Source organism: Amborella trichopoda, chromosome 11 (genome assembly GCF_054954075.1).
Source record: "Amborella trichopoda isolate Santa Cruz 75 chromosome 11, AtrichopodaSantaCruz75HAP2 v2.0, whole genome shotgun sequence".
Lineage (NCBI taxonomy): Eukaryota > Viridiplantae > Streptophyta > Magnoliopsida > Amborellales > Amborellaceae > Amborella > Amborella trichopoda.
The window spans coordinates 34,128,357-34,193,475 of NC_142346.1; the positions used below are offsets into that span (position 1 = coordinate 34,128,357).

At 37.1% G+C, this 65,119-nt stretch overlaps 2 protein-coding genes across 12 annotated transcripts; both read right to left on the reverse strand.

The window, feature by feature from the left end:
• Positions 1–1,794: 1,794 nt before the first annotated feature.
• On the reverse strand, positions 1,795–48,156 carry LOC18436679 (Polynucleotide adenylyltransferase family protein). 11 transcript variants are annotated; one of them, XR_016044264.1, is made up of 16 exons: positions 47,572–48,156; positions 47,258–47,388; positions 36,883–37,000; positions 36,538–36,590; positions 32,358–32,407; positions 32,153–32,251; positions 31,818–31,927; positions 31,497–31,624; positions 20,860–20,926; positions 15,890–16,031; positions 14,829–14,912; positions 5,709–5,771; positions 5,376–5,520; positions 4,842–5,009; positions 2,543–2,640; positions 1,795–2,468 (listed from the first exon to the last, which is right to left on the reverse strand). XR_016044264.1 is itself a non-coding variant. In XM_006846904.4 (15 exons), exons 1-15 carry the CDS (start codon positions 47,869–47,871, stop codon positions 2,364–2,366), a joined length of 1,719 nt encoding a protein of 572 aa, XP_006846967.2. In that variant the 5' UTR covers positions 47,872–48,156; the 3' UTR covers positions 1,795–2,363. The 11 variants fall into 11 exon arrangements, 7 of the variants coding, with proteins under 7 accessions (XP_006846967.2, XP_011624323.2, XP_088707832.1 ...); XR_016044265.1 differs by lacking the exon at positions 5,709–5,771; XM_006846904.4 differs by lacking the exon at positions 15,890–16,031.
• An 8,818-nt stretch (positions 48,157–56,974) lies between these two features.
• Positions 56,975–58,329, reverse strand: LOC18436680 (GRAS family protein RAM1). Its single transcript, XM_006846905.2, has one exon. The coding sequence runs from the start codon at positions 58,280–58,282 to the stop codon at positions 56,978–56,980; it is 1,305 nt and encodes a 434-aa protein (XP_006846968.2). The 5' UTR covers positions 58,283–58,329; the 3' UTR covers positions 56,975–56,977.
• Positions 58,330–65,119: the final 6,790 nt, after the last annotated feature.

The window sequence follows — 65,119 nt, forward strand, 5'->3', positions numbered from 1 at the left end:
GTAAAATAGATAGATTTTTTAGGTGTATCTTTAATTCTATATTTTAAGGTTGCAACCTCAAATAAACTTTTTCCCTTTTTACTTTTAAAATTTTTTCCAAATTGCTACTTCCAAAGTTGCCCAAAACCTCAACTTTGGATCCAATTGAGGTTTTCTCGTTAAAATAATTTGGATTTGATGATCCCAAGTTGACAACTTCAAATCCTGAGACTGAAAAATATTAACTTAAGACCTTCTTAAGTCTTTAAAGGTCGAAAGTTGTCAGTAACCTCAAACTTAACTTTATACATTCAGGGGTCGTTTGAATATCTAAAAATATATTGTTTGCGAAATATATTACGAGCATAATACATTACTACGTAATACATTATCTGCAAATGGATTGTACTGTTTGGGTAGTATTTAGATGTAACTTGAGAAATACATTTCTATTGTTTGACTTTGTATGAAAGAAATATGAGAAAATGCATTACCATCCAAATATCAAAAATATGGCTATATTTGACTAACATGATTAAACTTTGGTTTCAACCTGATAAGTTATTGGAATAATATGATTGAAATAACATGATTTTATTGTGATAAGCCTTATTTTTATTTATTTTTTATAAAAGTCTTTCAAATATCACTCTATATATAATTTCAAGTAAGCAATAAATTTATAATACCAAAATCAAAATCTTTATGATACAAATTAAAAAATGAAAAAAAGTTTGATTAATATACTAGAAAGTTTGGTAATTGCAGTAAAAAATTTTGAAGCATTCGAAGAGACAAAAGAAGTATCTTATTTCAATTGAGCTTTTACTAATCTCTTATGAAGATTATATTGTACGAAATTTTTTTTACGATTGTGTTGTGTAATTTATCATCAATTATCAATTATTATTTTTATTAATTTTATTAGTTTTATTTTTATGCAAGAGTTGATGGCAAGCTACAACCCCAATTGGAGATAGAGGGATATAGAAAGCATTTTATTATGATTGCAGTAGAAAATTATCCTTCATCGAGTTCTACAACTGTTAAAATCAATTTAGATTTCCCTTTACTTTCACTCACTAATTATTAAAAAAATTTATTTTTATATGGGGGTAAGACAAGAGCTACAACCATACCCTAATAATTATAACAAGTATAAGGCAGAGAGACGCACCTAAAGATTTCAACCTCGAAATCTCTTTCTATTTCCTTATTAATTAAAGTGTACCCAAATAGTATAAATGTCATATTTCCTTGTAATTTATTGTCACATAATATATTTCTACGTACCCAAATGGCATAAATTCAGAATACATGATAAATTTTGACAAAATTCTATATTGACTGTCTACCTAACACAACCTCCATATGTTCATGGGATGGGTTAAGGAAAAGTTATAAGTATCACTAATTTGGAGAATACTAGTGTAAATTAGAAGCTAATTTAAACCAACCTTGATAGTCCAAAATAATGACTTTGGACAGTCAAGGTCGGTGTCAACCTGAGTCAGGGAAAACCCATTTGCAGCCCGTGTTTTTTATCCATGAATCCTAATTATGAGAACATAAGGGACTGTATCAGGAAACATCTCGTCATAGAACTGTAATCACCATCATATCGACTATGGAGAGTGGGACCCTCCAGAAAATTATTGACCCAATTCGTAGGACCACCACTCTCCATCACTTCCCTTCCATTTAATGGAATGTCAACGATAGTATACCTCTGGCCTGGATCGCAGGTACATTACCCTGATAAAAATGAACTACCAGGACGAAATCCCAAAAATTACAGAAAAGATGCCCAACATGTAGAACAAAGACCAATATGTATGATAAGGTGTGATCAATGCACGAATCATTTGGGAGCCAGAACCAGAGCACATGCAGGTATAGGGGATATATTATATATTCGCTATCAAACTATCATAAAGGCTTCCCTAATAAGATTAGTGCAAATCCAAGCCAGAACAAAAGAAAAACCAAAGTTTGAACTAAGAAGCCTCAAGAATGAGGGCACAATTGGCTTCTGGGAGAACCGCCGCTTGCAGAATCTGTAGCACTTCCCAATATTGCAGCACAACTTGCATTATAAAGTGGAAGTGGTAGCTTCCATGTGGAGCCATGGAAGCGGCCACCTACTTTGGGAAGGCCAGACTTCCATGGCCACGCAATCCCAAAATCAAACAAAATTTCTTGCTCCTTGGATGACAAGTGATGAGCAGCATGTGTAGCCAGGAACTTGGACGCACCAAATCAAGTGGCACGAATAAATAGGTGCAATAGCTGGAAAAACTGCACCTCAATTCTCTGTACCGTTTCTCTGAGCAATGTCGATGTAATTTACATGATGGAGAAATCCAAATGGCCAAAGGATCACATCAATTGAGCTTGGCACGTTTTGCATTGGATTGCTGAAGCCACTCAAGGCATTCTTCATGTGTAGCGGATGGATGGGCAAGCTGCCATTTTACCACCCTTCCTTGCTGTAAAAGAAGAAAGAATGGTTTAAGTTCAGAACCTTTTGCTTGGTTTAGTGAGGAGACAGTGGGGCGCTTACCCATTCCCTAACTTGGGGGCCCCCAGTTTTAAACCTCAAGACTTCCATGATAGCTTTTCCATCCACCAACGGTTTCACTTCCCACACATTCTCAAGACCTGTAGTCCACAAAAATAAATATTCAACCTTCTACAGAAGCATGTTGGCTGTTAAAGTACTTTCAGAAAAAACACATGCAGAGAGCCTTAAGAAGAGAGAAGACCATTAAATATACAAAATTAGGAAAGGAAAAAGTTTACAAGGCATCAACCTCATACTACAGATGTAATTGATCAACTCGGCCTCAAGATACATGAATACAAAAAAAACAAGGATTTCAGTAACCAAAAGCAGTGCATCTTAATATATTATCTTGACCTTCCATTTTCAAGATTTTCAAGTGCTCATATATATCTACACGATCTTCAAAAATTAGGAGTAAAAATAAATTTTTAGGCATCATAGGAGTTTTCAGCACAGAAACTTCGTCTTCAAGTGAGATTGGACAGGCCCTACTTCGATTCTTTAAGGTTCACTCCTATATATGCCGCACCCAATGTTATGATGTTGCTCTGAATGTAGCAATCAGCTCAACAAGCTCATGTGGATGTGATTAAGTGCAGGGTGCAGTTTGCATATCAAAAGTAAAGAGCACCTTCAAACAGTGTCGAAAAATGTGGTTTCAATACTGGAAATCTTTGTGATAGCTTTAAAATACATTTTCATATCTAATTATAAAATTTAAAACTTCAAAAATAGTGTAGATCGAATAGATGTATGAAAACTTGAAATCCTTGAAAATTGATGCTCCAAAAATGCATTATAAGATGCACAATTTCTAAAACTTAAAAGCCATTTTTTTCTCATGCCCATGCATCTTGAGGTCGAGATGAACAATTCGAAAATATATTTGGACATCAAAACAACCTCTTTTAGTGAAATTTTTGAGGTGCGCTCCAATTTGATTGTTTAGAGCCTTGCACTTAAGTAAACTTTTTCCTTAAGTGCAAGCAGCATGTATATTTTATTTTTTGATACTTCTTTTCTATAGGTTCTGTTAGCTCAATTTCTTCTGCATGTTCCTTTCTTAGAAGCATATGAAGGAGGTTTAATAATGAAATCCAAGAGTTGAGATGATGAGTCCCAATCCATAAGGGTTAAGTGAACAGCCCCCATATTTGAAGCTGGCGAGGTAACAGATGCACTGTAATATAAATTGTGGATGCCGATGTCCAACTCATGGAAAATGCTTGAGAAATTCCCAATATACTCCTAAATTTCAACAAATTCCCACGAGACACACTCTTCTATATAGTCAGATAAGTCAAAAGTTCAAAAGGGATGCTATATCTGGAGACACATGCTAGCAGGGGGTGTGTTCATGTGATCATAAATGTGAACAATTGTTTTGTCAAATGAGATAAGGATATAGAATAGGTACATCTATCAATTCTTCAACTTCATAGTCTTACATTGGGTTGGACTTAATCATATCCCCTTAGGAATATTTTGGTCTTTTGGATCAAGGCTGCAGTTTCCAAATATTCAGTCTCCAATTCTAGGACGAACACAGACACCATAATTCAACAAATGACCTGGAACTTGACAAGAACAATTTGTTTCTCACAATGATGAACCAGCAGATCAGAGCTGTAATACTGGAGACAGTTTTATCAGAATTTCATGCAAGGCTTGACCAGAAACACTGGTTTTCATTTCAAATGACCTGGAACTTGACAAGAAAAATTTGTTTCTCACAATGAAGAACCAGCAGATCAGAGCTGTAATACTGGAGACATTTTTTTATCAGAATTTCATGCAAGGGTTGACCAGAAACATTGGTTTTTATTTCTCCATTTTTCTTTTCTCTTTTTATTGAAAGACAAAAGAACCATATTGTGGGATGATATGTTTTGAAAGTTCCAGGTTGGGGAGAACCTGGTGCAGTCATGTTTACTTGTTAAAATCTCAGGGTTCCATATAGTGACTTATTAAAATCACAGGCTTCTGACTCATACACGAATGTCATTGGCAAATATTTGGTTCTATTGGTTATACTTAAAATTATGCTGCATCAACTATTGTTCAATATCTACGATTTGATGTCCATACAAACAAGGGACAAGAAGGAATATTACTACAGTGAAAGCAAAGTCAGTCATAAATATCAGGTCAAAAACTTTACTACAAGACTATAACTAATGTTTAGAATTGAGCAAGAACTTATCTTTGAATTCTAAAGGAATGAATCCACAAAACAAAACAAGAATTTGTGAAGTGAAAGATGCTGCTGACAAATGAAAAGGTTACACTAGGTTACCAAGCTCAACAATAGATTCCTCAATCCTCCTATATAAGGCAACTCTTTGATCCACTTCAGAGTATCCATCAATAGAAGATCTGGTGCAATCAGGAACAGTGCACCTCAGCAAAGTTGATATCAATAAAGCAGCTCGCCAGTACTCTTTGATATCCCTCAAGATCAAACCTGAGCAAAATGAAAAAGTGAAGGTGCTATTCCAATGGCATCTCCAAGAATGTGGGTAATGTTATCGAAAGGAACTTTCTTTTTGAACTTCATCACTAAATTAGATGAAATTGACAATAGAATAAGAATGATTTCATGATATCAAATCCTATATATGTTTTGAAGTTCCAAAAAAAAATTCGAAAATGAAGAAAGTGAATAGCGAATGATGATATTTGCATTTGATTTAGACCCCACAGTAGTTAGCCATGAAAACCCCATCAAAGCCCAACCTGATAATAAAGGAAGGTAAAATAAGCATCTGTTTCCAATAAATACAGACAGATCACTGTAACTACAGATCTAGAAGCCATCAGACAGACGAACCTGCAAATATTCTCCTCCTCGAAGCCAAAGGTGCAGTGATAAACTCTTCATCCAATGCTGAAGTGCCGTCCTGGAAGTCCTCATTTGATGTTAACAAAGGAATCAAGCCAGTGAATCTCTCTGCTGCAGTGTGTAAGCTTATAACCTAGCAACCATTAACAAATTTACACAAATTATCTAAATGAATAGCAGAATCCACCAGAATAAAAAAATAGAAAGTAAAAACTTCCTGTAATTATCATGTCTGAGCCATTTTAAAAGAAAAAATTGCACATCCCATTGAAATTGGCGAATGCATAGGCCAAATAATAAAGCACGTAATTCCAAACTTACCATGTCAGCATAAGATGCTTTAAGTTTCAGAGAATTGTGAAAGATATTATTCACAACAGGAACCTGCAACATGTCCCGTGATGTAAGAATGCATATAACGGAAAAACTTGTAGAATAAAGCCCTGGATTGAATACTTGCATTATGGCAGCAATATACAACATAATCTCATCTCTTCAAGTATTTTCATCTTTAAGGGTTAACCCCTCCCTCCTTCCATCCCTCTAGTGTGTAAGTACGCAAGGAGAAGACTTTGGCCGATAATTCGAAAGTGAGACTTTCTAGAAGAGCAAGTCAAAGATGGACAAAGAAACAGAAAGCGATGAAGCAATAGGGAAAACTTAAGGATGTAGATAAGGTTGAGTTTTGAATGTTAGGAGATGGGAGAGTCAAAAAATTGCAGGAAAGTGTTTTGCTGAAAAGTGTACCAAGGAATTTTTTAAAAGAGAGATGACTCAAAATGCAAAGACTAGAGAAAGCACAAAGAAGAGCGAACAAATTCACTCAAGATCGCATAAGAATCGAGAGCTTTTCGTTAAAATGGGTTCCAGAGAGCTCACAAGCAATTTGTTTCATTTATATCCTGTTAGGATTTGTGCCCTTTAAAGGCCATCAGAGCCTAAAAATAAAATAAATTATAGTGTTTTATGCACTTTTGTAGGAGTGTACTACGGTTGTTTGACATAGGGTTGGGCAGTCTATAGACCAGGTCATGCCTAAAATCCTTTTCCTTGGGCATACACAGCACTGTTTAGGATTTATAAAAGCTTCATCCTTTATTGAGATCAAAGAAATGCCCAGGGACATTGTTCGGAAGCCATGAGAGCTTCGCGGTATCCTCTCTACGGATGTAAGCTTCTGAGTGCAAGGGCCAAAACAAAACTTTTGCACGATAAATACATATAATAGCTGCATTTTTGGGAAGCATCCCTATAGAAGTACATGTGTACATGTGCATAGAAAGAGCCCCCCTTGCATTGTAGCGATATGTGCATCTCTGACTTGCTCTTAGGAGAGGAGAGGGAGAGGGGGTCCTATAATTCACATATTGGGACAATGGTTCCACTGTTTATTGACTAACATTGACAGGCCAATCATGAGCCTCTATCCATGACTGTAGATCATGAGTCCCATTGGATTGGTGTGAGAAGACAGTTGTGGATCATGAACCCTAGCATGGGTGGAGTGCCTTTACAGTCACTTGTTTTTGACCTATTAGTATCAATCCATGTTTAGAAGTATTAATGTGTGTATTTTAATTTTTTTAAGAACCTCAGAAATATTGTTTTTAGCTTTAGCTATGATTATTTTCTTTTTTTTAGAAAACTCTACCTTAGCTGGCCATTACCGGTCACGTCGATTCTAAGCCCACGTAAAGGAGGAGGTTTGTGTTAGGTAGGTAACAAAGTAAAACTTTGCCGCAACTTACCATGAATCCTGAAAGCAGAACATGATTCATATAGCCAAACCCAAATAGTTGGGATATTGCTATAATGGTAATTTTTTTAGAAATTTTTCAAAATTTTGTTTTCTGCTACGAAAAACCTAAAAAGGGTAAAATTGATATTTTACGATTTAGTAGGAGGCAGATTTTTATGTGGGATCCACATGCAAGGGGGAGGGGGGGGGAAGGAGGCAGGAGCATGGCCAAGGCCCCAGCTCCCATACGTGGGTAGGCTACATAGGATCGAAAGTGGGGCTCACAATGGACCACAAGTCCCACACACAAAGCAAGATGCCCCTAATTAAATATAAAATATTATTTTATTATTTGAGGAGTCCAAATAGCATTAGGAGCCCTATTTCGATTAGCATTCCTACAGGGACTAGGACCTGTAGTTTTATCAGAATTCCTATTAACATATTAATTGTTTAAAGAGTCCTGATTGTATTAGGAGTCCTATTTGGATTAAGATTCCTACTTGGACTAAGACTCCAAGTTTGATCAGAATTGGTAATAAATATTATTCGTACAAAGATCCTAATTGTATTAGGAGTTCTATTTTGATTAGGATTCCTACATGGACTAAGTCACCTACTTTTATCAGAATTCAAATTAAACTAAAAGTCTATCTTATCTAGAAGATGATAAGGCTCAAAAGATTCAAGAAGGTTTCTAAAATTCTCCCTAAATCATGATAGTTGATTTCAAGATCAGATGACTCAAATTGTTTCTCTCTCACCTCACAGATCACCTAAATATCTTTTAGATAATGTTGATTCTTGATCTGAATGAAACACCCTAGGTCCTTTGAGGCCTATAATTTATATAAGGAGGGGAAACCCCCCCCCCCCCACACCCATTTCCCACACACTTCAGCCCTAACCTCTCTCTCTCTCTCTCTCTCTGCCATGTCTCTCTCTATCTCCCGCTCTCCTCTAGGTGGCACGCCACTGCCATAAGGACATTGGCTGGCACACCACTCAAAAAAGGAGAGAGAAGGGGACACGCCAAGCCCTAGACTAAGCTACAGGGTGCCACTCGAGGGAACGCCCCAGTGATTGAAAGGGTCCAAGAAACCCTAATCATGACCCATACTCTCAACCTCAGAGATTTCATATAAGGATGTTCTAAAGATGTTGTCCAGTTCAGATCGATGAATTCAACAGGATCTAAAAATCAAGTGCTCCATCAGTCAAGTCTTCGGGTATGGGGTGTGCCAAGTCCTAAGGAGGTAACCATTTGCAATATTTCAGTAAGTCATCCCAATTTTATTTATTTTGTTGTTCCTAGATACTATTTTTTTCTTAAGTTGTAAGTTTGAGTTCATATTTAAATAAAGTTTTTCTTTTGTTGTAAGACGTAAAGATACTAAACTGTAGTAGATTTATTTCTGCATTGCATTGTGGCAATTGCAAGTAAAAATTCCAACTATTAATAAATAAAACAAAGAAAATTTTTGATTTTATACTCTAGAATTCTACACAGTCACATCTTTCACATCTAACTTCTATAGAAAGATGGAATACCTTTGATACATAGCTACAAAGGCATTCGAGAATTCAATGAGAGAAGAAAAGATTGCAAACACTGGAGTTGTAGGCTGCGACTTTCTCTCTAGAACTCCCTTGAGCATTGTTCTGAAATTTGTGGTATAGCATATTTATACAGTATCTAATAATAGTTGTATATATTAAATTTCAATATAGTCATACAGTATACTAAAGTAAAATATATTATATAGCATAGTAAGTAGTCCAATATCATAGTATAATATTGTATAGCAATGTGGTATGCTATAGGAGTACATACTGTATTGGAATGATAAGTGCTCTTACGACCTCGATCTTTAACTAGATGGAGCTTGGTCCTATATAATTTACCATTCATACTGATTAAGTTTGGATCAAGCTTATCCAAATATTGTGATTTGAGATTCCTAACTTTCCGCTGATGCATTCCAGCCATGCACAACAAACTTTAGGGCAGGCATTTCAGCATAGTTTGTTCGGAAAAATCTGCTTCGCTGCTTTTGGACATTATGGGCTTAGGCTGCCATTTTCGAAATTGAGGTCATAATAGTAATTTCAATATCAGCGAGACTATCTACGCCTATGTGAAGTCAAGGTATCTTTAAAGGTTGTCTTTTGTACAAGCTTGTCTTAATATATTTTGTCTAGGGCAAAAGTGTCATGTGCAGGTCTAGTTTTAAATAGTAGTACTAATTATATAAGAATTAGGATTAAGAGGTTTAACCGAAGTCTACAAATCGGGGTTAATTAAAGGCTTTGGTTCATAGTTGAATTATTATTTCAGAAACTTCAAATTCTCTAAAGCCATTGAAGCCAGGACTGCAAGCTTCCTTTGTAATTTCAATTAATTTATCAGTTTTTTAGGCGATCTTGAATTTTTTGGTATGAATTTATATTTAATTACAAAAACACCCTAAAATGGACCATCTATGCAACTTACCCCCACCCCAATCTTTTCTCACTTTTTTCCCCAAAACAACCTTTCCTCGCAAAAACCCCCCAAGGTAAAAAGTTGTTATTTTTTGGACGGAAATGCCCTCTGGTACAAACCAAATCAATTCACGGGTCCCAAGTAGCGTACTACCGGAGCGCGTCTTTGCACTGCCGGAGCACATTCTCATAATGCCAGATCGTTGTGGCTCAGACCTGCATTGCCGGAGCGCACATTTTGAATGCCGGTACGCTCAATTAGAATGCCAGAGCGCTTGTTTATACTGCCGGAGCGTTGTGGCTCCAGAGACTACATTGCCGGAGCGGAATGCCAAAGCGTGCCTTTGCACTACCGAAGCGAGTTCTCATAATGCCGGAGTGATGCGGCTCAGACCTGCATTGCCGAAGCGAGTGTGAAAACAGAAGAGAGAAGGCCGTGTGAAAACAAACAAGGGTAGTTTAGTCTTATTGAATGCTACTTTTGGATTGGAGGGGTTATTTGCGAGGAAAGGTTGGTTGGGCGAAAAAAGTGAGAGAAAAGATTGGGGTGGGTGTAAGTTGCATAGATAGTCCATTTTAGGGTGTTTTTTGTAATTTTTTGGTATTCTGGTATCAAAACAGGTCGTCGCTCCCAAGGCGCTTGAGATCCACTACAGTTGTGCGTGATGCCAACTAAAGGAAGACGTGGTCATGCCCAACGTGGTGGAGCTATACCAACACAAGAAGATTATGAAAGTCTTATGATGAGGTTTGAGGAATTGACGCAACATGTGGGGTGCCACACCCACTTAGAACGAGCAGATGCCATCGTTTACAATAGTGTTGGATCAGAAGCCGAGAAGGTAAAACCGTTCAATAACCAAAGAAGAGAAAACTCTACATTAGAATATCGTTTAGTGCAAGCTTTACAAGGATCAGATTTGGGTATCTGAGTCAACATTCCTAATTTTTCAGGTAGATTGCAACCCAATGATTTATTGGTTTGGCTCGCTGGTGTGGAAACATTCTTGGAATGGAAAGAATTCTCATAGGAAAAGAAAGTCAAAGTCGTGCCCATTTGGGTGAAAACTCAAGTCCTAATCTGGTGGAAACAGCAACAGGTAATTTGGGTTCCAGGTTCATGAAGGAAAGGACAAAATCTTGACTTGAAGGAAGACAAAGTCATGTTTGAAGGAGAAGTTTGTCCTTGCTGATTATACACAGAACCTATATTAGAGATTTCGATAAAGAGAATTGAGTGTGCAAGAGTAAACTGACAAGTTCTATCTCTTAATAGGCCGAAACGAGGTCAAAGAGTGTGATGATCAACTTGTTGTGAGGTAATAGGATTTTTAGTCTTGAAGAAGCATATCAACTAGCACTAAAAGTTGAAACAAAGTTGAGAAGAGGCTCTTTAAGTAGGTCATTTGGTAAGGGAACATCTTCAGCACAAAATGGGCATGTTGCAAATCAAAAACAGAAAGATGTGTTTGACTCAATTTCTCCACCTTGATACATCAAAAGGCAAAACCCTAGCAACAAATAAGCCACTTCAAATTTGTGAACAAAGGCCTTAGTGTTTTAATCATAGCAAGCATTGGTATCGATCCATAGTTACCCAGAACGGGAGCGATAAGAGATCTGTGACCGGAGCAGGAGCGCGGAGTGAGCTATGCTAAAAGTCCCATGGTCGGGGGAATGAGGTCCGTATATGGTCAGGTAAAAGGTTCGAGATCACTGACTTTCAGGGAGAACGTTTTAAATCTGCGAAGGAGGAGTTTCTTACTATATGGGATTGATTTCTGCCATGCTTAGGAACGAGGTTCCTGAAGTTCACTTTTCTCATGTATTGTAATTTGGGAGCGAATTCAATGAACAATATGTTGAACTTTTCCCAACTTTACAAAACCAAGTATCAATTAAACAAGAATCATGCCATTGAAATTCTCTTTGAATTGTTGTTGTCATTGGAGTATGATTTCATATGAGTAGCAATACTTAAAATTCAATATGGTGTACCTAAGTCTTTTGGGCACAAAAGGAGCTTTGTGTCCTAGACCTCGGCAATCTCCAGCTCTCTCTCCCCCTCAATCTCTCTCATCAAGTGGTGAAGATCTCTCTCTCTCTCTCTCTCTCTCTCTCTCTCTCTCTCTCTCTCTCTCTCTCTCTCTCTCTCTCTCACAGATACAATCATTGGGGACTTTCGTTGACTCCCATTCTATTCAAATTTCTTGGGGAACATTGTGATCTATCTCCCACTCACACATTGACAAGATAAACTCTCTCAACTCTCCTATTGTAGATGCAATGAAACTGGTGAAATTACAAAAAGTAAAGAGCGAAGATGAAGCATTTGTCATAAGCAATCTCAAACTTTCAGTGAAGGGAACCCTTTTCAACTACCAAATTCAACACACAACCAGATTGTGGTGTAATGCACACCTTATTTCATATGATACCCTTTCTCAGCTATTGACAATCGATGCTGGGTTAGATTTCCCATTTTAACAATGTTTCTAATTTATCATTTGCCCACATTAAAATTTCTACTCATAGGTTAACTTACATGCATTGCTAGGTCGAGATCCAAACTTTATTGTATATGAAACAAAAAATGTGTTGGTGAAACTCAATCCCAAAGTAGAGGATACTTAGTTCAAAGTTGGTGGAATCATGATTCCACTTCATCATGGAACCATGATTTTTGGCATAGGAATCTGGATCCCATTTACGTGGAATCGAGTTCCCCAATTCCCGAATCAAGATCCCAACTATCAAGGAATCGCCTGGAATCGAGATCTTGTGCATTAGAGCGCAGGAGCTTCCAGAGCGGAAGCGAACCCCTCCTTAGAAGATCCCGGTAACAAAGCACCGATCCTTTGGGTGCCCTAAAAGGCAGGAAGAACATAGCTCTACAACAGGGACAATGTTTACAAAGGCCTCTCTGCTCACGAATAGCTAGGTGCTATGGCAGCCAAAACAGGTCGCAGATGCATTAAGTAGAAGATCCTAATGACTTCGGATACCTGCCTCAGTTATATGCTATTGACCCTTATTTTTGCAAAATTCTTCAACAGTGTACGCAGGGAGACATGTATTCTTCTTTTGGCTATGTTTTGCAGGACGGATTTCTTTTTAAAGGAAGTCGTGGAGGGCTCTTCACATTCAGATTATTGACGAGCAACATGGTGGAAGCCTCAAAGGGCACTTCAAGTTGGATTAGTAGAGGAGAAATATTATTGGCCAAGACTCAAGCGAGATGTCAGACAATATATCGAGAGGTGCAGACTTGTCAGCTAGCCAAAGGCCAACTGCATAATATTGGCTTATATTACCCATTACCAATTCCTATAGCGCCATGCATAGATATCAACAAGAATTTTGAGGTTGAACTTCCTTGCACAGCTAAAAGCTTTTGTGTTTGCAGTGGTGGGTACATTATCAAAGATGGCACACTTTATCCCTTGCAAAAACAACCTCAATGCTATGCCTCCAGCTAATTTATTCTTCAAGGGGGTGCTTCGTCTTCATAGAATTCGTAAGACTGTTACTTCTAATAACAACAATGTTGTAAAATGCAGCCGCATCGCCGCATCATGCGCGATGCACTGGCAACCGCATCGCCTGACACAGCATATGCACTTTGGTGGGATGCGCCCGTATATGCACCACATCCCACCGCATATGCGGCTGCATAGGGCGCATATACAGCCCGTGTGCCAAATGAAGAATACCCCCTCAAAAGGGGTATTTTGGTATTTTTAAGCCTCGAAAAGGGGAGAAAGGGTTTGGGGGGTATTAAACCCCCCATACCACCAAACTTCGTGGCCTTTAAGACATTAAATTGATAAAAAAAAAAAAAAGTGGCAGAAATTTGAAATTTGATGCACATGGAGACCCTCTAAATAACTTGTCTGATTAGGATTTGAAATGTAGAATATCAAGACTGAAGAAATGATCATTTGTCTTGACTTTTGAACTCTTTAATCTTCATAGACCTTTAGTTCGTATTTTGTAACTTTAAAGTTTGTAGTTGCAAATTTGTGATTACGGTTGTTTTCCATGTTTTATGAAGTTCGTGTCAAGTTTCGAGTTTCCACTTTCTAATGTCTTCTATGATTTATTAAGGGATAGTGGATACAACATCTCCGACAGCTAATACTTTTGGGATTAATGGATAAATTAATACCTACTATCACATAAATCACCTCCATATGTTTTCCTATGCATTAACCTATTTTTTTAGATTTTTTAGAGTTTAGATTTTTTATAATTTTTTATATTTATTGACCGCATCGCGGTGATGCACCCGCATTTGAACCGCATCGAGCCACATTGGTCCGCATCCCGCATTTTAAAACACTAGATCGTGATACACAATCTTCAAGTGACTTTATGGAAGAACGTTAGGCACATAGCTTCATTATAAAGTGACTACCATCCGCAGACTGATAGCTAAACCGAGATTGTTAAAGAAAAGTGGGATATTTATATAGGAGCCTCACACGAGACAAGCCTTCACAATGGGATTCGATCTAGCCACAAGCCAAATTTTCTTATAACAATATGGCCAATCGGTCCACAACAAAGTCATCTTTTGAGATTGTGTATGGGAATGCACGAATAAGGTGTCACATTTGGTACCTCGGCCACTTTATAGCAAAGGCAGTGACTTGGCAGAACATTCCCCAGTTTGAATTGTCCCACAGTAATGATAAGAGGAAAAACAATTGGGCCCCAAGTTTGAATGGCCCAATAACTACACCAAAAAGAAGAGTTATTTGGAAACAAGTGAATGAAAACAGTTGTCCTCAGAGATAAGTGTTTGGCAGAGTTATCTTTGTTAGTGACGAACAGAAGGGCTTGTAACTTGATAAGTGGAGCAGATTCAATTGTGTCTTGCACTCCTAAAAGGGAAGGAGGGAAAACATATTTATTTGTTAAAAAATGGCCCGTATTAGTGAGCCTTAAATAATATATATTGTTGAAAATTTCATTCCATTCTCAGAAATTAATCATCTATTGAAAGCTTTGAACAATATACTCTATGATTCCACAAAATTATTTTCTAATAAAAATCTGTACAAAAATAACTTCATTCTTGGTCAATATGAAAGTCAGACACAGTACACATTCCAACCACAGAGATGAATGTATGCCATTTACTATGTGCTGAAGGCCATCTAACAATAATGCTTGTGCACACTCACACACCGCTCATGAAAAGAAAAAAAACTCACCTTCTTGGATTTTTTCACCATATAATTTGATTCCCTTAAAGGAAGAAACAGTGATGCATAGAGCAACAACCTTCTTTGGTCATCCTATCAAATTGAAAATAATTAGAAAATTTTCCTAATATCATGGTATATGTCAACTTCAAAAAGCCACTGCATAATAAGACAATCGAAAAATGAAAAAACATATATACAATGACACATGGATAACATTACCAACATCTTGATGACTACATAACTTCATAATAAATCATGGTGCCCGTTTTAATAGAAATGCCAAAGTCTCTCAAATGTTTGTAAAGGGTAAATACTTAACTATCTAATGTGAATAGGAATCATTGCATGCCATAGAGGCAATACAACATCAGCTACTTCATTAATGGGAGTTGGCAGGAGGAGGCAGAAGCTCAAATCCTAAGACTTGAACGTTGAACACAATAAAAATTATTGTATATTGTCTTAGATGATGTAAGGGAAGTATCAATGGGATACCAATATATAATCTTGCTAAAAAAATTTAAGCAGGTTTGATGGCCTTCGATGAAACCAATTGGGTTGTTTGCCTTGGCTGCTTCAGTATGTTTTAAGCACTTGAGTCCACACATACACGAGTGCGCAAACACACAACATCAAACACACAAGATCAAACATTTGATCTTTGATCATAAAAGACCATCCTTGCAAACTTAAAAATATTGTTTTAAACAATATTGGCTTAAATCCTTGGTTTCACTATGCTTAGCACAATGAACATAAAATCCTCCAATGTATATTCTAGGTCAGTTATTTTTTCATGTGGTTATGAGAGCATCCACTCAGCGATCATGTTGCCATCCCCTGATACTAAACCTCATAGGTAAACATCCAAGGTGATGCATAGGTCAAAAGATGGCTCTCAAAATCAAAATAAGTTTGAAATATGAGTCATTAGGTTGTGTACATTGAAATTTTGTCAATGTTGAATGCCAAACCCTTCTCTAACAGCATCAAAAAAAACTTCCTCGATTCCTATGCAAACTTCCTTGGATGACAAAAGAAAAGAAGCAGCATGGTAAAGGGCTTACCAGATGTCCCTCCACGGTGGCCCAGCAGTGTTGTTAAAGCCCCCGTTTTCTCACAAAGGAGGAAGGAGCCCATTAAAGAGGAGAATGATCCTCCTCATGAATGGCCCACCAAAAAAATGCAAATGTCAAGAGACTAGAAAACCTGTTCCCATTATAAGTTTATAAACAACATTATTTGAAAAGTAAGGTGCAAGCCGTGTAAACTGTAAAGAAATAACTAACTTAGAAGTACCAGTCAAGCCAGCACTACATGATCATCTACTGCTCTAAAATGGACATGATGCACATAAGAAGGTCCTGAGAAATGGAGGGACAACCATGTGTTCTACATGTGAAGGATGGAATACCAGGTATTAGTAAGGACGTAGAAAGATATCAACTGGTACTCCTTGTTTCTAACTCAGATTGTTTACCATGATGCCAAGGCACCCAAAATACTTTTGCAGAGAGAATGGTATCAAGATCCACAGAACTAAGAACAAAATGGTATTCTCACTATACATGGGTTTGTTCAAATGAAGTGAGCCAGACAGTAGCAGATTTAGACTTTTTAAGCCTTTATAACAAAGTTGATTTTGGTTTAGGGATGTGGTATGGGATGGAGGTCCGGGTTGATATTAGCTTAATAGCATTTCTAGTGTAGTTTGTTCAGTTTTGGGGTTGAGGTACAAGGACAGCAATTTTATAATTTTTGTTTTGGTCAATTGGTAGGCTTCAGCCATTTAGCCTAGTTCCCTTGCAGCAAGGATTATGTTACGTTTCTGATTTTCAATGCAAATCTATGTTTGTTCCGTTCTTTTTTTTTGAGAAAAGGTTAACATTGTATTAGTGGATATGAAGTGTACAAGAGAGAAGAGACCAAGTTCACCCCCTAAGGGGTGGACTGGAAAAATACAGTCAGCATATCATATACAAAAAGGGCTTATAAAACCACCCAATGTAAATGTTTAACATGAGGCTTTCAAAAAATACAAAAAATGAGGAGGCCTAGAAAACCCCGGTGATGTGCTATGGAGGCGAGCTGAGCCAGAGGTCTTGTGCAAAAAAGGAGACGACCCCAGCTTGATCTTGTAATTGTATATTAGCTCCCTCTTTCACCAAGCGATCCGCGAAGTCGTTGGACGTCCTCCATGTATGCCGCCATGAAACGTCCATATCCCTGCAAAGGGGATCAATTTCATCGAATGTAGTGGTTAGGTACCATGGCCGAGGGGAAGCCCTACTAGCCCAAGAGAGAACATTTTTTGAATCTCCTTCAATGATGAGGTGTAATCCCCAAGAGCGATTAAACTTTTTCAGGCCTTGAAGGAGGGCCAAGGCTTCTGCAATTTGTGCTTCCATGAAGCCAAGGTGCTCTGAGAAAGTAAGAAAAACATTGCCTAGGTGATCTCTAAAAACCCCCCAAGCCCCAACCGGCCTAGGTTTCCCTAAGGACCAACCATCAAAATTTAGCTTGATGGTTCCTTCTAGGGTTGTTGCCAAAAGCTGGATCTTTGTGGTTGTCGTGGGCAGTGGAGGAGAATATTTTTCCATTGGGGGAGGAACTGGGTCCTTTGAATACCTGAGAAGGCCTTGTGGTTCAAGGCCCAGAAGGTTACCATGGCGATTGCCTTGTACAGGAGAGTTGAAGCTTGTAATTTTGAACCTCGAAAGATTCGGTTTTCTTTCCACCCAAATGGTCCACAGGGTTGCCACTAAGGTAGCCTTCCAAAGGGCTCTACCAGCCTTTGGCCATGGAGTATGAAGCTCATAGGAGATGAGCGCTTTTACCGTAGGCGGAGTGACCCATTCAATGCCAAAGAGTTGCAAAATTTCCCCCAAAGTTCAAAGGAGAACTCACAGTGTAAGAAAAGGTGGGGGTTTGCCTCCTCATCATTTTGGCATAAAGCACATCTGTTGGGGATAGGAATCCCTCTCTTTTGGAGGTGGTCAGTAGTGAGGACTTTGTGCGAGTAGGCCAGCCAGTTGAATGTTTGGACTTTAGGTGAGGCAAAAGTAGACCACACTTTCGAAACTACCGAGGTGGGGTTGACCGGAAAGGTGGGAGGTTATGAAAGGATTTTATAAAAGGAGGCCACCGAGAACTCACCCGAAGGGGTGGGTGTCCAGACCAAAACATCTCTCCCTTAGGAATAAATTGATAGTGAAGGATTGTTAAGAGCACTTGAAATTGGTTAAACTCCTCTTCGGTTAGGTTTCTCTGAAAAGAAGGATTCCAGGCTCTATGTTCTCCTGTAAGAACCAATTCCTCAGCCACTGTTGCTTCTTGATTGATAGGTGAGTAGAGAGCTAAGAAGCCTCCCGCAGTGGTGAAGAACCTAGCCATAAATCTGACCAGAATCTCACACGGGAGCCCACTCTCGGATGAACTCTAATTTGTTTTGTGAAGTGAGACAAGGCCGAAGGGAAGGATTTCCATGCTCTTGAGGCATTATGTTTGTGGGACTTCTCTGGCACCCATACTCCTTCAGGTATCCTATACTTGTTTCTTAAGACCTGAGCCCAAAGGGAAAGCTGGGTTGCAAGTCGCCACCACCACTTGCCTAAAGGAGCGAGATTATCCTTTCTTAAAACCTTGATACCTAGACCACCCTGGTTTTTTGGAAGGCAAATGTTGTCCCAAGCAACTAGATGGAATTTAGTCTTCTGCGCCTGCCCTGACCATAGGAAGTTACGCATGAGCTAGTCCAAGCGATTAGCCACTTGAGCAGGCATATGGAAGAGAGACATTAGGTAGCCTGGAGAGTTAGATAAGGTAGCTTTAATCTGCCTGCCGTAGAGAGGAGACGACCTTTCCATCGTGCCAAGCGTTTGTCCACCCTATCAATGACATGGGACTATTGACCTTTTTTGGGTGGGAGACCTAGTTAGGTTGTAAGGAGGTCCTCCACTTTACATTCCCAGTTGGGACTGAGCCCTCTAATCTCAGCATTTGAAATTGCTACCCCCATCATTTTTTATTTTTCCATGTTGACTTTGAAACCAGTTGCTACTAGGAAGCATTGAGGAAGAGGTTCAGGGTATCCACTTCCCTAGGGGAGGCGTCTAAGAACACCAGAGTGTCTTCTGCATATTGCAGATGGGACACTGTCGGGCCGTGTCTACTGCTCCTGAAGCCGAAAAGAAGTCCTGCCTGAAACACCCGGGAGATAGAACGACTGAAGACTTCGGCGGCAATTGCACACAGGAAGGGCGAGAGGGGTCTCCTTGTTGAGGCCCCTTGAGGAAGAGAAAAAGCCTTTTGGTTCCCTTTTTATTAGTGGTAATTATGGATTCAAAACTATCGCAATTTAACCATGTAGACAGATGGAATGATAATTCAGTTTGAACAGCATTTTTTACCAAGAGAGAACCCAGAAATGGAAGATACCTAAGTTCAGGCACAGAGAGAGAGAGAGAGAGAGAGAGAAAGGTGTTTTTATTAATTAACATAGAAAGGGTACTGTTTTCACCGATACTAACAGATCACAGGCCAGAGGTGTGCAAAAGTGAGAAAGTATGTGCTGTTATTTCACTGTTCACCACAGAGTGAAAGAGAAAATTATTTACAGCCACTAGCAACATGCGTGTGTGTGTGTGCGCGCGTGTTTCCACCTTCTTATAGAAGTCGCTTCTTGGCTCATCGAAAGCCAGATTTCAACACAGGTCATTGCTTTAGACAGCTTGCACTTCATTTTCAAATAAAACTGGAAATATTGGGGAGTAAAGACTCTTGACAACATTTGCACTTCTATTTGTAACCCAGTTATAAGTAGAATGGATACCCTCTGTGATGGGCCCCTTCATCTTTAGTAAGAAAGTCGGGGGCTTATCATCCGCAGTTGCGCTGAGGTGAAGGAAAGTCACATGACCCTCCTATTGTGTAGCCTTTTTTCAAGCTTTTCCAAAATATAGTAGAAATAAGTTTTTTCGAAGTTCTTAACCTCTTCGAGCGTATTACTAGCCAAGAAAGAGAACAGGTACAAAGAGGGTCGCCATCAGCTGCTTGAGCTTCAGCTAGGGGTTTAGCATTGGGGATGGGTCATACTTTCAAAAACTGCTTCATCCTAATTATGGAAAAAACTATGGTAAGCATGTGACCAGGAAGAACATGGCAACCAAAGTGCCAAATGAGGCAGGTACCATCTTGCAAGTAGGAAAGGGGACAATCCTGATCAAACAGAAAAAAGAATATCCTCATTTGCTCCTTGGATGTAATCCTGCACAACTGTCTCTCAATTAACCCACTCAACCCTAGGGACGAGAGCGAACCTTAGAAACTTTCTTCTCGGTACACACAATATGATTGTCTTTGTTGGCAAAAGGAGGATAATCGCTGTTGCACACAAGTTCAATCGTGATTTCCTAGTCATTTCATCAAAACTTGGAGAGCCTTCAACCAAACGGAGGAAGGACGGAAGAAAGTATTTGACAAAAGATTAGACTGAAGACCAAGATTCACATAATTTTCTTGTCACCACCCTCATATTAAAGGTAAACTGGCTCCCAGGGCAACCAAAAGGTGAAAAAGATGGGAAACAAGGGAAAGTCCGGAACAGAGTGGTGCTTCTCAATGCCAATTACCCTATTCGAAAGGTGGCTTGTGCACTTCCCATGAATGAGGTCTGATCCTTGAGAGTTGGGTCAGAGGCAGCTGCCCGGGGCCTCTTACCATGAAAGGGAGAAGGAAGATATGAAGAACACAACTTCGGATCAATCAAGATCACCAAAACAAACAAAACTTAAACCATCTATGGATTTGGACAGAAAATAATGCCATATTTCTAGCAAGGACCTCATATCAACTACTTTTAATACCACAAAACAAAGTTGTGCCACAAAAATTGTTCAAAAGATGCTTTAAGAAATATTTTTAAAATCCACACTGCAGTAAGTACGATGCGATCTATCAAAAACAAAATAGTTCTTTTAGTTACAAAATAATAATTCAAGCATTTCCTATTTTTGTTTTGGTCAAAAAAATTACTCACATTGAATGTTGAGTATCCAATTTGTTGTAGAACATTCCAGGCAGCATTCATAAAAGCAATACAAAGCCTGAGGAAATTGCGAAACTAGTTTAGATAAAAGCATAAAGAATCAGCTTCATATTCTACAAGCACTTCCACAACCATTAGGAAGAGATAGCCCATCAGAAATTCACTGCAAGAGTCATCAATTGGAATATTGATAAATTTTCAAAATAATGAAATTTGTTTTCATGAAGAATTACAAAATCCTTAATATAATGGATCTAGAACATAGACCAACATCATAAGATTTTGTTGAATGCCCAACATTTATTGCCTTTTAGTATATCAAATTCACATGTGAGTTTTTTTTTCCTTTTCTTCTTTTTTTTTTTTTTTTTTTTGTGGGTGGTTGGGTGGTGGGGGTAAGGGTGGGGGGTGAGGGTTTTGAGGGCACATATTAAGTACTAGGGAGCCTGCCTAGGCAGTCCTATGGAGAGCTAGGCCAAAAATAAGGCATTCGGCTAAGGGCTCCAACTGATGGATGTGATGCGCTTCTCTCTCTCTCTCTCTCTCAAAACACACACATGGACAAAAAACCATATGCACTCCATCTATTACACATAAGAAGAAAAGGAATACGACAACCTCCAAGTTTTTGATGCAAGGCCTCCCTCACACACACACACACAATACCCCTATGATCTCTCTCTACATACAAGAAGAAGACGAAAAAGACCCCCAAGTGTTTGATGCAAGATCTCTCTCTCAAACATACTCATACACTAACTTTACATATAAAAAGAAGAAGACATCCTCCAAAAGTTAATGCGAGCCCCTCTCTCTCTCTCATAGACCCATATGCTCTCTCTTTCACTCTACATACAATAAGTTTTGCGGTTTTGTGGCCTTAAAAGCCCGTGAGAGAATGTAAAAATAATAAGTATAGTGAATTGTGTACTGCAGTGAGAGTGTATGTTGGTTAACTAGCCTAGGTTTAGGCGGTCTATGACTCAAATCATATTCAAAACCATTTTACCTTGAGCATAGGCACTCTTTTAGCATTTTATGGAGAGTCATCCCTTGTTAAGGTTGGAGAGATGCCTAGGGACGATACTTTGTAGGCCAAGAAAGCTTTATAGCCTCCTGTGTGTGGTCGTAGGCTAGTAAGAATGAGAGCCAAATCCTCAACAAACTTTCGCACATGTACCTACGAGAGCCACATTTTGGGAAGCAACCCTATAGAAGGATAAATATATATGTGCATAGAGAGAGTCCCCCTTGTACTATAAGTGATATGTGCACGTGATTTACTATTGGGGGGGAAGTTGTAATTCACATACCAAGAACGTGATTCTACTATTTATTAGCTAGCTTTGATTGGCCAATCATGAGCCCTTCACATGATTCTAGGGCATGGGTTCCGTTGAGTTGTTTGAGAATATAGTTGTGGATCACAAGTCCTGGCACGGGCAAGGTGCTTGACAGTCACTTTTATTGACTCATGCGTATCTATCCACTTCTAGAGGTATTTTAAGAGTTATCAGTAATTTTTTAAAAAATTCAGAACAATTGTTTTCAACTTTATTTATGTTCTTGCGATTTTTTAATATTTTACAGATTCTTTATAGATTGTCTTAGTGGCTTCAAACCAATGTTCTCATATTCGCTTCAAAGTCTTCTTTGGTTTAGTGAGAAAAATGAAGCGATTCGGCTGCTTCGAGGGAAGACTTCGAATTTTTTTAAAATTTAAGCTAAATAAATTACATATTTATATATATAATATATAATAAAATAAAATAAAAATTCAAAAAAAACAAAACTCTTATTTAGATATTTCATTGCTTCGGCCGAATCGGCCCAAACCATACCCGAATCTAACCGAATATCTAACCGAAGAAGCCCGAAGCAAACCGATTCTAACCAAAGTGTCAACACCAAGCTTCGCTTCAGTCTAGGCCTAAAATCCGAAAGCTTCGGCCGAAGCAAAGTGAATTTGGCAACACTGCTTAAAATCCTAAAAGGGCATTTACAAAACTTCTACAACTTATAGGAGCATAATTGAACCCATATGGAGGGCCCAAGGCCCAACCCCCACACGTGTGGGCCACATGGAGTGGGATGTGAGGCCCATGTGAACCACATGCCCCACATAGTGGGACACCCCCAAATATTTCCCAATAATTTGGGGGATCTTATGTAGAATCCAGTCATATATGAAAAAATATTTAGTTTGTTACAGGACATTTTTGAAAAATCATAGAGAAAGATTTTGTGAGAATAATTGTGGATGTAGAGAATATTTGTGTTTAGAAAATATTCTTTCAATCTTTAAAATTTCACCAATACTCTTTTGAGTTTGAATTTCTACAATCCATTTGTGAGAGAAGAAATTCTAGCCGAAATACGAGATGAATTTTGAAGGGTCAGATTCTAAATTGAGTAAAGGTGGATATCGAACAAAGATTCAGGGGATAAGGTTCTTAAATTCCTCCCTAAATCATAATGGATGATTTCTAGGATGGATGGTCTCTAACACATCACAGATTACCAAGAAATATTTTGGTCAAACTGAATCCTAATCTAAGTAGATATCCTAGGGCCCTTAAGAAGTATATAAGGAGGGGACTCCTTCTATTCTCAACAACTATGTTTCTCTGACCTCTCTCTCTCTCTCCTCCATGCCATATCTCTCCCACTCAAGTTGTCTCTCTCATCTCTCTAAGGTGGCATGCACCAACTGATAGGGACTTAAGGATGGCACGCACCACCCAGGATACAGAGAAGTTGGGGGCAGCCCAGTCCAAATGCTGGCTAGGGGAAGTGTATGGCAAGCCGCAAAGTTTAAAAAGAGTCTAGACAATCCCTAACTGTAGTAGCCTATGCTCTCAGCCCCATACCCATAGTTTGTGATAAGGGAATTCCATAAGTGCTTCCTCGTTCAGTGGATTCAACAAGACCTAAGGATCAAAGTGCACCATCTATTTGGTAGTCAGTGTGGAGTGTGCTAAGTTTAAAGGGGGTAACCCTAGGCAAAGGTTTAATAAGTCATCCCAGTTTTTGTTTGTTAATTTATTTTCAGTTCTTGACAAATTCCATATTGTAAGATTGAATTTCAGTTTTTTAATAAGTATAATTTTCGTAGTAAAATTTAAAGATCCTAATTTCCCTCCAAAAAAAAAAAAAGGATTTAAAGATCCTAGACTGCAATAGGTTTATTCCTACATTGTATTATAGTAATTGTAAATAGAAATTCCAGTTATTAATAAAGAAAAGAAATGCCCCCAAGTGTTCGATGCGAGGCCTCTGACAATGTTCAAAAAGCCAGATGCGCCCGCCTAGGCAGTTTGGGGGCATGTCTGCCTAAGCAGGCGCCCAAAAGCAAGAACAGACATAGCATCCCTCAGATTTGGTTTCACAATCTAAATATTTACAACATGTCAATTTAATTCAAAGTTTCGAATTGTTCACAAAATGTAAGCCCAAACTAGTAGGTATTCACAAAATATTCCAACTACCAACATGTTACAATATTAAAAAAGAAAACTCAAAATAAAAGTATATCAAATAATAACATTCTATACAAAAATATTCTATTGCACAAAGCTTTTCTAAATGAATACCATATAGTCCTAAACTAGGAAATATTCACAAAATATTTTAAGTTATCAACTACAATATGTTAAAATATCACAAAAGAAAAAATTAAAAGAACACCAATTCTCATCAAAAAATTAAAAGAAAATCGAATCACATCACGTTATACAAAAAAAATACGAAACCCTATTTCAAATAATGCAATGCACTAACGTTTTCAACATGAACTGATATCACCCCAAACCAGTGACCGTTGGTCACTATAAGTCCTCTTATGCGACTACTCCAAGCTCAAAAAATTATCGGGAAATATATCTTTTGATTTCACAAGAAATCGAAAATATTGAAAAGCTTTGCGAGCTTAAGAAAAATCTCAAAATCTAAGCATTTCAAGAGTTTTTCTCTATCTGAGATATACAAAAGGGGTTTTGGGGGATGAGAATGTTGTCTCAAAACCCTTACCCCCCCCCCGCCCCCCACCAACTTTTTTTACGGGGGGGGGGGGAAGAACCAAATTTTCCGCCCTCAACCAACCTGTGTCGAGGCACCAACTAGGCGGATGTCTAGAGGAATAGTGCTTAGGAGGCCCACCTAGACATTTTGGCTTCCTAGCCACCGTGAGTTTTGAAGTATGGTCTCTTGCATACATATAGACCCCTATGCTCTCTCTCTCTCTCTCTCTCTCTCTCTCTCTCTCTCTCTCTCCCAGCCCGGACAAAAAAAACCAAAAAACCCCCACCCCATACTTTAGGGCTGCTCAGGTATCAGAGCGCCCACTTCGAAGGCCAAATCGGCCTTCTATAACATTGGTGATAACATGTTCACAAGCGAAATTTTAAATTTGCACATACTATGATACTAATCATACCATGTATTATTATTTGTTTCGAGAAATTTGGATACCAAAGAACATAAACAGGACATATTAACCTGCAAGCTTTCACTGCTCCCAACCCTAATTTTTAATCTTCGCTCTCTACAAACTACGGAGGACCATCATGTTTCAAGTGCTAAAAACATTGACCAAATCATACAAGAAGATCAAAATTGGACCATAGAACTACAAGCCTTAAGTACCATAATTTAGTAAGTAAATGCATATGTATTTGAAATCCAAGAACTAGATTAGTAATGCTACTTTGCAAGTTTAACTACACAAACCAGTGTTGTCAAATTCACTTCACTTCGGCCAAAGACTTCGGAATTTAAACATAGACCGAAGCGGAGCGAAGCCTAGTCCTACCGCTTCGATCAGATTCAGGTCTGCTACGGAGCGATTCGGCCGAAGCTTCGGCCTCTTCATGAAAGAAAAATCTATATAAAAGTACTCTTTTATTATTTGTTCTTTTTTTTTTTTTTTTTTTTTTTTTTTTGGAATTTTTGTGTTAACTTTTTTTTCATTATTTTTATATATATTACATATAAATATCTAATTTATGTATATTAAATTTAAAAAAATAAAAGTCAAAAGTCTTCCCCGGAATGGACCGAAGCACCGAATTGCTTCATTTTTCTCACCAAACCGAAGAAGACTCCGAAGCGAATATGACAACATTGATACAAACCTGATGAAAATCTCCGATCCTACTCTTCCACTCCATAGGTCACAAAGGTCCAGATATGCCTACACTGATAATGGAAATCAAAAAACAAAAAGAGGCAAGGAGTGATGTAGACTTGCTTTCTGAGAGCATAACTTTTCAACCCAATATCTATCAACGATAATCATAAGCTCATATCTAAGCTATTTGCAAGAGCCAAACGTCTAGTTCTATATTTTTTTCCTAATTTGAATGTATTGGGCGTCAAATGGCTGAAAGCTTGACAGAAAACTTAAGAAATTTAGGTCCTGTTATGAGTAGGATTCGGTTTTCTTTTATCTTATTAAGTTGGTTTCCTTGTGTAGTTCAGTTTCCTTGTGCTTCTGTTTCATAGTAGATTAGGTTTCTTCATAGGCTTCCTTTTCTGTACATAGAGTCTTAGACAATAAAATTAGGAACCTAAAACTAACATGAATACATATGAAGGGTCTATGGTCAAACCATGATTTGGGTAATAAAAATGATTTTTGCAATTGTGTAAGCAAGTTCCGCATGAATTTGTGATCATATTCCTAGTTCTTGTATAGTGTCGATTCTATGCAAATCTAGGCCCTCCATCATTATCTTCTTTCATCCTCAATCCCAACCATTCTCTCTCTACACTCCCTCGGCACTCACCGTATCTTCCATTGCTCTCTAAACCTCCCTCATCTCCCATCTTCTATCATCTTCCACCATTGAACCCTAAATGCATCCAAAACACCAATATTAAACCTTAGTTCTCCTTAACACCATCCATGCCAGCCAAAAAACCCTGAACTTAGCATCCACAGAATCCAATCATTGTCCCACAAACCTTAACCCTAATTTCCTTATACCATGACTAACAAACCCCAGCTTTACTCGTGTAGAAGTCATCCTTTCAATCCTACATCAAGGATTAACTGAAAATCAAGACCCCAAGCACATGTGCACACCCTTCAAAGTGTTAGGGATAAGCAAACCCTTCTCTCTGAGATCAATGCGCTAAAAGTTAAGCGAACATCAACACCTATGCCATACAAAACTCAAATTTTGATAACACTTATCACATGAGCCAAAGAATAACTTCCCTTTATCTCCCTAAATGTGTGCCAAGAGATTGCCGTACTTAATTGCAAAACTTACATCCATGACAATCTTAAAAAACTGCCATGATAAATATTAAAAGCAGGACACAACTTAATAATAAAATGATCCAACCAAACTAGCTTGCCATGTCCACTGCTCACCCATAAAAATTTATTCGATGTTTGAGGTAAACCTAATTCTCTCAAAGACATCAAACTAATCCGGAAGCTTATTAAAAGTTAAAGGGAAAACTTTCTCAGTCGCTGGGCTATTAAACTACAAAGCCCTCGCATATTAAAAAACCACTTTTTAGATTGGTGAGAGACCAACAAGGGTTCATAAAATCTCGTCCTCTCCAAAAACGATCTCCTCAGAGAGATAGAGAGAGAGAGATTGAGATTTGGAGCAGTGAAGATGATCCAAATACATTGCTACCGTAAAACCCGAATCTGGGCTGTGCACTTGAATGAGCAGTAGATCGAAGGAATTTCGAGCATTTGGGATACAAATTGAATCTTATTTAACGAACTCATTCCAAAAACAACATCTTCAAAGAGAAAATATATTAGCATGGAGCTCCAAAAAATGCCTCAAATTATTGCCACCCCAAAATCATATCTAAGAGAAAAGCCATATAGAAATGAAAAGAGAGAGTATAAATGCAATGGTCTGAATGAGTGTGCGGTGTGCCATAACGTGGAGAGAGGGAGTGCAATAAATGCAACAGAAAGAGTATGGGGGAGAGAGAGGGCATGTATTAGAGAAAGTATGTTATAAGTGTGATGGAGAGAGAAAATGTGTAAAAAATGTGATGGTGGGGGAGAGAGAAGCAAGTGTTGGAGAGAAAGTGTGCTACAAATGTGGAGAGAGAGTGAGAGCGCAAAAAAGAGGGAGAGTGCATAAATGCAATAGAGAGAAAATGCACTAAATACCATAGCATTTTCTCAATCATTGTTTTACTTTTCTTCTTTTGCTTGGTGCCCAGGTATATACGTGCCTAAGGCCACTTCGCTTTGGAAGGCTGCCTGGACCACCTAAGTGTCCAGGTGGCCGGATTTTCCATCACTGTTGAAACTTATTGGAGGATCATGATTTGGAGGTGACATGGAGCAAATTAGGTCCTTCACCCATCGCAAAAATGGTTTTTGAGATAGGGAAATATTAGTTTCTTATATACCGAATGAGGAACATAAAAGTTTTGACAAAATTAAATGAAGAGAGTGAAAAATCCTTTGCCAAGAACAAATGGAAAAAGAAAGGAGGATGTTTGGCAGACCAAAGTGACAAGGGGGACCCATAAATATCTCTAATATGATGGAGTCGGGATATTAGTAGAGGTTGGGATGAACCACATAAGGGCTTTTCTAGGACCCTCAGTCACCTCAAAATGGTTCTGAGGTTAGGGAACATTATCGTCTAATATTAGGGTGCAGGTGGGGTTCTCATGACCTCATATTAAGGGATTTATAGGTCCGACATAATATGGTTCCAAAATGATCGTTCAAGAAACATACATGGATGGATCAGAAAAAATTGGCCGAAGGGAGGTCCACAACAACTCTTTTCAGTTGCATATGAACAGCAGCTACATCATATCCAGGCTCTCAGAGATCTCAAAAAGCTGGAGAACAGGAGACGGACAGTTGGCATCACTTGTTATCAGTAGAATGAGCATTCATGGTTACACATTTTGACGATTAATGACAACAGTGTACTGGCTGGTAGAGCAGAAGAAAGAGAAACTTTAGAATTGCCTATTATCAGGTATGTAGGAGTGCATTGACGGAGACTTTCACACTATCGCCACAACTAAGAAAAAAGAAAAAAGGCTGACCTAATGGTACAATGTGAAGTGTCAAATATTCCATCATATTTCATTAACTGTCAACAGTCAACCTACTAATTGGAGGATTATGAGTCACATATACGAACAACCAAAGAGGTCCAGTTATGCTAAGGATTCATCTTTCATAGGCCCCGATTGGGAAGATAGTTTCCGATATGCTCTTACAAGAGATTAACAAAGCCAATCCCATCACCATCCACTTCTAGATGTGAACGAGGCTAGGCAGGATCTCTCCTCACCCAAATATCAGCGGTGTGACTCAAACCGCCCAAGAGATTAGAGATGATGGAGAGATTTGGTGTAAAACTTGGTGTGAAAAGGGATAAACCATAGTTAACTTCCAAAATAACTCCAAAAACATCAAGCAAAAGTCAAAGATCTAGAATATAGAAGTTCTCGGCAAACTGATACTTTATCTTGAATGAGTTTGGCATTCTGGGAAGAGAAGGAGAATTGTGAATGCACACAGACAACGAGAGAGGCTGTTGAGTATTGCTTGGGGTTCAGGAGTTACTGATATACAAGCACGGACAACGAGAGAGGCTGTTGAGTATTCAGATTGTACATGGACAACGAGAGAAGCTGTTGAGTATTGTTGAGTATTGCTTGAGGTCCAGGAGTTACTGATATACGAGTACATTTACTGGTGGTAGAAACAAGTACAAGTCTATGCCTATTGACCACAAGAAAGAATCCCAAATTATAGAAGGAAATGCATAAATTGCGTCTTTTTTTCTTTGAGGATTAATAAATTGATAGTTGTTATATTAGAAACAGATTTCAAACCACATATAATGACTTCATTCCACATTTGAGGCGAGTAATGATAATAAGAAATTCAAACAAAAGAGAAAAGTGTCATAACAGTCAAAAGACATAATAGTATGATTCCGGCAGAGTGCACTACCAAGATGACAAAACGCAATATCCACCATATGTAAAACGTGTAATAGAATTTCCATGGGATTCTTTGGAGCAGGAGTGCAAAGAATCAATCTGTTTTTGCTTGGAACTCGATGCCAAATCCTAGGCTTCTACAGCGCAGATCTTTCAGAACAAGTCACCCCTCTAAGTAAAGAGAAAAGTCAAACTACAGTAATGGGATACCCTTGAGGACTTGCTCTCAAAGTCATAAAAAACCATCTCTCCATCAATCTTGGTTATTTGAAGTTTAAGATTGTACTGAAAGAATGTATTGACTCCATTCAGGTTTAGGCAATTCATGATTTAAGGGATCCAATCCACAAGCATGGTTGCAGATATCCAATATAAGCAAACCAACAAAATCCAGTTACACCATCTTGAAAAGTTCAGGTCCATAACAGTCAGTACAAACTATGAACACACCTAGTGACTTAAAACTAGCAAGTCTAGCATTAACTGTTTCTAAGCAATTATGTTAGCACTTCAAGCATTCCACACAGCATAATGATTCAAGGAGATGGTATAATATTGAGAGAGGAACATGCCCAAAAATCACAATATAAATTGCTCCTTCATCTTACTATTTCTGGACCAGAAAGAGATGATGTACTCCTAGGACAGAGCAGATGTACAGGTATCAATCAACAGTGTTATGGTCATGCTATCGTGACATAACAAAACATGGTTTTTAGGTTTTATACAAAGCATAATTCTGGTAAAATCGAACAAACCAAAAGAGATATTAGTCAGGAAGTCCATAACTGTATTATACTAATATATTCAAAAATCGCCCACCAAGCTGCTTGGGCTGTCAGGAGGCCTCACTGTCCAGCCCTGGGGCTACATGGCCCTGGGTGTGGCGGGAGGCCAGGGCAGGGGAACAGCCACCTAGATGGGTGCCTAGCTCCTACTGCAGAGGCGCCCGCTGTGGGCCCTTTTGGCAAGCCGAAAAATGGCCACGCCCAAAAGGGCTTTTTAGTATTTTCCCCCCCTTGAAAGGGGGGAAATAGGTTATAGGGGATAACTTGGCCCCCCAAAACCCTAGTGAGAGAGATTTTCCTCCCAAAAACACTTTTTTTTACCATGGATCAAAAAAATTTAAAGTCGATTCTGAACTCCAAGTTTTCGATTTCTTGTAAAATCGAAAGGCATTCGACACGGGTCTTTTTAGTGCAAAATAATAGATTTATAACTACCTAAAAAAAATCATAAATTTATAAAAACCCCTAACAAACCCAATCCCAACCCCCCCCCCCCCCCCCCCCCCCCCCAGAGGAGGTCTTCTACATATTGCCTGCCTAGGTCAGGCGGCTACCCAACCGCCCAGGCAGTTGGTACCCCAAACCGCTGGGGCAGCCATCTCGGTCTTTTTTAACATTGTTATACAACAATGACAGCAGAAAGAAACCAAGAAAGGTCTCAATTTGAGAAGTATTGATCACAAAATTAGAGGTGAATATTTGCCAGAGTGTAATAAGTTATAATAAAGTACAATTAAGATAGTACCCATTAATCCTTACAAAAACTTAATTAGTCAAAATTGGAAACAGTACCACCCAAGAAATATAGTTTCATGGAAGGAATAAAAGGCTGAACATGTGGTACAAGTCATCTATCAACATGAAATGATATAGGCCAACCTGTCAAAATCCTCCTTTACCACAGGTTCATGGTTAATAGGGAGACTAAAGACAATCCAAAATAACTGCAAATCACAGATGTAGGTCATTGCAGTAACAGGCTGGTTTCCAGATACCATGAGATCAACCTGCACAACAGGAAAAAATAAGCAAAAAAGATGCAAATTCCTTCAAATTGAAACACAATTAGTCTCTACTTTCAAAGCAATATAATTGGTCGCAGAATTATCACATCATATAAGGCAAATCTGTGGCCAAGCAACAAACAGAACGCAATGACGTGAAAGGCAAAACTATATAGTATATAAATAAGAATAGTACTTCATGGCCAATCCGCTCTCTACTGATTTTTTCTGCAAGTGCCGCTTTTACTTCTTCATTACTTGCTGCCTTTTTAAGATCATCATGGAGGACAAATTCAAACCTCGCACCTACGAGATTCAAAGAGTATGAGGCACCATTGACATTACTAATTTTAAATTCTTACAAACATACAGAGCAATAAGCTGCAAGATCCCATACAACCACCAAATGCAGATCACCAAAGAACTCCAAGGAAGCAGTAGAGGATGACAACAGGAATTCAAAATTTAACCACACAGGTCTTCCAGTGAAATTTATGTTAATAATATAGGGTCATACGAAGCAGTCCATACCAAAACGAATTGCTCTAAGAACTCTAAGTGGATCATCCAAGAATGTAGCTTTGGGGGGCAAAGGAGTTACAATCATTCCAGCTTTCAAGTCAGCAATACCTGAAAATCGAGGTCATTCCTATAACGTTGTTGGGATAACAAATTATGAAAGAGAACTAATCTATGCACAGCATGAAGTAACGTAGTAACAACTAACAAGCCTGACCTCGTCCAGTTAAATCCTCAACAGAGTTAGTATTAATGTTGTAGAATAAGCTGCCAAAAAGATACATATTTAGAAATTGTTTCAATTCCACTCCAATTCAATGAGTATGAAATAATCCACATGATATGCATTTCAAAGGGCTTTAAAAAGGAAATGTGGCTTCTTATATGATTAAGTGTGATTCAACTTGAAATGCCCAGTAGGAGGATAACCTGAAGTTGAAAAAACAGAAAATGATCAATTTAAATGGCTAAATGCAATATGCTCCAAGCATCCAAATGACAAGAGTATATCCTCTTTATTTTTTTTCCCTTTGGTAAGGACGCAAAGCATATCTTTGAAGTTCAAAGAATTTATATTGTGAACATTACAAAATGTAAGTGCATCTTAAAACCCTGAAAGAGACAACATAAACATTGCCAATAAAAATCAATGTTGATAAGCAACCAATATCTCATTGCTCTGCAATGTATTCAACAAGGTTATGACAGTTGCAACATGAACGAAGAAAAAACATAAAATTCATTTCCTTTGTTAATTGTATTATTAATACATAATATTCCACCAATATTGTTCAACAATGTACTATTCCCTTCTTGGTGGTGCTTCCAAAGGAGGAAGGACCATTGAGGTGCCAATGGGTTAATGGGAGGTATGTCCCTCTATCAAGCAGCAAGACTAAGGGAAGTGAAGTGAACTGCTTCTCCCCTCAGGCTGATCTAGAGAAACTAAAGCAATTTACGGTTAACGATGTGGATCTCAATGGTCAGTCTAAAAGTCAAAGCAAATAAAACACGGGGTTTGCATCTACTATATTGGTTTCAGGATAAACAAAGCATCCATTTACGAATATGGCTGCTATGCTGGATGGCAGCATGGAAGGGCAGGGGATTTCTGAAGGAGCTCCAAGCTTCATGGATGACATTAGTGCAAAATGCCTCATTCCTTGAGTAAACATTAGTGTAAAACATAATTTGAAGCTAGATTAAGAACCAACAAGAACTCACTATTAACAATCATGGTTGAATAAGTATGAGGGCCTTAAACTTCCCCTTAACCCGTCCCAAGCCCGGGTAAAGGAGGTAGATTGCATTAGGTAGGCAGCCAGCATAAAACTTTCTCATGTTTTATCATGAATCCTGAACCTATGAGAAGAATGGAGGAACAGGATTCATGTAGCCAACCCCAAATAATTGCGATAAGGCTTGGATAGTAATCATGATCATGATTTCTCTATTTCCATGCTCAAGTAAGTTTTCCTTTTTCTTTTTTTATTTTATTTCTTTTTTCCTTTTTTTGATGAAGTCATTCTCAATTAGTTATGATTATACTAATAGCCAGAATATCCATTTTTTTAAAATCATTATAGTTACTTTCCAATCCAGAAATCTTAAATGAAAATGTTTGTAGGGCTTCAACAAGCACCCCAAGGATAGAAAGGTTCTAAAGATGTTGAAGAAGAATATGGGAAGCAAAAGATTAAAACAAACTAGAGCGAACCGTCAAAGGCAACATATCATCATCATCATCATCGTCAAAGCCTTTTCCGAAGTAATTATGGTTGGCTACACAAATATTGATCCGCCATTCTGCTCTATTAAGGGTCATACTTTACTAACCCAAAAAAAAAAAAGGGTCCATACTTCAAGATTCATGATACGTTTTGGCAAAGTTGAACGTTGGTGCCGACCTAACACAACTTAGCCCCTTTACCACGGTATGGGACGGGTTAAGGGAAAGTTTAAGATCCTCACCCTTCTTAGACCATTCATATACAGTCGATAAAGTCTTGAATATTGAGTTTTCCTGCAAGATATTGAGCATGATGATTCATGAATCATTCATCCTACAAGTTAAAACTATTTACACAAGAACAACAGCAGCTTGATATATGTAGTATATGTAGATAGAAGCACATGGGATCACTATATATATGTGTGTGTGTCTATGTGCGTGTATATATACACATACGTATACACACATACATATACATATATATAAATATGTGTGTATATACATATATTTATACATATACTATAAATATATATCAATATGTGTATATCTATGTGTGTGTATATATACACATATACACACACACATACATATATATATATGTATGTGTGTGTGTATATGTACACATATATATATACATATACATACACTATAAATATATATAAATATGTGCGTCTATGTGTGTGTATATATACACATATACATATACACATACATATATATAAATATGTGTGTGTATACATATATCTTTTCATAGATATGTATATGTATACGTACATGTACATATGTGTGTATGTGTGTGTGTGTTTGGAAAGAGAAAGCTAACAATTTCCACAACAATGTTTTTTGCACTCTCAACCACCTAATCATTGTTAGACAGTGGGAAGCACGTGCTACAATTTGAATTTTTTTTCCTTTTTTTTTTTTTTTACTACCCATCAGATTGGGCTGAAATCGTGGCATGTAGACTTCTCACCCTCAAGCACCTAACAGATATTAAAAAATGATTGAAAAGTAAATTACTAAAATACTCTTGAAATGTTGTAGGGGTATTTTCATCATTTTATTATTTTAAATTTATCTTTTTAGTAGAACCCAAACCTGGGCACATACTTTCAAAAGTTCAACCCAATCCAATTTGTCAAATCACAATACTTGGCCCCAACATCCGATCACGATCAGATGGTTGAGAGTGCAAGTGAATTACAATAGAAATTCTCACCCTCTTGCACCAGTGGAATATATAAGAGAAACACTTCTAAAAAATAAAGTGACTAAAGTACTCATGAAATGTTGTAGGGATATTTTAGTTTTGGAATATTTTTAGGAGCGCCCAAATGACACGCACAGACTAAAAATTTCAGCCAATCAGATTCATTAAAAAAAAAAAAAACAAATCAAATCATAACAAGTCCTCACAATCAGACATTTGGGAGTGCAAGCAAATCACTGTAGAAAATCGTTCATAAGTATTTGGCAGCTCATATATTTATATATTTAAAGTGATGTAAAAATAAAAAATTTATGATCCACTTTATTAAAGATATCTATACATATGCACAATGAGAAATTTGTAGCCAGAAAGTCCCATAAAAATATTGAGAAAAATGGGATTGTAAGGCCATAATAAGAACCAATATTCTCCCGAGGCTCTATCGTGAACCAGGCGACAACATTAGTAATTTCCTGATTCGGGACCATCCAAGACTAGGACTCAGGCCCAAACAAACTAGGGCGATTCCATGTTGGCTTCCTAGTTTTCAACCACTAAAGCAGACCATGACGATGCAAATAGAAAACAAAAATCGCTGACAGGTGGTTGTTAACTCGAAAATCATCAGAAAGCCAAAAACATAGCACGAAATCAAAGACCTCAGGTTCAAAATTAAACACCCCCCCCCCGCCCCCACCCCGTTTGTATTGGGTTGTGATCCCCTTTCCACAAGGATTGAGTTTCCTTTTAGTCAAAGATAGATATCATTGAAAGATAGGGATCGAGATCTTAGAGGCCAGCAACAGAATCTCCGGAGCAAGATTCCAAGAAGAAGTTGCCACCCCAAATCCAGCTCGCCGAATAAATGAATCTAGCGAATCAGGAAAGTGATACATCTAGGATATGGCCAAGAGTGATTACCAAAAAAAATGTATAATTTTACAAAAGGGAATTAATGAATGCCTAATGAAGAGGAAATACCGCCCAAGTCCCACACAAGTGAGTAAGCCTCACAATTAGCTCCTCCAAAGGCACAAGAACACAAAAGTGGAACCCATTTCCTAGCCTAAAATAACTCATCCATTATCTTCAAGGTTAAATCAGGTCTCTCCTAGCCCACAAGATTACAATGAACAGAACAACTCCACAATCAAGGGACATCAGGAAACAGTAAAAAACCTGAACAACCATCAAGAGAGCTCTACAAAGCCTCATACATGTCACAAGTGCATGTTGGACCCACAATTATCTCAAGTAAAATTCTGTTCAGCTGCATTTGACTTGATATCATTGGCAGCACATTAAAACAATTCAAATCCAACTTCCTCACAAAATTAGAATTCCTAGCTTCCAATATATGGATTATATAATCAACCAAAAAAGATCAATTTCTCCTTTATACAACCTCAGGACAGAAAATATAACAAAATTAAATTCTTCCTTTTATCAAATAACCTGTTAATGGTTAAATCCCGCCGATATGCATCTTCAACAGCAGTACCAAACTTCTGTAAAGACACAAATGAATCCCAAAGTTAGATTGAGAGTAACAAATATATAAAACAGAAATTCACTTGAACCATCAATATCAATTGCATCAAAACAGAATAATTTTTTCTTTGACAATTAATTAAAAAGATTATTCACAGAAGATATGGATCTTTTGTGATCCCAGCACCTCCTGTGATCCAAGTGTCGAATTAATCTTCAAATTGAACACGAATGCTAGTAAGGAGATCAAAGGTGCTTTTACATATCATCTTCTCTGAATTGTTCCCTATCAAGGGAAAATGGCCATACCATAGTAGGAATGCGGCTATTCTCAACATAAGTCTCAGATCTCAAGTTGACAAAATCAATCTCAGTATCACATATACGCATCTTTGCAGTTTCCAAGTGTTTTGATTGATCCGGGTTGCTGCAAAAAAAACATATAGGTGCCTATAGTCAGAAAATCCCCATGATAAGTTCGAAAACTACAATGAGTAGACAACCTCATCTGAATTCATAATGCACAATCAAAAAGTCAACTTCTAATATGAACAAGTTCCCTCTACACATGATTTGAAAAGACCATAGTTGCAAGGATCTTGGTCAAGGGGTGGAGATCCCTTCTTTGAATCTCGATCTGGTAATCCCAAAGCCAGAGCCAGAGCGGTACTCGCTTCCTCCCATTAGGGGATCTCAATCCCTACCTATTGGGATCTCGGTTCCTAGCTCAAAGTGATCTTGATCCTTGACTGCAAAAAATCTTGATTCACTCCTCCAAATTGTCGACATAATTTATGATTATTTTATATTATTCCAAAGTGTATTATAATGATGGAATTATTTCAAGGAGTTGCTTTTTTTTCTCTTCATTTACATGTAAAATCTGTAATTTATAATAAAAATCTTTTCTTGGTTATGGTATTGCCCTTTATGTCATTTCCTTGATTTTTAATTATTAATATTTTTGTACATTATATTTCTTTTTATACAAAATGTCTATACTACCTTTTAAAAGTGTCTATTCCATTGGTGATTTTTTTATATTATATTATACAAAATTGTAAGGAAATAATGACATTTTTCATTTATTTATTTATTCCCTTAGTTTCCATTTAAAGATTTATGTTTATAGTAGAAAATCTTTTCTTGGATTTTGCAATATTCCCTTTATGTCTTTCATTTCTTAAATAATCAATTTAATGCCATTTCATACATTTATTGCATCACACTTCAAATCTTTCCTAAAACCTTTCCTTGATTTTCAATTATTAAGATTTATGTATATCACATTTTTTTTCACAAAAACTTTCTAATCTACCTTTCAAAAGTGTCTACTTAATTGAGGAACTCTTTTATTTTATATTATTTGAAAGTGTAAGGAAATAATGACATTTTCATTGATTTATTTGTTCTCTAATTATTTCTCTATATCTCTCTAGCTGTCTCTTTCTCTCTCTATCCCTCCATCTCTCTAGATCATTTATTTTCTATCTTTCTCACCTCGCCTAGCTATCTGAATATACCTCATAACTTTCCTAACTCTCTACTTCTCTCTTTCTCTGCTACCCTATCGACATCAGTCTTTATTCCCGTATCTTCCTTTTCAATTTCTTTTCCCCCTAGTCTCTCTCTCAACTTTCTTTTTTGTCTCGGGTTTTGCAAGTGAATGAATCCACTAAGATTTCTTACTCTTTGACGCCAGCTAACCATAACTGCGATTGTTTCAGATGTTGAGTCCCTCCCTTTATGGTCGGCCTTTGTCATTTAAGAGCAAGCAACTTGTGGGATACCATCCTCAACCCTCGTAAAAAATCTGTAATTAATACTTATGGTAATATATAAATTGTCAATATTTAAAATAAATAAATAAATAGCACTCTTGCTCATAGTTGTTGGTGGCAGAAGCATGATGGGTTTGGGGAACGACCAACTGCAATAGGTTGGAGCTCCTTGGGGTTAGGATCGGTATCCATATGTCAATAAGTTTTTTTTTTTAAAGAAACTGTTAACTCCATAAAGTCAATAAGTTAAGGAGCTAGATCCTATGATACCTTGGAGCAAAGATCCCATGTCATATGGTTAGGGGTTTTGACTTGGAGGGATCTAAGCTCCACTTTACATAATACAAGATAGAGTAATAGTTTATGATAAAACTAGGACCGAGCCAATACCCGCTAGATCCCTTATCATACACCTTAGCTTATTATCAATGCCATAATTATACTTACAGACTTATAGTACTCCAATTTATTACAATAATACAATTTAATAATGTCATAAATTGGCTTACTATGATGTTAAAATGCAGTTTTTTTAATACCATAATTTTACTACACCACGATGTGATATCGGCTACAATTTAACATACTCTAAAGAAATATATCTATAATACTAGCAGTAATTCAATTAATAGGTTTGCTCCACTCCTTGGAGGGATACTACAAGCTTGTAGACCGAGATCCCATTTTATAGGGAGCGAAATCCCTATTTCTCTAAACTCAGTTCCTTCTAAGATCCCTTAGAGGAACCGCGGGATCGAGTTCCCAAGGTGGAACCGTGGCCTTACCCCCAAGGCTCCCGTAACTATGCTCATGCTATCAGTGAAATATGGAGGAACACTGCAGTTTGAGTGGCAGTGTGGATTGGTCCATGTCCACGAGAGACCAATGGGCCTCTAGTGGCCAAGAGAGCCCTAGAGCAAGATGATATAAGAGTTACTTGACTCCCACTAGTTCTCTGTGGTCAGAGCCAAGAAACCTAGGGACCTAGGAATGCATTATTCCACAAGATGTCCACTCTTTCATATTTTTTCAAGTATCTTTAAAGATGTTTTTGAAGAAATTAAATGAATTTCTTTTCTAAAGAGCACCTTAAAGTTAGGATTGTTGTGCTCTTAAGAGAGAGGAGGATCTATTTGGAATTACCCTTTTGTCCTCTCCAAGAGCTCTTTCGAAATTAAAACGAAATTTGGAAAATTAAAACATATAGAATTTTAGGCATTTTTAACACACCTGCCACACATAGACTTCACGTCACTAAAAAACAGATTTGGAACATGTGGGCCCTACTGGCCATGGGTCCCACATGCCCATACGATCAAAAGGATGGATCAAGTGGGGCCCATTGTCCATGTGTCCCATGTGGATTCTTGAGCCCCTCTAATTCCTAATTTGTTTGAGCAACCCATGTATTTAAGTTTTCTTTTTCTTCCCAACATCTTCTCAAGATTTAATAAGGTGAAAAGAACTATTTTGAAGTATGATTGCTTTTTAAAGTAAGGATATATTATTGCGTTTTCTAAATCCAAGTAATATTGGGATTTGGGAAAACTGGTATGTATTCTTCTTGGATTGGAATATGAATAAGTGTGGGATAAGGGCACCTAGGAATGATTGAGTAATTACCACTCTTAGATCATCATGGCTAGCTCCCTTGATAGAGCGAAATGGCCGATCAGGATTCACACAGCGGACCCCAAATAGTTGGGAAATGGCTCTGATGATGATGATGAGATAATCCTAGCTAATTTTGATAATGAAGGGATGAGATTGGAAGTCTTTCTCACCCTACAAACCTCATAATGGAAGATTAAGTTGTATCCTCCACAAATCATAATTTTTGGATAAAGAATTATAACTAGGCCTTGACCCAATCTCCATAGATCACCAAATGGATTTGTTGGGGAAAGAGAAAGAGTTAGACGGTTGGGACATGAATGACAGAGAGGGTTCTCGTAGAGTTTCACAGCAGGAGAAACGGGAGATAGAGACTCTTCGGAGTTTTCACATTGAGAGGAAGATAGAGATTCTTCCATGGCAAAGCAAGTGAGAGGAAGAAAAGAAATGCTTCTAGGGCAGCACATGATGCAAATAAGTACTTCAAGGCAACATGGTGTAACAGGTGATGTAGAAAGATAAAAGAGTTCTCATGGGCATGGGCATTAGAGTGCAAGAGAGAAGAACAGATTTTTCATGGGCTTGCACATATCATAGGAAGAAATCTCTCCAGAGCATCAAAATGACTGAGAAAGAAGGTTTCAATGCCAGCCAGGTTTGAAAGGGAAAGAGCCATCCACTTGAGAAAGAGAACTTTGTAGGACTGCAAGTATGTAGAAGATACAGAGATGATTCTAAGCAGGTTCTCTAAGTGCATAAAAAGAGAAACATGTTCTCTATGGGGAGTTATACATAAAAGATGAAAGGAATAGGATTCTCATATGTCGCTACCCGTGCAAAGAGGGAAGAAGGATTCCTAGATGTTCAAAGCACTGCACGAGAAAGCAAGACCAAGATGTTCAAAGAGCTGCACGTGTGAAGAAAGACCCTAGAAAACTGAGAGAAACCATAGAGAAGAAGGAAAAATGCTCAAAAAGAAGAATGGAGCTTTCTTCTCGACCCTCATGCTCTAAGGTGTTTCAAGGGGTTTTGAGTTTGGAGTTAAGAAAGGACTTTTCCTAAGTCACGCATCATTGATCATAGGAGATCCCAAGGAAACTCACATATTATGTGTTTTTGCAGTTATTGGTTTATTTTGTGCAAGCATTGTGAGAATGTGGCAGCAATCTAATCTTGGGCGACATCTTTTTATTCCTTTTACAATGCGTTGTATTCAAAATTGTCATGACATTTGAATGTATACAGCAGCGCCATATTGAATGGCTTGTATGGTATTAGTGATAGAAGTAATAGAAAATTTTTTGAATTTATAGACCTGGAACACGCCATTGTAGCTGCTCAGAAACTACACCAGCAGATCTTTTGGCCAGCATATCCTTATTCACCCACGTAGACTTCACGATAACAAGGCCATCCTGCCCCAGCCGTACATTCTTCCATTGGAAAACAAAATGACTTGCTTTTTATATTAACCATTGACTTTTATTATAATAGAATTCATTAGTTACTACTTTAGGAATCATGAAGAACAAGGTCTAGTAATCAGGGTGCTTCGCCAATATGAACTTCATAAGAGTAATAACAACCTCAAAAGATTAAATGCTTGCTTCTTCTATCCTGCTACTCTGCTCACTACCTGCACTACCAGCAGATCGCACCATGGTCATATCAAGCCCCCTCATAAAGAAAACAGCCAACTTTTCTATGATCCATCTAGACACCCATACTAAGCATTCTTAAAGAGAGAGATCTTTTCAAAACATTTCAACATAAAGAAGATACAGGAGACCTTGTTCCAGTGATGCATCCCAAAAAAAACATACGGCCCAGAAATTTCTGGTGGGAGACATCAGGATACCAAACCCAAGGCAAGAGTGTTCATACCAAGTAGTCCCTTTCTATAGGATCATACTTAAGGACTCGGCCAAATTGGGAACAGTTGATAAGAAATATCCAGGAATCAAGCCCTTAAAACTCCTGAGGTTAGACTTTGAGGACCTATTTATCATATAATCAAGAAAGATGCCATAGGCGGGCAAGCAGGATTCCATTTGATGAGTTTCATCCATCAACACCTGAAACTGACAAGCCCAACAATATAATCTGTAAAGGCAAAACCTTTATATCCACATGAACAAAGGCACTCCCTTGGTCAATTTATCATACTCATCAGCAAATAGCGACCCATCCAAGATTGGTCAATCCCTTACAGAACGCCTGGACTAAAATAGATCAAGTCCATAATTTCTTTAAACATTCTAGCTAATTTGTTGGCCAGAATTTTCTACAAAAGCCGTAAAAGATTGACAGACTTGAATTTTAGAGTGTCCACAGGCCCATATCCATGAGATCATTCTCCAAAGGTTCCATATTAATCATTTCACAAAATTTCAAGTGTAAATTTTCTTAAAGATATACTTCACTCCCCCTATAAACTCCTTTTTCCTTTGAAAGTGTAGTTTTTTGTTCGCCACCATGAATGTATCTATATTATTCATAGAACAACTGCTTTCCATTGGACAGAAAAAAGAAAGATACAGATGCTACTTCCATTTCATTTATTACACAGAAGTACATATATTTTTCTCCGGTCATTCTCCACATGTTGAAACTAGATTTTAAAATTTAATCCCCGATATGACTTGCCTTTCAGAACAGCTAAAGTGCTTTTTTTCCCAACCAAAAAAAAACGGACACCAAATCCAATAGTAAGACACAATCAGTGATAAATTGTAACACGAAATCAGTCTCCTCAAGGCTAAATGAAGCCATTAGTGAACCATAGCTCTATCCAAGAAGATCTTCTATCACTGGTAGTGGCAATGTTTTAAAAAATGGTCCGCTCGATGCCTAGGCGACCTGAACCAAAAAGCCGCATGCCTAGAACTAGGCGGCCCTAAAAGGGCATATATACCTAGGCAAGCGCCCAGTTCTGGGCGAGCGCCCAAGGCCGTAAGGCCTTTTTCGTTTTTTTAAATGGCCCAACAGGGCAAAAGGGGTCATTTTGACCCCCAAGGTTGTATAAAACATTATGGGGTTTATTTTTAAACCCCAAAGTGAAAAAAAAAACCCTCAATCTCTATGCTAAACTTATTTCTGAGAATCTAAAGTAATTTCTATGAATTGAAAGTATTTTATGTGAATTGAAAAAGTTTTATTTTCTCATTGAAAATATTTTTAGGGTGTTATTGGTGGCATTAAAAGACTTTTGAGTTGATTAGTAGCTCGATTGAGGTAACCAACATCAAAGATCAAAGATTGGGTAAAAAAGGCCACTTTGTAATCTTTATTTGAGTTTTATTTTTTCAATTTGAGATGTCTTTTGCGGGATCTACTAGGGATGGAGATCCAGGATGGAAATATTGTGTTAACCCGGTTAAGAATGATAGGAATAAAATTATGTGCAATTTCTATGGACATGTTTCTAATTTCGCCATAAATAGATTTAGGAAACATCTTGTCGGTATTAGAGGTGATGTTGCCCCATGTAAGTAAGTCCCAGTGTAAAAAAAGAAATTTCTGAATACATTGAAGGTGAAAAGAGTAAAAACAATTTCATAACAAAATGATCTAGCAGAATTAAAGTCAAGGGTCTATGTTTCTGATAATAATATTGACACTGAAGAAGAGGATGAAGAGGGGGAAGAAGAAGTAGCCATGGTTGAAACTCATAGCTTTAAGAGCAAGAGGGTTCTTGGGTCTAAGAAGCCTCGTATGAGAGGGCCCATAGATAGTTTTTTTACACGTAACCCTAAGACAGTAATTGAGAAGGGCAAAGGAGGAAAGGGGAAAAAACAAGTGGTAACTGAAAATAGATTTAAGAAGGAAGATAGAGGCAGGGTGATTTAGTATATTGCTTGATGGTTTTACCATACAGGCATTTCTTTTAACACCACTCGCTTGAATGTTGGAAGCAATTGGATAATTTGGGCCAGATTTGAAAGGTCCAACTCCTTATGAGAATGGAGAGCCACTACTGAAGAAAGAAGTTGAGTATACTAACGAATATCTCAAGACCCATAAGGAGAGGTGGGCTAAATTTAGGGTTTCTTTAATGACATATATGCGGAGTGATAGAAGGAGGAGGAGTTACATGAATTTGTTGGTAAATGATTCCTCGGGTACAGTTTTTTTACGATCAATTGATGCTTCCAATGATATTCATGATGCTCATTATAATTATATATTTTCTTTCATTGATAAGGGTATCGAGGAGGTTGGGGAGGAACTTGTAATTCAAGTGGTCACATATAATGCTACTCTCAATCTAGTTGCAGATCATTTGCTTCGACATAAGAGACCTCGCATATTTTGGACTCCTTGCGTTACACATTGCATAGATCTTATGCTTAAGGTCATTTGTGATTTGCCTACTATTAAAGGAATTCTTTTTAAGGCTAAGGAGGTTACAATTTTCATATACAGTCACATACTTAACCCTAGCATGATGCACAAGTTTACAAAGAAGAGACAGCTAGTGAGGCCTGGGGCCACTAGATTTGTCACTGCCGACCTTAGTTACAGAGCATGTATAGGAGGAGGATCGCATTAAGGTCTATGTTTGCTTCAGAGGAGTGGAGTAGGTATAAGTGGTCTAGAGATGCCAAGGGAAAGAAGGCACGGGATATTGTTCTTTCGAACTATTTTTGGCATGGGGTGAAGCATGCGATATTAGTATTTCTTCCCTTGGTGAAGGTCTTCCGCTTGGTTGATGTTGATAAGCCCTCCATGGGCTTTATATATGATGTAATGGAAAGGACTAATAATGAGATTGCAGAGAATTTAGACAATGATGTTGCCAAGTGCGATCCAATTTGAGAGATTATAGATGACAAATGGGATAGACAGTTCCATAGACCATTGCATGCAACGGGGTACTACTTGAACCCCAAATTCTTTTATGAAGATGTGCACATTGAGTCAAAATGGATAATTATGGAAGATTTTAATGAATGCCTTGAGAAATTAGTTCTAGATCCACATATCCAAGATAAGATATCAACTAAAGAGCTTATTTCGTACCAGTGTTCTTTGATGTTATTTGGGAAAGATATGGAATTAAGACAGAGAAACAAAGACAAACTAGATAATATACTTTTTATTTTTGTTTTATAAATTATAATTTTCTTTCAAGTTTCAAGTTCTTAAAATTATGTGTGATAATGTTAAATACCTAAATTAATTATAAAGGTTGCCTACATATTGCAGCCCAATGGTAGAGACAACATGGAAGTAGCGCTCCAAACCTCCAGAAGATGGCTATATGGATCTTGCGTTTGACAACTACCTCTTCTGGTTATGAGGGCAATTAGAGTTCGTTTGAGATGGCATTTTACTATTTTACAATTTTATATGCTTTTCTTGTTTATAAGTTCGTTTTTCTAATATAGATTCATATAAGGTAAGGCGATCATAGACTCATAGTAGTTACTTATGCATTTTTCCTTATAGGTGCATATAAAGAGAAGAAACAGGCTTAAGCATAAGAAGCTCAATGACTTGGTTTTTGTTAGAGAGAATCAAAGGCTCAAGGAGAAGAAAAACCAGCCAAATAAGGATCCTATCTCTTCGAAAGACATAGAGAATGCTTCAGATTGGCTAGTTGGTGACCCTGATATTAAGGAGGTCTTCCCTGGGGAGGGTTTGACATGGGAAATGGTCGAGGAGGCTTCTGGGCAAGCTTCTGATCCTAGGAGGGCCACTCGAGCAATGACTTCTCCTGGTACTTCACACTCACAGAGAGAGAGAGATAGAGGAAGAGGAGGCAGATTCAGAAGAATCTTTGGAAGAAGAGAAATATGTTGAAGAGGGTAATGATTCTGATGATGACGGCCTCAATTCTGATGCAGATGGACGCAATAAAGATGATGATTCTGATTCTTATTAATGTCTTCTCTCTTCTTTTGTAGTAACTTTATTGCACCATCTTGGCTTGGGCTTTAGACATTTGGACTATTTTGTTATCTGGTTTATACTTTTTTTGCCTTTTTGGACTATTTTGTTGTGTGGTTTAATGGTTTTTTATAGTTTTGGAAGTCAGTTTGTTAAAGAGTTGGAGACTTGGATGTTATTATGGTTTATTTTATCGATATGGAATATGGGGAATATGAGAGTTTGAAGACCTTACAATAGCCTATTAGACTTTTAAATGTTTTGTATGGTTTGAAATTTTGAATAAGTTTATTCTCAACTTGAGATATGTGATATGTTTATATATAAAATGTATGTTGCAAACTTGCGATATTTTCAAATGGAATAAATTACAAAATTTGACACAAATATAGCATATATGTGCATTTGGATAAAAATATATGAAAAAATGCTAAAAAATTGCACTACAGAACGCCTGAGATTCTGAACGCCCACCTAGGCACTAGGCGCTGGGCACCAGGCAGGCCGCTTAGCGTTTTTTGAAACCTTGGGTGGTGGCAAGGGGTCAATGGTCTTTTTTGTAGCTAATGATAACACTAACAACAAAGATATGAACAAAATCCTGAAGGGGCCAAATTCCATGAGAAAATAATCAGATTTCGGACCTCAATGAGGCAACTATAAAAAGCAAAGAGGAAGGCGAAGGAATTTGCACCACAAGCCTGAAACCAACATAGACAAAGCTATGTGGAGGTATAGATGGCATCTAGACTAAGCAAACTACTTTTTCAAAACATTCAAAATCGGTATTCAACATTGAATGGTTAAAACTCAAACAGGTTAGTAAGAGAAATTAGAATGCCTAAGACGATAGGACCCATGACATATAGAGGGTATCAAGCAATTTATAATGCTAGCATTTTTATGTTTGAATTCCAAGATATGTTTTTTATCTAGAGGGCATATATATGAGATGATAATGGCTGTTAGGCCAGTTCGTCCATTTTTAAAATGGTCGGTTGATCCATGTGGCAGCAAACATTCTTTAGGTCCTTGTTGGGACATAAGATGGATTTCTTACTTTTCAATGAATTTATGACCTTTAAGTTGAAAAAAAACAATTGGAAAACCCATTTATATGCCTTTCAAAACCAACACATACTATGATATTTGTGTCCAACCTAACTATATGCTACTCGAGCATGATCTTAAAAACGTATCGCATTAAAATGTATATCAATAAACAATAACAACAAATTATCAAAAAAATGAACAACAAAAAACTCAGTTTACAAGAACACCACGATATTTACCATATCACAAGTATATGCGGGTACTTTTATGAGTGAAATGAGGAAAATAAAGTCAAAACCATGAAAAAAAAGGAATCATCAAAAACATGAATAATGGATACCTACCTTTTGATAATATGAGGTTCTTTGCTTTCTTCCCCAGATTCCACAAGGTACTCATAAACCTTATCACCAAATTCCTTACCCAGCATGTTGTCTAACGCGAGATCTATATCGTAACAGTCCCTTCCCAAAAGCTGCAGAAAAACAACGGCCACAAAGTTTGTTAAAACCAGGCCACTTCCACAGAACAATACAAACTACGCCACTTCCAGAGACCAATAAATGTTGCCCGAGAAATACAACCGAGGATAAACGAAGCTTGTATGACAAAAAAATGGAAGAGAAAGATACAGAGAGGGATAGAGAGAAGAAAACACCTTATCGCGAACCCAACCTCCTGCAACTCTGAGCTGTGTTTGAAGGTTGAAATGCTTGACGACATTGAGCAATACATCGAAGATTTTCCTCTCTTTCTCGCTCAACTCAACATGGTCCCTCACCTTCACTGATGAGGAACACGCCTTCACGGATGCGGAATACGCCATTCTTCTTCTGCAACACTCGTGACCTAACTTCAACCCTAACCCTAATTTCCCCCTTCTTCCTCTGATTCTGGAGAAGCCCGGGAAAGCGAGGGGCGGGAACCAGAGGAGACGCGAATTGAAAAGAGTGACCATGGAAAAGAGAGAACCAGGAAATCGAAAGCTTATTAGCGTGCATTGGATCTTTTCTTTCGGAGTTTGTCACTATACACCAATGATGTGTAACAGAATGGTGAAAACTTTATATACACAACCGGTGTATGTGAAAATGGTTAGGTACGTATCTTCCCATTTTTTTAACCCTTTATTTAAAATGTAGGGCTAACATTCACCCACTCAAATTGTCACAAAATAGGAGATTCAAAATAAACATGCAGCAGAGAGAGAGAAAAACCCATTTTTAGATAGAGAGCGTGCGATAAAAGAAAGGAAAAGTACAAGTTTTTAGTTTTTCTCTACAAAAATTCGATATTTTCGCTTTTATTACCGGAGATTCCTATATAAAAATGCCATTAGTGAAGCTCCAAACAGTTCTTACCATATCTCATTTATGTTCAAAGCTTCTTATGTAAATCCGTCATGAACGAAACCCCGAATTGTTCTTACAAAACTCGATACATTTTTCTACGAAAGAGTAAGATTGGTCCCCTATGAAATTAATCTGCAAATCCGTCATTAGCAACGCTCAGCTTCTCCGCAATGCAGTCCTTGTCTATATTTCAGTGCTTGCTCTGAAAATCCGCCATTAAAGAAGCTCGGAGCAGCTCTCAAAGAACAAGCTCCGCTATAAAGAAGACTTCTTTTAGTGAAGCGGGGTTGTACTTCACATAGAGTTCCTTTTACAAATTCCACCATTAATGGAGATTTAGAACTGTTACTGCAAGGGAAAAAGAGAGGAGATAAAACCTATAAAAACAAAAAACAAAAAGCTGAAGAATTTTTCAGTAAAATAGACTATCTTACATGTGTTTCTCCTTTCTTCTCCCGTGCTTTCCGACTCTCTAAACCTAAAAATGGGTTACTATCTCTCAATAAATGGGTTACTATGGGCTATTTCATATGGGTTAGCCGTTGAGGCCATGACCCCAACTTGAGTGAACGAATCTCACATCTCTATTTTAAATCAATGGTTAAAAAAAGAAATATGCTGCAGGGGAAGCATTGAAAGCTTTCCCTATTTTCATATACGCATATGCCGTTTGTTTTTGTATTTTACACCAACCTTGGGATGTAATTTGTTTAAGTCAACAAGTTAAAAAAAAAAGTTAGGGTTTCATTCATGGTGAAGAAAAGGTTCCTCTTGTATGGAACGGGGGAGAAAGTACCTCAACTATTTGGATAAAGAAGGTTCACCCATGAATTTATGCCGGAATGATTCATGGATGACATTTTTTATAGGGCTTGCTTCCTTCTTGTGATGTTCCATGGCCAAGAATTCTCTCGTTTTTATTTCCTGCAGCTTTTTTTGCCCTATAACTTCTATTATTTCATTGGTAATTTAATTCTACTTTTCATTTAATAGATGTAAAATTTCAACTTTTTACGAGTGGAAAAGCGTTCAATGTATTAAGGTAATAAGAGCCAGGATATTTACCGGCGACCTTTTACCAATTTAAAGCAACATGTGAAGATTTCGTCTCAAATTAAAATGCTACGACATGGAATAAAAATCACTATCAGTATGTACAATACTCAGCTGATATGGCTAGAGATGGGTGTGAACTGGATGAAAGTCCTTTAAGTAATAATGCTAGGAGTCCTTTAAGTAATAATACTCAGCTGATAGGAGTATGCTTAAGCATGCCAAAAGCCCAATGCTCAAATATTTTAAGAAACTTGATTTCTATGTGGATACTCCAAATATTATTTTTTAATTTTACATTTCCTGGTTTTTTTTTTTTTAATTTGGTTGCCTCGACTAGGAATATATGATAGGTAGAATTTCATTTTTTTTTTATCTCACATAGTTCAATATTTTGGTTTATATCAAATTAAGGATTCCATGGCATAGGAATTTGGTTTAATCGTCCTTTACTCGTCTTCATTACCACTATTTATCAATTGATGTTAGCTACAAGACACTGGAGGTTCTCTCTGTGTTTTTTAGATTAATCGCATACATATGCATATTTCAATAAATTTACTAGTGACATACTACCATCATATTAATATAGCAAAATATTACATGCCCGGTCGCATGTTTCGGCAATTTGGGAAGGTCTAAGGGATTGTTGCTAAGCCTTTGAAGTGGGATAGGAGGGAGAAGGTTGGCATGCTGATGTAAAAAAATAAAACCAGAAAAAAAATAAAAATAAAAGATAAAAAGTTGAGAGAATATACCATCTCTCAAGGTCTGCAAGGGAATTTCACCATAAGGTTAGATAATATACCCTATTGAGAAGGTTGGCATGCTGATGTAAAAAAACAAAACCAGAAAAAAAAAAAAAATGAAAGATAAAAGATTGAGAGAATATATCATCTGTCAATGTCAGCAAGGGAATTTCACCCCAATGTTAGAGGATATACCATCTGTCAAAGTGAGCAAGGGAATTTCACCCCAATGTTAGAGAATATACCCTCTCTCAAGGTTTGGAAGGGAATCCGTCCAAAAATATTAGAGAATATACCCTCTCTCAAGGTTTGGAAGGGAATCCACGTAAAAATAATCTCTTTACGAGAACGAATTTTATTACCTCATCTACTTTTTTTACAATGAAGGGAAACATCCATTTAAATAGACTAAAAAATAAGATAAACATTAACAAAAAAACTCTCTCAGCACTTTTCCTATTTTATCTCTTCTTCCCTATTTTCTCTCTCTTAAAATCACGTATTAATTTTTCCCTATCTTCTCTCTCTTTAATTCACGTGCCAAAAATTAGGCTCGTTTCTAGCCTAAGTTTAGCCCAAAATTCTCCCCAACTTTCATTATTGTTGATAAGGATAAACTCTTGCTAAACTTAACTTTATCTTATTTATATTCATAAACTACCTCCTATAATTTAACCTTATCTATTTATATTCCAAACTAACTAATCCAAATCAATCAATAACTAATTAACCCAAATCCATAAATATCAACTCATATACAAACTCAATGCCCACAAATATCCATGCGCACCTCCTCTCCTATTCCTGAAGAGATAAACTACAGAATAATAAAAAATTAAGATAAGCCTAATATTATTTGCATCCTTCTTCCTGGGTTGGGAGAAGCTCATCCTCGAGTTCAAAAGTTGGTGATCAAGTCCCATCATGAGCCTCGATACTTTTTCTTCAATACTGATGCCTGCAACTGTGTTTCAAGCTTAATTGCTTGGGCTGATTATTCCTTACCAAGAATGGGTACAACTCCAAAAAAACACCAAGTTCAATCGATAAACACTCTTGACCATGAAATTTTGGAAGATCGATTTTAATGTCAAAATTTCGTAGCCGTTCTATAGGACGTCGCGAATCTGGCTTCTCTATAGGACACGACGGATCAGGCTTGTAAATTTCTTCAATATGCTTGAAATCAACACCTTGGATTTGGCGTGGAATTACTGGTGCAATATGAATGTGGTTGTGAGTACCTTCTTCACGAGGAAGATTGTTCTCTAACTGCTACAACATCTAATTCATGTCCTGATTCATCTCACGTACTTTAGTTCAAAAATACTCTAGGGCTTTAGTAAAAATTTCTACCCAACGATAATCCATAGCAAGAGTAGGATTAGCCTGATGGTTTAGATCTAACTTGCTAGCTTGATTGCTTAGATCCAACTTGCTCTCATGATCTAACTTGATCAGGATCTAACTTGCTCTCAGGATTTGACTTGCTCTAGTCTAACTTGCTCTGAGGATCTGACTTGCTCTGATACCAATTGATGTAAAAAAATAAAACCAGAAAAAAAATAAAAATAAAAGATAAAAGGTTGAGAGAATATACCCTCTCTCAAAGTCGGCAAGGGAATTTCACCCTAAGGTTAGATAATGTATCCTCTTTCAAGGTCTGAAAGGGAATCCACCCAAAAATAATCTAAACCAAATTTTATTAACTCATCTACTTTTTTTACAATGAAGGGAAACCTTCCTTTAAATAGACTAAAAAAATAAGATAAACAGTAACAAAAAAAACTCTCTCTACACGTTTCCTATTTTATCTCTTCTTCACGTGCCAAAAATTAGGCTCGTTTCTATCCCACGTTTTGCCCAAAATTCTCCCCAACTTTGATTATTGTTGATCAGGCCTAATGCTCAACCATCATCTTAGAAATTTTTTGCATGCCCAATGTTGGAATGGGATTTCGAAATGGAATTTTTGTTAGCTGTCATATGTTGCAAATTCGCGTTGCAAGTGGATTTTTTGTATAGCTTCCATATGTTACAAATTTATGTTGTAAGTGGAATTTTTGTATAGCTTCAATATGTTGAAAATTCATGTTGTAAGTGGAATTTTGTCTAGTTTGCCATTGTATTTTTGCTTACAATAAAAGTGTAATGTTGCGCTGATCATAATATTATGAAAGTGCAATCTATCTCTCATGCTATCCCACAGCTTAGCTATCTCTCTCTCTCTCTCTCTCTCTCTCTCTCTCTCTCTCTCTTTGAGTGTTTGTATCACAAAAAAAAACTTTGTATGCACAATTTATTCCCAATCCGATACAGAACCTTCTGGTGCTCAGAAGACTGGTTCGACACATTTTATTCCCAGCCCAATACAAAACATTTTGGCACCCAAAAGGTTGGTCCGGTACATTTTGATTCCCGGTCAAGCACAAAACCTTCTAGTGCCCAGAAGGCCGGTCCTACACATTTTATTCCTAGTCCGGCACAAACATTTTGGTGCCCAAAAGGCCAGTTCGACACATTTTATGTCCGGTCTGGCACAAAACATTCTGGTGCCTAAAAGCCCAAATTAGTTTTAATATTTGGACATAAACTGTTCCAAACTTGCGACTTATGAATTTCAAATAGAAATTTACAACATCAATATGCTAAGATATAACCATAAAATGTATAGGCATGAAGATAGCCTTCATTTCTAATTTACATTGGATAGAAATGCCATGTAGAATGAGATAATGCGAATACCAGGGCTAAATTTAGCAGTAGGCATGGTTAGAAGGGAGCTGTGGACAAGACATACACAAAGGAGGACATGCCATGGACAGTGCAATGCCCTACGCATGACATCATCATAAACCCATATCATACCTTAATTTTTGGAGCATTTATATAGGGTCACTTTAGATAGTCGAATATTTATGGAGCGCTGAGAATACGTTGCGACACATGGTCACTCAAGATATTCAAACATAGTGGCATATGCATTGATCATTTCGGTTTCACATTTCCTGAGAATACTTCGCGACAATATTTATAGAGTCCTCATAATACTTTCCAACACCAAATTTTTTTATCAAACTTTATAAAAGCAAAATACAAATCCTTTTTTCAATATCAGTTGTCTTGTAATTATATAAAGGAAAAAATTTATATAGAGTCGAGGCTCTAAACAATCAAATTTGAGCCTACCTTAAAAATATCACTAAAACAATATGTTGTGATACTTGAATATCTTCAAATTCATCATCTCGACATCAAGATGCATGGACATGAGAAAAAAATGGATTTCAAGTTTTGGAAGTAGTGCATTTTATAACACATTTTTAGACCATCAATTTTCAAGATTTTCAAGTTTTCATAGATGTGTCGAACTACACTATTTTTTAAGCCTTAAACTTTATAAATAAATATAAAAATATAGTTTAAGGTGATCACAATGATTTCCCGTATTAAAACCACATTTCTCGACACTATTTGAAGGCAGGCTCTAATTTGATTGTTTAAAGCCTAAGCTCAATACAAATCGCACCCTTATATAAATATTGTTGTAATTGTAGTAATACACATGTATAGAGATGCTAGAAGCCGCACTTGAAAATGAATGGGATTCCAGGCATTATGTAGTCATGGCCCATGAATTGTTATTAAAGAATACACCAGATCCAAGAGTGGAAAGTGAAAGCCAAGAGGATGGTGAGGAGGAGAGTGAAGGTCAAGAGGATGGTGAGGAGTGAAATGAAATCAAAATACATATAATTTTCATTCGAAAAGTTTGACATAGTTGAGTTGCTACAAAGTACACCCTTCCCCTTCATCTTTTGTCAAAGTTTCCATCTCGGTTCCTCGGGCATAACAAGACCGTGTACCTGATACCGGTCTTCTCTTATCTTTGTTCTCCTCTCATTGTCTTCATCGGCTTCACTTTCCTTTCCTCCATTTTTCTCCTCATCATCCTTTTCACTTTCACTCCCCTCTTCACTATCCTCTTTGCTTTCACTCTCCTCTCCTGCATCTGGTGTGTTTTTTAATAACAATTCGTGGGCAGCGACTACATAACGCCTTGTATCCTTTTCATTTGCAAGTGCGGCTTCTAGCATCTCTATACAGGTGTGTTGCTGCAATTACAACAATAATTATATAATTACATGACAAACGAGATTGAAAAAAATTGATTGAATATATAACAAAATTTAAACATGTAATGAAATACACAACTAAATAATAAACACATGATCGGGAGTAAGTGGGGTTATGGACATCTTCAATAACATTGTGTTGCTGTTCGCGCCAATCCCTAATCTCCATGCTCAACGTATCCTTCCAACTTGTGGGATGCATGTGATGCAAATAATATTAGGGTTATTTTAATTTGTTATTATTCTTTAGTTTATCTCTTCAGGAATAGGAGAGGAGGTGTGCAGGGATATTTGTGGGCATTGAGTTTGTGTGTGAGTTGATATTCATGGATTTGGGTTAATTAGTTATTGATTGATTTGGGTTAGTTAGTTTGGAATATAAATAGATAAGGTTAAATTAGAGGAGGTAGTTTAGGAATATAAATAAGATAAGGTTACGTTTAGAGAGAGTTTATGAGATGATGGTCGAGCATTGGGCTTGCAAACAATTTCTGAGATGATGATCTTGAGGGTTGAGCATTACATTGGGCTAGAAACTCCAGTCATGTTCTTAAAGATATGGCCTATGCTTTGACTTCTTACATTGTTATCCAAACTGGTATAGTCATAGAAAATTTAGGAAATACATTAGCTCCATAACCAATTCAAAATGAAAACCAATTAAAAATTAAAAGACCTAAGCATTTAATGGGTATCTAATCCTCAATAGGCTCCATATTAACAACAATGTCATCACTTGAAGACCATCCACCTTATCTGGTGATGTCCAAAGCTGTTAATCAATAATACCTAAACATAAGTAAGTAACAAAAATTCATTTCTATGTCTCATAGACACAAAATTCAAGTATAAGCATGAATTTCAAAATAATTCCACACCTAGCAAAATAAAAAATAAAAAATACTAACTAGAGATTGAGTTATACATTGATAGCAAAACAATTACAAATTCAAAATTCACTACTACAAATCACAATAAGAGAGGTAGAGATAGAGAGTAAGAAATCAAGTTTATTAAGATACAATAAATATAAAACACAATGAAAATAACTTTTTCTTTTTTTCGACTCATCCTATACTGCTTAAAATAAATAAAACCACTATATTGCTGATTTACTAATGGCATGAATTGGTTGTTAAGTTTCTATTGAGATGAATTATTGGGTTAAAGTAAGAGAAACGTAGTGACAATGGATGAATCACAATGAGAGAGAGAGATCATTTCACATAAAGGAAATGCAAGAAAAATCAGATTAAAGTCACAAACTCACCTTGGTCTCCAAGGGAACCGCACTTCAATGAAACGCTCGAAAGGTATGTAAGCCCCCAAAGCTTAGGGGAAAATAAAGAGAACCCAATTGATGAAATTCAAACCACAAACTTTGTCAAAAAAAATAGTCGTTGCAACACTTTGAAGCATATAACCTCGCCACAACCATTAGTGGAAAAAGAGAGATATCATCTATCAAGGAACAAGATCAAAGGGAGAGATAGAGACGAAGAGAGATAGCAGAGAGATGGTTTAGAAAGAGAAAAACAAGAAATGGGTGCTTCTAAAAATGTCTTTTTTCTTTACCAGAGATAAAAGAAACGCATAAAAATAAAGAAACAATAAGAGAGAGAGTTATCTTCCCTTTAGAGGATTTTTTTACTCGATATTGAGGTTGCAGAGGAGAGAGAGATCTTCATTTTCATGCGATGGAGGAGCTTCTTCTCTCGCGTGTTGGTTTCTCTTCTCTCCCTCCTGCATGCCCTCTTTCTTTCAATTTTCCCCGTGCTTTCTCTCCTCTCTCTTTTACAGTAAAGTTTTTAGGCAACCAGTTGAGCCATGGCTGTTTTTGTGACATTTTTAGTGGGGTGATCTCGGCAACCCATTTCAAATGAATAGTTGAAAAGAATGAGGAAGATAGTTTTTTTATGCTATAGGCAAATCATATAAAGTTTTCCCTTTTGTAAATAGATAGATATGCACTTATTGAATTAAAAAAGAAAAAAGAAAAAGTCTACAAGAGACCATTTATCTTTGATACAAAGCAATAAGTTAGAATGTGATCCCCATGGGCTCCTGTATTCCCCACTCATCTCCCTCCGCCCTAAAGGGATTTGTTTAACTACAAATTTTGCAAATTGCATAATTAACACTAGACACAAACAATTCAAATGAGAAAAAAATGATTAAGAGGTTCTAAAGAGCTAGAACTAGTCAACTATGAAGTAGATGACCTCAACTCCTACTTCAAAAGAAAATTATTTTCTAGGATTCTTTTAATCATGCCTTTTTGCCATGTCCAAGAGATCTCATGTGCCAAATTTGAGTTGAAGCAAACAAGGGAAAGCCAAACACCCTTGTGGTCCACCCATGGTCCCACAATATTTTCCCATATTCTTGATGCTTGTTCTGAACGAAAATTCATGGGTGTCACCATCTAACATTTGTAAATTCAATTTTGCATAAAGTAAAAAATTTCATTCAATAGAATCTCAAATCTTTAACATCCACATGAAATGGGAAAATCCCCAACTTACAGAGTTTCCAAAGCAATGAGTTAGAATGTGATCCCCATGGGCTCTAATGTTGCAAGAATTCTATACATTACATATAAAATAAACATAAGAGATCAATCCTTAGAGAGTGAGAGATCAATCCTATATATATATATATATATATATATATATATATATATATATATATATATATATATATATATATATATATATATATATATATATATATATATATATATATATATATATATAGAGAGAGAGAGAGAGAGATCATCTGTCACAATGCCAAGCTGAGGCTGTTATCAAATGCTTGTCTTGCCATCCTAGAGATAAAGCCCTTCCTCCCTCTCTCTCAAAAACCTTGAATCCTCCCTTCCCTGCACCCATGTCCACTAGCTGTGAGCAATGGCACTTGATCTGCAACAAAAGCTTTGCCTGACTCAGACATCTATCACTCAAATTAATTCCTCTAAACCCACATCTCTCCATCCGCCCTTTCCATGTCTCCAACTTCTCATGCCTGAAATTGCTCTCGTTTTCGCAGTTCATCGCTCTCTTAATCTGTTTCCCAAGGAAATTCTTCTCTATGCTCAACCTCTCAAAGCTTCTACTAGGCATGAAGTCGTTGAGCATATCAAAAAGGGCAGCAAAATAGTGGAGAGATTCCATGAATCTCGAGAGGAAGGTCCGAGAATTTCGAGCCGCTTCATTCTCTACTACAACCAATATCGAAGGGTTCAATTTGCTAATCGATTTGATCAATTCTAGAATATCCAAAGTGCTATTCAGGGTTTGAAGATAAAACATCAAATTTACAGCAATGGTTTCATTCTTCCCAACTCTAATGTCAGAGGGTCTAGAGCTCTGTAATAACCCATCAAACACAAAGTCTAAACCACAACTCTTGGCAAAGTTTGCTAGTCTCTGTTCTGTTTCATCCAATTCCTCCATGGTTTTGCATAAACCAATAATTTTCAGAGTGGCTGGTCTTGTATTGTTCTTGATTTGAGAGAGGGATTGAATTAGAGAAGGCCATTGCAGCCCGTGGGAGAGATCGAAATCCACAACATGAAGTACTTCATTGTTTTGTTCTCCTTCAAAAGCCTCTAAGATGGCCTGGTTCGCAGTGAAATGAGCAAATTGATACAAGGGAGAGATTCTATAGAGCTCTATAAAAGCCATGAACTCATCTCGGGGCGTGGGTTCTTTCATGATATATTCAAACGAAGGGGATTCCTTAGTGAGAAGCCTCGCTGCTAAGCCATCGGCAAAATAGGCTGCAACTCTTTGAATCGAATCGCCTTTCAGAGAGACTTTCCGATACAATTGGGTCAAGTTCTCGAATGCAACAATGGCGTCATTATCCGCAATGGCAGTTGCAAACTTTAGTAAGAGATGGACCAGTTGGAGGCCCCTCTTATAATCAAATTCTTGATCTTCTGATCCCAATTTTATCATCTCCTCCCTCATTTGCAAAATCCCATTAAATTCCCCTTCACACACAGGGGCCTCTAGTGAATCGAAGATATCAAGCCTTCTCTTTTTAATCTTATGCAAAGGATCATTCTTCAACATTTGGGACCATGTTTTAGTGTTGACAGAGAGAACAAGAGGACCAAGATTTCCTTCTTCTTGCTTCATCTTGGACGAAGATTTGAGAGATTTTGAGAAATGGGTTTTGGATATATGGGGCATGCAATGATGTTTGTATTAATGAAATGATGTTTGTATTAATGATTTCTATTTTAGACAGAGAAATGGAAATTTTTTCTATTTGAGGGAGAGGGAGAGAGAGAGAGACAGATAGATAGAGAGAGAGAGATGGTCTGAGATTTTGAGGAGGAAAGGCTTGAAAGAAGAAAGGAAGATACCAAGGAGAGGGGGACAAAAGAGCAGGTGGTAAATTTGGATTGAGGAATAAACTGCCGCCCTGAAAATGAGGAGGATCTTGGGGGCCTTGTCCTCTTACAGCATCTAGAAGCCCACATTTCAAGCGTTTTGCTCCTTCATTTATTCTCCTTCAACGGTTATATCCTCTCTCCATCTAAACTCTAAGTAAACCCCTTCTTTCCTCTACTATTTTCAAGAGTGTCATTGCACCTTTCATGGGCAAAAAGAAAACACCAAGTTTTTGAGAAATAGTTTAAAAAGAGGAATTGTTAGGGATGAGGAGTTCAAATTAAATTAAAGAATCGGGCTTGGGCTTGACTGGTTACCGATTGATAATTTGATATTCACAAGGCTCTATTTCAAGTTTAATTCTAACAAAAAAAAAAAAAAAAAATTCAGTGGGGATTTAGGCCCTGCCTTTTGGTGAGAATGCAATAGAGATTTCATCATAGGGGCTCATTAGTACTACCTTTAATGCCCCAACCCAACTTCATCATAGGGGCTCACTGGTACTACCTGTAGAGTCTCATCATAGGGGCTCATTGGTACTACCACTAAAGCCCAACCCATTCTCGAAAAAGGTGTAAGTCTCAAAAAAGGGGCTCATCATAGTACTACCGTTAAGGCCTCATCATAGGTGCTCATTGGTATTACCGCTTAGGCCCGGTGTAAAAAGTCAATGGGGATTTTTGAGCCCCTATCCTTTGGTGAAAATGGAGTCAAAAACCTCATCATAGAGCTCAACAATACTACCACCAAGACCCCAAGCCATTCTCAAATTTGATTCCTACAAGTAACATAAATACATATGTTCAAGGTATTTTAGAAGCCCGACACTGTACTGTTTTTGGACCTTTCTTCTCAAAATCTTACTTTGAAATTGCTCAGTACTAGACAAAATTTTACCTTCCCATAGTTTAAATGATGACGGGACTATTGTATTTGAAAAGCGAATTTTGAGATTTGTGTTTTCGACACTCATATCACACATGTATCAATATTTATATTGCTTGATATTGAGGTCTTGACTTCACATTAAACTCCTTATTCATAATATTTATCATTTACATACTTTGCTAATCTCTACCAAGATGTTACCTTGTTGATACAAATCATAAGTTTGAGGACGATACTTTGTTAGAGCGTTTCATATATGACAAAAATTAAATATATAGAACTGGCAAGGGGCCGGACAGCCCGAGCCTGGCCTTGAAAAAGTAGGGCCTGGCCAACCTTTTTTTTTTTCTCGAGGTTTATTAGGCCTAGCCCTGCCCGGCCGAGCCACCCCAATCAAGTTGGTCATACTCATAGGGTCGATGCCCGTTATTTTGTTGAAGTCAGCACAAGCAATTCAAGCCCAAAACTTGCAGATAATTTGAAGAGTGACCCTAGAGAGGGACCAATTTCAAATGAAATGATTAATAATTAAAGCAAGGGGCCATTGTATGGAGGATCAAGAGAGGGGAAGTCGGCCCATGGATTCCCTACTTTGACATCTATTGGATACTACTCTATAAAAATGTGATAATCAAATCATCATTCGATATGTGCAATGCTTCTCACTTGTCTCCTTTTGACTCCCAAGCTTAAAGTCATTGAGTGAGAGTGCAGATGCCTCCTTGTATGTACCCCACCCACTCTTCTACACGCTTTCACACACCTTGCTTAGTAATCGACTGAGATACCCCTTTTACATCCTTTTTCTCCTCTCACATCACAACCTAATGCAAACAAAACTAGGAAAGGCCATCAGGGAATGGTGATGGGGCATTCAGTCCCACCCTCTATTCACAACATTAACATATAAAAAAAAAGATTGTTTAAAAAGAGACCATTTATCTTTTGTACATGGAGGTTACAATCATTCTCACTCATTAAACATCAAATTGGATGCCTTGGGATGGGTCACGAGGTTTCGAGAATTTTTTTTGTTGGAACTTTGTGTATACTCTTACAACTACCCATTTTGAAATTTAAGGGACAACAATAATTGTGAGTCCCATGTACAAAAAATAAATGGTCTCTTTGTTGACAATCTCATAAATAAAAGACAAAAAAAAAAGCTATCACAAGCTTATCGTTTTAGTGAGAGCCCAGCAATTTTGCAAGCACACGATTTAATGCATCTCTTTCTCTCTCTCTTATGAAGGTAAGGTTGGTTTTCCTTCAATCCGTGTTGAAATACTTGATGACTCGATCGAGCCAAATAACTATAGCAGATGACTAGTGAACTAGCCTAAGTAATATACTGAATATTGGGTATATGTGGCCATTAAGGGACTTATGAGTGCTTGCAATTAAAATTTTGATATAATGGAGCTTGAACTTAGTGGGAGTGTGGTCCTATATGGACCATACTATAGGACCATACTAAGCAAATGATGCTGGCTGATACTGGACTGGGCTTGACATATTAGGCTAGTCAGTTTGGAAAAACCCATGTTATTTGGGTGTAGAGATTAAACCGATAAGGATTATAATGGATCATCCCTTGATGATATCGAAGTATGCCCAGATGAGTGAGCCGACGGACTATGTGGCCCTTGTATGTGATGATGGCCTTCAGAGATGAGGGCCAAAGCCTCATCCGCATACTATCACACGACATGTACATATGATATTTATATCGGGAAAGCAAATCATCATTAAGGGTGAAACATGTACAAGTGCAAAAGATTACCCATATACACTATAGAGCTGTAGTCGCATCAGGTTTAGATGACTTTGGTACATCTCTAGGGGAGAACCTGGAATCCACAAACTGGGATTACGTTCTCTTTCCCATTGGCTGACTTTGGCAGCCCAATCATGAGCCCTTACGATAGACTGTTGATCATGGGAACCGCTGGGTCAGTTTAAGAAAGCGATTGTGGACCATAATCCACAGTAGAATGTGGAGTGCTCCAAAGTTGAATTATTCTTAAACCATAAGGATCTAATTCCATAAAAAATATTTAATTATATTTCTTTTAATATTATTTAATTTTTAAAAATTTTATTTGAATTTTTCTGAATGTTTGAGTATTTTATTTATGAAATTTGAATTTATAAAATAGAGATATTGAATTTACAATGTTTTAAATATTCAAGTAGAATTTATAAATTATATAAATCATTAATTAATTTTAAAAATATTTTATTTATGCATGGGTGGCCTATTAGTATACATCGACCCACCATTGCATCTTGGTGGGGGCCATGGAGTGCCACATGGCCTGGCACGCCTCACCCTCGTCTCGCTTTCTATTTTGTTGATTCAAGCTTAATTGCTTGAAGGAAAAGATATTATATTTTGAAAATTTTGATTTTACGGAATGTTTAAATCAAATTATGAAAAGTGTGAAGAGGCTTGTGCATGAGAATAAGAAAGCACAATATTATTATTGAGGGCAATGATTTCATGCAACCGTTGTATAGTAATATGATGCAACAACATTAAAAAACCATCTTATGACCATTTGTTTGATCCAAATTTTGAAATATACACTCTTTTCATTCTAATAAACAATCACAAAAAAAGAAAAAATTGAAAACACAAGCTAGAAAGTATTTTTTTAGCCCAATTAACATAAGCCGTTTATTTTGGTGAGATGCTTAGATCTAGGCATTAGAAGGATTCTTTCATTTCCAATTTTTTTGGATGGCTTTATTATCACTAGATGAAAAATAGTAAAAAAGAAAAAAATTATTTTGAGTTTATAAAGGCTAGGATCTTGAACTTCACAAAATGAATGGTCTAGATTCGTTTTTGGAGTGGACGCATTTTGACCAGATCCCGGGTTCAAATTGAACTTTTGTTTTAATGGGGGGATTGATATTGAGATGAAGAGAGTGTGTGTGCAAAATTTGGGGTCATACAAATACCATAAACGTGGTTTTTTAGAAGTGTCATTGCATGATACTATGATACAACCGTTGCATTGGATCATTGCTTTATTATTGATATTTTTTTATTTAATTTAATTCATGAGAAATTGGTTTAAAAAATGAAGGATAAGGTTCTAGCACCTTCCATATAATCTTGATGGCTAATCTATGAAATAAATGGCTCATATCTCTAACCCTACAAATTACCCTAAATCAATGGTGCATATTCAATCTCAGTTAAGAGGCAAATCATATAGCAACCCTTACCCCCTTCAAGTATTATATAAAAAGGTGCCCTCTCCCATATCTCACACATCTAATCTCTTCTCTCTCTCATATGCTTTAGAGGGGCACGTCCCTAGTAGACAAGCTCTCTCTCTCCCATGCTTCAAGAGAGGCACGCCCCACTCATTGTGATTATCTCTCTCTCATCTCTAGTCTCTCACATGACTCAAAGGATTAAGGGTTTAGTAATGATATGCTATATCTCTCAACTAAGTTATCAAGGGATAAGCCTTGGTTTGAGATTTGATCATTGTGTTATGAGTTGTTATTCCATGGCAGGGTTTGACTTATTTACTTTCTTATGATTAAGATTGAATGTTGACCATTGATCCCACGCCATGGGAAGGTGGTGATTCAATGTGGGATGTGATAAGCTCGGTTGAGATAATCTCCAGTATTCACTTTCTCGTTTCATGCTATATTTATTTCTTGTTTCAATGTTTTATGTTTTTTATTATTCCGAAACATATTGCTGTAGTTTTTTTTTATTAATAAAATATATGTCTTAATAGCATCAAGGTATAGATCTTAGATTTGTTTTCTTTATTTCTTTTCAAGATAATTTATTGTAATAGACTACTTGTGAGTGATCTAAGCCGAAAAAGAAAAAAAAAGAGAAGATTTTTTTTAAATATATATATATATATATATATATTCACTAGCTAAATCATATAAATCCAACTTTCAGTGAATGCACCTTAGAATAAGTAAAAGAACACAAATCCCCCAAAAATAGAAAAATAAAATAAAAGGGAAATAGATTTGGGAAGAGAGAGCACCTAGGAATAGAGAAAATAAGAGAAGGGGAGATTCTGATTCTGCCCCACTTTAATAATGCATTTGTTTTTTTGAAAGATATCTTCTAAACAGTTAAGTATTTTTAAATCTTTTATAAAATTGAATGTTTTGTTCTGAAATATTTAAAATAAGGTTATTAAATTCAACTCGCTTCAAACAACATACTCGAAGCCTTCAGATTTTCCGTCACCACCGGAACGAAGTGAATATAGAGGTATTTTGGCGCGATATTTTCGTCGTCCAAGGGTGAGAGCGCGGGGACCCAAATTTTATCAAGAGAGGGAATTAGGAGGACGAGGTAAACCTAAAACCCAATGGTTTCAACCTCCACGTGACCCTCTTGTTTTTATTTTTATTAAAATAATAAATAACTTGCCCCTCTTGTCAATAAATTAATTTTTCAACCTTCACTTCTCTTGTTAAAGGACTATCTCCTCACGTGATATATAAATATACCCTCAATTACTCAAGTGATAAAATAAATTGAATGGATTGTTTTCTTTATTTTTATAATTTTTTTATTTTTTATTTTAATATATTTTTATATACAATTATATATTTTATTTATATTATGTTTTTTAAAAAAGTTTGAAGTCTTCCTCTGAGTTAACCAAAACACCGTATTGCTTCATTTTACGGACCAAATTGAAGAAGGTTCCGAAACGAATCTGACAACATTGGTTGAAATAAGTTCTGTGTTTGATAACCTTCTGGAATGTTAAGAAAGTTATAGGTATTGTGTTTGATAACATATACATATTAACCATATAAATATAAATATATAACATAATAGAATATATAATATATTTTATATATTTTATTAATGTATATTTGTATTATTTATAACATTTAATATAATATAAGATATTGTTATATTATATATAATTTTTATTCATTATAATAAATATATATAATATTTATATACTATATATTATATAAGGAAATTATCACTAATATACCCATATTTTCAAGAAATTGGAAAAAAAACCTAACTTCCCAAAACCTCACCCACACCTTTTTGTCCCATTTTCATGAAATTTCGACCGAAAATGCCCTTTACGGTAGTTGTACCGTAAAAACATTGATTGGTCAATCGATATAATTAAGAAAAAAAAAAAATCATTCGATACTTTTAGTACCGTAATGGTTTTAAATAACATTACGGTACTAAGAGTACCGTAACGCTCCAAGATAAGGAAAAACAAAAAACCATTACGTTACTTTTAGTACCGTAATGGTCCAAAGTCCACTGGAATTCCAATGGACTATGGACCATTATGGTATTTTTGTGACCGTAATTATCTTAAAACACATTACCGTACTAAGAGTATCGTAATAGCCCAAGATTAGGATAAATCGATAATTTAAAAACCATTACGGTACTAAAACCGTATTGGTTTAAAAAAACATTACGGTACTAAGAATATCGTAATGAGCATTAGTACCGTAATGTTCTTATATAAAAGGACCGTAATTGTTTTTATGGTACAACGATTACTGTAAAAGGCATTTTCATCCGAAATTTTATGAAAATGGGGCAAAAGGGTGTGGGTGAGATTTTGGGAAGTTGGT

Bases quoted from the DNA above. Each gene is read 5' to 3' on its own strand.
- LOC18436679 (XM_006846904.4), bottom strand. From the start codon at position 47,871: ATGGTCACTCTTTTCAATTCGCGTCTCCTCTGGTTCCCGCCCCTCGCT. The intron at 32,408-36,537 runs GTTATTTGATAA...TCTTTTTGGCAG, and splicing joins CGGGATTTAACCATTAACAG to CTTATTCTACAACATTAATA. The intron at 5,521-5,708 runs GTAAGTTTGGAA...AATGGTTGCTAG, and splicing joins AAGCATCTTATGCTGACATG to GTTATAAGCTTACACACTGC.
- LOC18436680 (XM_006846905.2), bottom strand. From the start codon at position 58,282: ATGTTGAAGAATGATCCTTTGCATAAGATTAAAAAGAGAAGGCTTGAT.